Source organism: Dendropsophus ebraccatus, chromosome 14, assembly GCF_027789765.1.
Source record: "Dendropsophus ebraccatus isolate aDenEbr1 chromosome 14, aDenEbr1.pat, whole genome shotgun sequence".
Taxonomy (NCBI): Eukaryota; Metazoa; Chordata; class Amphibia; order Anura; family Hylidae; genus Dendropsophus; species Dendropsophus ebraccatus.
The window spans coordinates 70859542-70931630 of NC_091467.1; the positions used below are offsets into that span (position 1 = coordinate 70859542).

The window sequence follows — 72089 nt, forward strand, 5'->3', positions numbered from 1 at the left end:
ACAGAGTCCCGTGCGTTAGTTACTGTAGAACTTTGCAGGTTACAGTACACGTTTTACAGAGGATAATCCTTACAAACACTTGAGTGCTTGACCTTAGTGCTGTAGGTAGGTGCTTGTGGAGAGTTGTAGCAGTGCTTGTAGAGAGTCGAAAGTAGAGAGTAGAGGAGGGGAGTTTGCCAGAGGAGCCCAAACCCAATGTAGCCATGTACTCTGCCGAAATTTTGAGAGATATCTTCAGTGAAGTGATCCTTGTACTAACATTTAGACACTGTCTGACCGCCTTCTCCCCTCTAGTATCATAGAACCTGTGCCAGCAGGGTAGTATGCGTCCCAGCCATGGATATCTGCGTGTAGCTAAGTGTCTGAGTCTTCCCGGATACCTTCACTGCGCAGTAGGATACGTAGACCCTTGCATACGGGTTGCTTTGTCCTACTGAGGCTAGTTCGTATTTTTTTAGGATACTGCCCTGCTCTTTTAAGACATATTTCTAGTGTGGGTCAGGGTGTACCTTGGAGACTACTCTCCCTGTGGTGTGCTTAGCACTGCATAGTAAATATAGTAGGTTGAACAGAAGAAGTGTTGGTCTCTATCTGCATCTGCTCACTCTGGTGGCTAGACTCAACTAACGTGTGTCCCTCACAGGGGTCCTGGCATCAGCCAGGCCCTGGCTTAACTTCTGCAGGAACAGTTGTCTTTTGTGTCCTATCTTACTGAGAATCTTGATAAGACTGCTCTGCACTTCCTCCACCAGTGTAACTGCTCCAACAGGGGCCATTTGTGTGCCTGCCTGTGAGTGGTGGGGATGAGTGTGTGCAGGAGAAAGAAGAGAGAGGATAGGTAAAGAAGAAAAGGGCACCTCTTAGCTGTAAGCACAAAACATATGGTACACACATAACCATTAACCCATGACCTTCCTCAGCTGTGTAATAGAATACATATAAGAAACACTGACACCTAGTGGGGAAACTTAATACCTCATTAACCACTTAACCTGAGAGAAAAGCTTTTTGACAGGTGCACAGGAGAAGAGAAAAAACACCTGTGGTGGGATCTCCAATCTATCTATCTATCTATCTATCTATCTATCTATCTATCTATCTATCTATCTCCTATCTATCTATCTATCTATCTATCTTCTATCTATCTATCTATCTATCTATCTATCTCCTATCTATCTATCTATCTATTATCTATCTATCTATCTATCTATCTATCTATCCATCCATCCATGTGTCTATCTTCTTGTCTCACCACCCATCCATATACCCATCTGTATTGCATTGATACAACTGGTTATTATGGGGCGTGTTGGCCCCCATCTAGTCCAGCCTTCTTCCTACTATTGAGGTGCGGCACTGGTTCTTCCCCCCTCTCCTCCTGATCTCAGGCAGTGTACGGTTAAGGGTTTCATCCTGTCTGTCTGTGTATTTGTACAAGATGATAAAACATATGGTGAAGGAGCCGCACTGGTATAATTGTCTATAGAATGCTGCTTTCCGCCCCAATCTTCCTGACATCTCCACTTATTCCTCAAGGTGAACGTGAGAAATGGAGAAACCAGTGGAATTTGTGTAAAACTGGAAGCCGGGCCGAGGGAGAAGAGCTGATTCTGGAATCATCTACGTCTGGACACAATACACGCAATGTCACAAGTCTCCAGATCTAGGGAGAATAATGTTACCAAAGGAACTGGGGTGAACTCATCAATTAGAGGGCTAGTTCACAAAAAAAATCAACTGGGTCCAGAAAGTGCCAGAGATTTCTAATCTACTTCTATTAAAAAAAATCTACAGTCTTCCAGCTGCTGTATGTCCTGTAGGAAGAAGTGTATTCTCTCCAGTCTGACACAGTGCTCTCTGCTGCCACCTCTGTCCATGTCAGGAACTGTCAAGAGAAGCAGAGGTTTTCTATGGGGATTTGCTGCTGCTCTGGACAGTTCCTGACATAGGGTTTAGGATCAGTTCTCGTGATCACTGGGATCCTAAGGCAGGGATTCCCATCTGTCTGCTAACAATATACCATTAGATCATGTGATGGGAATCTTACTTTAGCCTACATTGCTGTGTTTCTTAAAGTCAGTCATTTAGGGTCAAGGTTTCATCCTCTACAACTTTCTTTCATGTGATTCCAAACATATTTGTAAAAACAGTTTTAAAGTTTTGCCACTAGGTGTCTCCTTTTTTTGCAATCTGCTATCCACAGCCTGTTATTTAGTAAATTCTGTCTCTAGTAACAGCCTCAGCAAGACAGATTACAGGAAATCGATGCAAGGCTTACCTATAACTATGTGTTGTCGCAGAGCTAACCAAATGTGTCTTTTTGCCAAGACTTAACTAAAAGTTTGTGCTGGAGAGGGAAGAGAAAAAGAATGACTGTGTATCTGCATCTCTATGTGTCTAGAGGATATGCATTGCCCATGGAAGGTAAATCAACACCTACTTTACATCTCAGCAACAGTTCAATGCTTCCTTAACTGCTGCTGTTTATTTTATTTGTGCTCATAGCATCTTGCAAAGCTATTGCATCAGTAACCCCCTCTCCCCCACATGGCAGCTGTATAATCTATCCCCCCAGCACAATGCTGTCTGTTCAGTGCTTAGAATAATCCTTTCTTCGTTTTGCTGCTGTTCATTTCCTTTCTGCCCAGATCACCTTGCAAAGCCAGTGCATCAGCAACCCATTACCGCAATACATGTCGTCTATAGTATTGTACTGTATAAATCATTCTGCAGCACAGTGGTCTGTTCAGTGCATAGAATAGTCATTAACGTGAAGTATCCTGGTGTGAACTGGGTCTGTTTTTGCTTTTGTGTGACAGACCCGCTTGCTTCTTAGCTTCCGATAATGCAGAAGTTACGCTGAGCTCTGCTAGCCTTGATTGCTGCAGCTGAGCAAGTCATTTGATTGACTTTTCCTCTGCCTGTCCAGAACCTTGAGGATCAGAGTGCCGGTCCAATGGGGATCTGGACCGGGCTCTGAATCCTCATAAAAGAAAGCTGAGCCAGTCTCTCACTACTGGCTATTAAGGTTCATACCCTGATCCCAGCTCCCCCTGTCTACTCCTGCAATCCCCGTTCCTAATCCCTGTGCTTGCTCAACCTGTTATCTGACCTCCCGCCTGAACTTTGACTATCCGACTGTTCACTGATTTTGTACTGCGTTGCCCGTTTGGTTTTGACTTTGGCTTGTTAACTATCCTATGTGTTTGCTTGTCTGTCTCATTCTGTGTTACACTTACACCAGAGCAGGGACTGCCTTCGTGGTTGTCCGCGGCTGCTTAGGGCCGTTTGAGGCAAGTAGGTAGGGACAGTGGGTTCAGGCCTAGGGTTCACTGTCGTGTCTTATCCCTACCTCCCTGTCCTTAAAAGAATATCCCTTTCCTTGCTTTACTGCTTCTGTTTATTTCCTTTCTGCCTACAGCACCTTGCAACGCCAGCGCATCAGTAACCTCTTCTCCCAACACATATAATCTATAGTATTGTATTGTATTAATTATCCCCCAGCACAGTGCTGCCCATTCAGCTCATGGAATAAACTATGAACTATAACACCTGCTGCTGCTGTTCATTTAGTTTCTGCCCATAGCACTTTGCAAGGCCAGCGCATCAGTAACCTCTTCTCCCTATATGCTGTCTATAGTACTGTACAGTGCTGTCTGTTAAGTGCATTGAAAAAAAATTTCCTTGCTTTCCTGCTGCTGTTTATTTCCTTTCTGCCCACAATACCTTGCACAGCCAGTGCCTCAGTAACCCCTTCTCGCCAAGTCATCTATAGTATTGTACTGTACAAATCATTCCCTCAGCACAGTGCAAACCTGTTCAGTGCACTATGTTATGGCAACCCCAAAACCATTGTATTGTTGTTGTTTTGTGATTTTTCTTTCCAATCCAATTTTTCCTTTTCTTTTCAGAAGCAACAAGAGAGAAATAAAAGGCAGAAAAGAAGAGAAAAAAAACCCTGCCGCAGGCGTCTGGCCGGTCGGACCACGTGAAGAGGTGGGCTCCATTGTAGGTGTTGACAGTTTAAAATAAATCCAGGGCCCTACCTAACATTTACAGGAAAGTTATAAAATCAGTGAAACAGCGTGAGCGCGTTACCATGGAGACCAGACACACACAATAAACAGCCAAGTGTGACAGCTACACCGCGCGCTAGGCCTGAAATCCATCACTTTGCAGAAGCATTATACCCTGCTGAAAGCTCCGCAGTCTCAGGCAGCCGCTTGGTGACGTCTCACAGAGCATTAACCTGTTCAGAGTCAGGACGGCAGCGATTGTAAGCGTCACAGGAAGAAAGAGATAGGAAGGACAGAGAGATTGGGAAAGAAGCCATAACTAGATGTAAGAGCTATGTAGATGGAAAAAGGGGATTAGATAGATAGATAGATAGATAGATAGATAGATAATACATCGATAGATAGATAATAGATAGATAGATAGATAGATAGATAGATAGATAGATAGATAATAGATAGATAGATAGATAGATAGATAGATAGATGATAGATAGATAGATAGATAGATAGATAGATAGGAGATAGATAGATAGATAGATAGATAGATAGATAGATAGGAGATAGATAGATAGATAGATAGGAGATAGATAGATAGATAGATAGATAGATAGATAGATAGATAGATAGGAGATAGATAGATAGATAGATAGATAGATAGGAGATAGATAGGAGATAGATAGGAGATAGATAGGAGATAGATAGGAGATAGATAGGAGATAGTAGATAGATAGATAGGAGATAGATAGATAGATAGATAGATAGATAGGTAATAGATAGATAGATAGATAGATAGATAGATAGATAGGTAATAGATAGATAGATAGATAGATAGATAGATGATAGATAGATAGATAGATAGATAGATAGATAGATAGATAGATAGGAGATAGATAGATAGATAGATAGATAGATAGATAGATAGGAGATAGATAGATAGATAGATAGATAGATAGGAGATAGATAGATAGATAGATAGATAGATAGATAGATAGGAGATAGATAGATAGATAGATAGGAGATAGATAGATAGATAGATAGATAGACAGACAGACAGACAGATAGATAGATAGATAGATAGATAGATAGATAGATAGATAGATAGATAGATAGAAGATAGATAGATAGATAGATAGATAGATAGATAGATAGATAGATGAGCACTCCTCCCAGAATTGGATCCAGCTTTTCCCTGGCACCCGGGGTGGAGCGGCAGTAAGCAGTGCAGCACTGACAGCCAGGTGACTTGATGAGCGGAGCACTTCGCCTCCTTTAGATGAGCAGCAATTTGCTCATCTCCAGTGACCAGCATCCAGCACGGCTCTAGCTCTTTATCTAGGATATTATCCGTGTTTCAGTTTCCCAACGTGATGATTTCACTTCTCGCAATCTTTTCCATTGAATCTGCAACTGTAAAGCTCATACTGGAAAAGATTCTAGAATAATAAAGAAATAGCCAGTACATGTGAATGTTGGAGCTCCGCGCACCATTGTATCCCTTCCCCGCTCCCATACACGTGTAATAGACAGATTAGCAGTAAATCTTTGCAGATGGCACATGTCTTCCCCTCCTCTCCTCTTCACTCTTTTCATTTACCATTTTAGCTGAAACGACATTGAATTTCATCGAGAACCCACAGCGAGAAAAAAAATGTAAATTACGAAACTGCAGGCGTCTGAAGGGAGTCTCCCCCCGGACCCGTAAAAGACTGTTCTGCAGACAGGAAAGAAAATAAATCATAAAATTAATACCTGGGCTATATATGCCTAGATATACTCCCTGCTTCAGCTGTCCCATTGCCTGCGAGTCCACAACGTTTTCCCCGTTGCAGAATGGCCGTCATAAATCTCTTATGGGGCAAAACAAGTAACCGACCAAACCAAAGTTTTTGTGGAATTCGGACTGAATCTAATTCATACTGAGGTTGTCGACAGCCTTAAAGCGAATCTACCCACGTTGAGCTTTTCCAATGCCTGGAGCACTGGGAGCAGGCCCAGCACCTCCCAGTGTGATGAAACCCCCTACCCACTGTAACACAGCTCCAAATCTGGCTGATTCGGCTGATTATCATCAGTAGAGATGAGCGAGCATGCTCGTCCGAGCTTGGTACTTGTTCGAGTATTAGGGTACTCAATGGTACTCGTTACTCGCTATACTCAAGACAATGGCATCTTCCTCTTCCTGCATGTTTGGCCGCTTTTTCTCAGCCAATCATCATGCAGGAGAGTGTTTGGGAACTCGTAGAATCACATGGGAACCAGACATGTCCATAGCAGCGATTGGCTGGCCAGATCAGATGACCCGGGTATATAAGAATCAGGTCCCACACAGGCATAGGGCAGGCATAGGGAGAGAGCTGCTGTCTGTCAGGGAGAGCGTTAGGCAGGGAATTAGTGTACGGTTAGGCAGGAATCCGACACGAAGAACCCAACAGTCCTTCTAAGTTTTTAAAACATTTTCTTTTTTTGCTACTGGCGTGGACTTGTAGGGCAGCTGTCAGTAGTCAATTTGCACTGTTGTTGACATTACCTTGGCTTGCTGGGATCTGTAGTTCAGCTATACCTATCCTCACTGTGCCGTGTGCTGTGCAAGTGGTGCCTTTAAAAAAAAAACTAAAAAAACACTGCTGTTTCCTGTGCATTTCCGTGTTGCCTCCATCATTTTCTGAGGTTTCCAGGTTTTCACATAACCTTCTCTGGGCTGAGCTTTGGTCCCCTGCAAAAATACTTGAGTTTCCCATTGACTTCAATGGGGTTTGTTACCCAAAACAAGCACCTGAGCATAGGGAAACAATTGTCTCGAGTATCGAGCACCCGAGCATTTTAGTACTCGCTCATCTCTAATTATCAGCTGATCGTTGATTCAGGTTTGGACTTAAAATCGTCGGGCGCTGACCACGCATTGCTACTAGTGATGAGCGGACCGTCGGACTTTTGGTCCGACGGCATCTGCGCTCTATCGTCGTGCCTGTGATCCAGGGTGCACAGTTGCGATCCCGCGAATGTGCGGCCAGGATATTCCAGGGAATTTCAGATGTCCCTCTGTCGCTTTAAAAAAACTTGATCGGTCCGGGTCTGAGTGTTCTCACCCTGATAAGTCATGAAAACAAGCTGGGAGAAATCTGCGCGCAGCACGCTCCTCTCCCCGCTCTGTGTCACGTGATGAGTCAGACTCATGAAAGCCTATGAGCCCAACTCTTTTGGCTAACACACAAAGCAGGAAGCGTAGAGCAGACCGTGCGGCAACATGGTCTTCTCCCCATTCGTTCTCTGATTTGGTTGTGAACGATAAAATCCAAAAGCATCAAAGTTTGTCAATAATTTTTTATTCCATATCCAGAAAAATTAAGCAAGACCCTATGGGTCGAAACGTTGCTTTGCTTTTCTCGGATATGGAATAATCAAATCAAAGACTATCGAAAAACTTGGGTGCTGTTGGTGTCCATGCCCTTTTATGTTACATTGGTCCGTCCTGGGGTAACTGACCTTCCAGCATGGATCCGCACTTTCTGCTGCCAAGGTTCTGGACCTGGTTGCGAGGTGCTGTTTGTTCCAATTTTCCATTTATTTATCATGTCTTTTTTTTTATAATAACAGTGACTCTTCAAACATGGCCTCTGTATTTCTTTCTAGAACCTTAGAGAGTCCATTATAAAAGGACAACTCCAGCCACAACGTATTTTTTAATGTTATTACTTATGGAAAGTTAGACAAATTCCTATAGTACATTAATTATGGGAAATGCACATATACTGCTATTTCCCTTAAGTTAGTGGATCAGGCAGGGTTCAGATTCTGTAAAAAAATGTGACGTCACGAATCAGTTGTAATTCCAATGGAGTGTCCAGCAGGGGGGCGCACTATATATAGAAGTATATGGCACTGTATTGTGCTTATAGAAGTGCATGTAAAGTATGTAATGAATGTACATTTTGCTTTATTGTTTGAATACATTTATGGAATACTTTGGGGAGCAAGTGTCCGTGCTCCCCAAAGTATTCCATAAAAGTATTCAATTAATACATTTGGAGGGCACCAAGCAGGGAGGGAGAGAGGTGCCTGTGCATCACTACCTCCACCTCCCTTTCCTGCTCGCCGCTCAGTGCTGTGGGACACATATACACTGTAATACTTCTCCTATCATCTGCTCATAGTATGAGCAGAAAATGGGGGAGTAGTACCAGGGCCATCCCCTGTGACATGTGTGCAGGACCGCTCTCACTGAAGCGGTCCCGCACACATCAAACCCCTTTACAGTCAGGAACGTATATCTAAGTTTTGCTGACGGGAAGGGGTTAACAATCATTTTATGGATGTCAGGAGCGACCGAGCCGCCCGTTACCGCCACCTAAGCTTGGCGGACATAGATGTGGCTGAACACCCAATAGTACACCCAAACCCGATGCTTATTTTCCTGTTGTCTGCTTCTTGTTCCGTGTGGCTCTAGTGTCTTATAATAATAACCATCCGATAATCTTGTGGTTTCGGCACATGGGCCAGGAGTTCCTGCCTTGTAGAGAGGATCAAGCATAGCAAGGAGTTAGATAGAACTGTAAAACACCTCCGAGCTTCGAGAACTCTTCTTGTTCTTCTCTTGTCTCTTGTAGCTATGTCGGGAAGTATCTACATTATGGTAGACATTTCTTACTGCAATAAGATAGTGGAAATGTAATAATGTGAAATAATTAGGGAAAAATACAAACAATTCTTTAAAAAAAAACAAAAAAACTTTCAAATCAACTGGTTTCAGAAAGTTATATAGATTTATAATCTACTTCTATTAAAAAAAATCTCTAGTCTTCCAGTACTTACCAGCTGCTGTATGTCCTGCAGGAAGTGGTTTATACTCTCCAGTGTGACACAGTGCTCTCTGCTGCCACCTCTGTCCATGTCAGGAACAGTCCAGAGCAGGAGAGGTTTTCTATGGGATTCTATAGATTTTCTATATCTATATAACTATCTGAGACCAGCTGATTTGACCAGCTGAAAAATCGCCATACCTTTTTAAAAAGTAGGTAATTTTTTTTCCTTTAATGTGTCAATGCCACTTAAAAGAAACTTTTTACTTGTCATAGAAACATCAGATGTTTTGTCTGGTTGGTGTTAGATTGAGCCGAGAGACGGACGGAGTGTTTTTACTCCCCGCCTCGCTGTTTGCTGCAGGAGACGGCCTCCAATTTATATGATGCTTAAATGAACTTTGAGATCACAAAATAGATTCTGTAAGGACAAAATTATTTGTGTAATCACTAAAATAATTATATTATACAGGAGACGCTTTGTCCTACAAAATACATTGCGGACAAATGGCGTCTCATATTATTATTGTCTCCTAGCTAAATAATAAATAATGGGAAGTCATGAGCTTAAAGGGAGAATCTGACTTTAAAGGATACTCCAGGATACTCCTAGAAGGGAGTGAATATAGAAGCCGCCGGCCACTTACCTCCCCGGTTCCAGCCCCGGGTCCTGGATCGCGCCGGAAGTCTTGTGGCCGCTTCCTGGTCTAGGCTGCGGCTTGAGACGTGACGTCTCAAGGCAGCTCAGCCATTCAGTGGTCTTAGCGGGGTCCCACCTCGGCCGCTGAATGGCTGAGCTGCCTTGAGACGTCACATCTTAAGGTGCAGCTCAGACCAGGAAGCAGCAGCCGGACGGTGCGATCCAGGACTCGGCGCTGAAGCCGGGGAGGTAAGTGACTGGCGGCTTTTATATCCAACCCCTTCCCGGCCATACACGAAAGATAACCCTGGCCCGGAGTACCTCTTTAACTTATTTTCAACCCACAGGATAAGGGATAAGTCTAAGCTTGTGGGGGAACAACTTTTGGCCATCCCCCCAAGATCTCCAGAAAGGGGCCTCAGCTAATAGTAGGTCGGCACGTGTACCAAAGTTCCATTGAGTGTTGATAGAACTGCTGGTACAGTGCTCATCCACCTTCTGCAGTTTCCGTAGAGAATAAGTGAAGCAATGGTGTGGTTGCCAATCTGTAAAGCCCCTATACGAGCGGTTCACTTCCTTTTATACTGCCTTTGTGAAGTTATCTCTGTCAGGTGTTGCACCAAGAGCTAAGAGCAGCAATCTCCACTCCAGCCACTAGGTGTCTCACTTCTCTTCCTGTGCACAGCTGCAGTATGTCAAAGGTTTAGCTGTTTGTTGACCAATCACAGGTGCAGGCACTGTACACTACACACACTCTATCTACACACACTCCACTCTATATAGGCTGAGGCTCCTTTCTAGTCAGCTAGCTCTTAGTCAGTGTGTATGAGAGACAAGTAAAAGACACAGGTTTCTGCTGCAGTGACTGAGTGGGCCTTGCTTAGCCCGGAGCCCTTTAGAGGGACTGAGATTGAGAGTACGGCATGCAGTGCTTGACCCTTAGAAGTGGGTTAACCAGGAGCTGGGTAAACCCTTGTCTACACCAGAGATCCTTCTTAAATATCAGTACAGTCAACCCCGAAAAGAAAGGAAGAGGGACTGATCCCCAGTAGAACAAAGTTGCCGTAAGGGTCGAAGTGTTCTACTGACTACACTCAACTACCTAGGGAAACCTTCAGGAGTTAGCTACGCCTAGAGCCAGAGGCCTGGAACTCATACTACCCTACCTGGCAGACTCCGAGGTGGCAGAAGGCGGTCATATATATAAATGAGTGTGAGGAGTATCTACACTACAATCCCGGCAGAGTACTGTACTAATTAGACAAGGGCCCTTCCCCCATTACACCCAGTCTTATCCTACCTCTTCACCTCAACCTAAAGCCCACCTCCTACTCTGTTGTTTTGTACTAGCACCTGTCTGTTTTGTATTTTAGTGTATTGCACTGAAGTTTTCACAAGTAAAGATTCAGCTCTTGTCCAAGTACTCGACTCTGTCAGTTTACTTGTACTGCACCCTCACACCTCACTACCATTCTACCAAAGTCCGGTAACCGTGTGTTTGGTGGTGGGTACTGCCACTCCTGGCCACCCTGACAAAACCAAGCCCAAAATACCAGAGCCCACCAGCTGTTGCAATACCAGCATTTAGCCCCCGGGCCACAGCAGATGGGGCAGATGGGGGCAAAGTCATAACACTGGGACCTTGGAAGGATGATGTCATATAGTCATGTGACAGATTCCCTATATAAGTTTGCCATCTGCTAATAACTATAACCCAGTCCGATCCATACATTACTATATATAATGTATAAGCACCTGCGTAACCAAAGAACATTGATTTCCAACCCTTGTGAGAGTCCTATGTGCCTGGATTATCGACTAGCAGGTTCCGGCTCTATGATCTACAGCAATCCATCTTTGCTAAAGAAAAAAAATCCCTGCAGGAATTTCTTTTCAGGGAAGACACATGGGCAATAAAATAGCATTTAATTGATATAGCAAAAGCCAGCCAGACAGTATGGAAAGTCGGAGCGAGGAGTCACCCAGAAAGTATGGGATATGTATACCGAGAAGATACATTATTCACTGACAAAATATACAGTGCATTGTAATGACCATCTGTCCTTCTACACTTACAGTTCGGAAAATACAGTCCTTCTGTGTTTCCTTCTGCATGTTTAAAGCTTATGTCTGAGTTGGGCAACCTAACGGCGGTGTTGTGGTACGTGGGAGTGAAGCAGACGCCCCGAGGAAACCAGGGCAAATAATGGGACAACATGCAGTCTCCATGCTGATGCGCCATGTTTGCAATCATAGTTACACTTTGTTTCGGCACATTACTGTGCAAATTTACTTCCAGAACCATTGGAAGTCTACAAAAAAGGAAGAAACGCCTGGTCGGCTTATTACCTGCTTTGAATACACAGGTTCTTTGCATATTGCTGTGGTGCATTGCTTCAAATGTGGTCATCACAAGGATAATCCAGAACCCAATCCAAGGATAGTAGGAACCCAATTAAACATAGTAATAAAACCATGTACAAAATTGTGTGGTACCACATACATGTTTCGTAACCTTGCAAGGTTCTTGTTCATCCCTGATGAGCTAGGAGTAGTGCTGAGCAAATTGTTCGGGATTGGCAACATTCTCCCAACCCAAATTCTAAGCATTTGTCTCCTGGCGGCTAGAGACTTCTTCAACCTCTGGGAGTCAAATGCAGAGAGTTGGGTTTAGAGAACATTGCCGAAACCTCAACAGTTCGGCAAGTTTGCTCAATGCTAGCTATGAGTTAGAACCGTGCAAGGTTCAAAACACATCGGTGGTAGCGCACAATTTTGTTCATGCCATGCCTCGAAATGAGACAACTGAGCCAATGGCATGGACTTGAAGTCATCAGCTGAGATGTTAGAACCAGGGACAAGCATAGGAATGGCAAGAGGAAGACTGTAGGACAAAGTCACTTAGCCAGTGAGTAAGAGAAAACAATAGGTTTCATTTACTGACTATAAAGATACAATTACTATCTGCTGGCTAAGACAGTTGACTAATGGGTCAAATCTGTTACAAACAGCCCCATACAGGTCTAAGGGGAATGTAGATGGGCTATAAAGTGGTGTGTGTGTGTGTGTGTGTTGGGGGGGGGGGGGTCAGAAGCTACTGAAATATTGCAGACTCTCATATTTTTCTTCATTAAAGCTTGGTTGTTATAATTAAAGATGAGCAAACAGAAGTTTCACCGACCAAGATTTTTTACGAACCTTGCAAAAAGTTTGGTTACTTACAGAACTGAAGTTTTTGCAAAGTTCCCAAAGAGTTCATAAATATAGCAGGAGCACATTTTGATACACATAGAAAAAAAAAGCTTATCCTTACCTGTCCTGGTCTCCTCCTGTGGGTCTCTGGTGTCCCCCGGTGATTGCAGAAGCAGAAGAATCATAGCAGGCACTTAGGAAAAGGCAGGAAGAGATATTGAGAGTGATAGGGACAGAGAGGATAGGAGAGTCCATTGTGGGTGGGTGTCTTAGGGTGCTGTGGGTCATTTATTCCAGTGTGTGGGAGAAGTGGTCAGTGTCTATTGAATCCAGGCTGTGGGTGAAGTTAACCAATTGGTATCCTAGTGTGTGGGTGCTGTAAAGCCAGTGTCCAATTTAACCATTCTGTGGGTGCTGTGGGTAAAGTTAACCTATTAGTAGCCTAGTGCATGGATGCTATAAAGCTAGTGTCTAATTCAACCAGTCTGTGGGTGCTATGGGGGAAGTTAACCTATTAGTAACCTAGTGCATGGGTGGTGTAAAGCCAGTGTCCACAATGTCCACTGCTGTGCTGGGAGAAAATTGATTTTTACACCACTGATCCACAATTGTCTTCTGATGTCAAGAGCAAAAACTGAATGATTGACAGGCTGATTGACTGTTTTAAAAAAGCGTAATTTTCCCATTTTTGACACTGTTACAACAATGGCTAGTGAACAAAACATTACTCTGTAATAGTCCCACTATTGTAGCTACTATATTTTGGATGTTTTAGTGAAATTTGTTTGTATGCGATTCACAAATATTCACAAATCCGACCTAATATTCGCAAATTTCACAAAACGAATTTTTGGAATTTAACTTTTTTGCTCAGATGAATAAACATTTGCCTATACCACCAAACACAAAAAACAAAGATAAAATATGACTTTATTTAGAAGAACACTCAGTGCTGTATTGTTCACAAAAATACTTACTGTGAAAACACAAGTTTTAGTACAGCAACGCGTAATACAAGCTTACTATGACATTTCGGGACGGCAGGGGCTCTTCTCGGACACATACATAGCACAGTTTATAACACTTCTTGATGATGTCATGCCTGCTGCTAGACTGAAGTACAAAGGCAATGGTTTTGAACATGTGGTCCATGAACTTCATTGATTTCCATATTGACCCGGTCTTGGCACAGCTACTACCTAGTGGTCCCGCCACCATAGCTACATGTCAGCTATATAACGTTTTGGTCCCATTCTTGCTGCTGTTTGATGTCCGTTAGTAGATATTATTAATGCTAAGTCTTAGCTTTCGGAGGTGTATTATACACAGTGTTGGATCAGACTGTAGCTCCCGCGATATCGGCCATTTCCTTGAGGACCTCACTGGCCTCCTGCTCATACTCTGTGGACAATAGTTTAGCTTTGTCTATGTTCTTCACGTTTTCCTCCATGTTTTCCACTAGCCGTATCTGGTCCAGGTATCCAACATTCACCTCCTTTATTCTGTCCACCATTTCTTCTCGTATCTGACTGACAGAGAACACCATACCCCCCAGCTTGGTCTGACTGCCTATAAGAACCTTAGTTGCCCGACTCAGCTCTTTTATGAGTTCTTGAGATTCCTGCAAGTTTTCTGGGATATTTTCTGTCTCTTTTACCACTAGACTAAAGTTGTAACCCTTCAATTGTGCTTGGATGCCATAATCACCTGAGAAGAAAGCATAGAACCCTATGAGATCAGTGGCGGGAGAGTGTTTGTAGAGTTGTCTGTCCAGAATGTTCTACAACCATAACCATTCTCTTCAAGATCATGACCTTCTAGACCAGGGATGGGAAACTTCTGGCCCTCCAGCTGTTGCAAAACTGAGATTCTCATCATTCCTGGACGTCCAAAGCTTCAGGTCTCCAGGTATGATGAAAATTGTAGTTTTGTAACAGCTGAAGGACCAGAAGTTTCCCATCCCTGGTCTAAATAAAAACAGAACTAAGAACCACATATCATGTACGGATGCAGCCTAAACATTCCATTATTGTAACATGTCATAGTACACAGATTGATGCTGCAAGTACAGTAAGCTAGGGATGCTTTATACATGACTGATTTACTGTTAGTCATTACCAAGGGCTCACCATACTGTGCCTGACCCCAAGAATCACTATACACATACACACACAGAACTATAGCAATGAATTAGATTACCAACATGTTTTTTTCAGTTTAAGGCCCTATTACACAAAGTGATTATCGGACATATTTGGCCGACACTGAGAATTACGCCGGTAATCATTAAGTGAAATAGAAGACAGAGAATAGCTGCCGTGCACGATATAGCCGTATTACTCCTTACTGGCCTTGAGAACATGATTACATTTATGATTCTTATGCTTAGTGTTTTCTAAGTGTTTTTAATTTTTTTGCGGTGTTTCTTTTGCTTATTGATTTGATTTGTTGAATAAAGATATTTTTCATTGGTTAAAATATTGGTGTGCCATTGCCCTTATTGCATACTTACCTTATGTTTGGTTTGTTTTAGTTTTATACAGGTCTGCAATGGATGTTTACTGTGAACTATGATTGTAGCTCTGGATGTGACTTGAGCACAGGATGTAATGCGATGCAACAATTTCAGCATTGTTTTAAAACATTTTTTCAAGTTTTAAATTTAAAAAAGCATTAAAACCTGAAAGTTACAGTCATTGTATTTAAAGGGGTACTCTGGAGAATATAAAACATTTTTTTTTTTAATCAACTGGAGTCAGAAAAATATAAAGAATTTTTAGTTACTTCTATTAAAAATTTCCAGTCTTGCTGTACTTATCAGCTGCTGTATGTCCTGCAGGAACTAGGGTACTCTTTCTAGTCTGGCACAGTGCTCTCTGCTGCCACCTCTTTCCATCTCAGGAACTGTCCGGAGCAGATGATGTTTTCTATGGGATTTGCTACTGCTCTGGACAGTTCCTGAAATAGACAGAGGTGGCAGCAGAGAGCACTGTGTCAGACTGAAAAGAATACACCACTTCCTGCAGGACATACAGCAGCTGATAAGTACCTGAATACATTTATACTACCTTAAAGAGGTTGTCAGCAGATCACTTCTTAGCTTTTGGGTAAGATCAAGTGTAGTATCTGTTCTATATATATATATATATATATATATATATATATATATAGGATTTTTAAGACAGGGAGATGGGAAAACGAGCTTACTCTATCCTTTTCAGGCATTAACCTGGTATTGCAGTGCTTCCAAGTTCAGTGCACTAAAGAACAAAAAATAACAATACTCACCTTCCTGATCCCTCACCACTGCTGTTCAACTGCTGTCGACCTCACTTCCTGGTTCTTGTCTCAGTACAGTTGTATTGTAGTAAAGAGCAGCATAGGATAACAGGAATATTACATATATAAGAACAGGCCCTAATTTTGGGGAAGATGCTGCTGTCCATCCCTCAGGCCTCTGTCTTTTCCATCACTCTGTATAATCAATTTGTCGGCCGGTTAGAGCCTTCTCCTCCGTGTATTAGACCCTAACCTAATGGAATTGCCTCATGATCCGGCTGGAAGGCTGCGAGCTGCTGGTTTATTTTCTTTCATGCGGGTTTGTTTAAGAGCCGTATGTATTTTGGCCACATGTTTGCCTCTTTCTGTGACTGGCCGGACAGATTTACGGCCAGTGAGAAGGTTTTCATTTGCACACACCACCAAAAAATAAAAATCTGTAAACTGGACTGGGATGAGGAAAATCTGAGAAAGCCTGACAAGGCCCCTTAAGTCTCTTACGGAAAAGTTATGATACTGCCACCATGCCCATCCGATCGAAAAACATACCTTCAAATAGACGGGCAAATAAATATACATCTCTTATAAGTAATTATTGGAGAAAAGCGGGAACTTCCTGCTGAGAAAACAAGGTTACTGGCACGCAGGCCCCGACCAGACGTTCAACGGGAGACGTCCACGGACAGTCCGTCTCCTTCAGGGTGGTAACGGCTTATCCTTGGTTTACTTCTTATTTTGTAATGGATGAAGGAAGGAAAAGGTGAAGAACTTTGGGCTCCACCATCATTGGACTGTTTAGTGTAAAGGATGGAGCCTTGACGTCTTAAAGGAATAAAAACTCATTCAAAGAGCGTAGACATAGAAACGCAACAGTCAAGAAGACCTAGGTCAGGGATGGAGAACCTATGGCCCTCCAGCTGTTGCTAAACTACAATTCCCATCATGCCTGGACAGCCAAAGCTTCGCTTTGGCTGTCCAGGCATGAAGGGAATTGTATTTTTTCAACAGCTGGAGGGCCATAGGTTTTCCATCCCTGACCTAGACCTTTGTTGAGATGTCCAGTCCAAAGAAAGTGTCAAGTGTAACCTAGAACGTCGACACCAGGTAGAGCAGATCTCGAGTCTCCTATGATGCCTGGTCGGAGGATGTGGGATTGATGGGTGGTGAAGAGAACTTTTATTTTAGTAATTTTAAACTGTGCTCTACTTTGCGAGTTACTATGTTTTATTTTATTTTTTTAACCAAAACCAAAGAAAAACCGTAAGAGAAAGATTTGCCCCCTTTTCTGTCTTCTGGAACCAATTCTGGTTTTGAAAAAAATACTGGGGTTATTGCAAATACAGCTATGGTAAGTAAATCCTGTATGTAGTAGTCTATAAGGGCACAGGGGCAATGTATCTGACTGTACAGCATGATACATATACTATAGTCCAGCTTATCTAGTTTCCTTCCCAGTGACCGCAATGGTTAAAGGAGAAGTCCGGTGAAAATGTTTATTAAAGTATTGTATTGTATTGCCCCCCAAAAGTTGTACAAATCCCCAATATACACTTATTTCTGGAAATGCTTTTAAAGTGCTTTTTTCCCTGCACTTACTACTGCATCAAGGCTTCACTTCCTGGATAACATGGTGATGTCACTTCCTGGATAACATGGTGATGTCACTTCCTAGATAACATGGTGAAGTCACTTCCTGGATAACATGGTGATGTCACTTCCTGGGTAACATGGTGATGTCACTTCCTGGATAACATGGTGATGTCACTTCCTGGATAACATGGTGATGTCACTTCCTGGGTGACATGGTGATGTCACTTCCTGGGTAACATGGTGATGTCACTTCCTGGATAACATGGTGATGTCACTTCCTGGGTAACATGGTGATGTCACTTCCTGGGTAACATGGTGATGTCCCTTCCTGGGTAACATGGTGATGTCACTTCCTGGGTAACATGGTGATGTCACTTCCTGGATAACATGGTGATGTCCCTTCCTGGATAACATGGTGATGTCACTTCCTGGGTAACATGGTGATGTCACTTCCTGGATAACATGGTGATGTCACTTCCTGGATAACATGGTGATGTCACTTCCTGGGTGACATGGTGATGTCACTTCCTGGGTAACATGGTGATGTCACTTCCTGGATAACATAGTGATGTCACTTCCTGGATAACATGGTGATGTCACAAAACGACTCCCAGAGATGTGCAGGCTGTGGCTGCTGGAGAGGATGATTGCAGGGGGACACTGAGGGACACAGGGCACTGGAGGGACACTGAGCATCCCTCTGCCATCACCCTCTCCAGCAGCCACAGCCCGCACAGCTCTGGGAGTCAGGTCGTGACATCACCATGTTATCCAGGAAGTGACATCACCATGTTATCCAGGAAGTGACATCACCTTGTTATCCAGGAAGTGAAGCCTTGATGCAGTAGTAAGTGTAGGGGGAAAGAAACACTTTATAAGCATTTCCCATAATAAGTGTATATTGGTGATTGGTATAACTTTTGGGGGGGTAATACAATACCTTAATTTAAAAAAATTGCCGCCGCCCCTCCCAGCACCCATACAGCATATATACTTTATATCCTTTCACTTACTGTACTTTTCCTTCATTTTCTCCATACACCCGGGGAGGTTGGCCGTCCCGTTGACTTCATTAAGTTGGAATAAACACTTCTTCATGGCGGTGTAATTTTCCACCTGGTTGTTGTAGAGCTCAGCAATCTCCACAAATTTGTCATCGTATTCCTTGACGTTTACGTTCTTTACAACAAGCTTTTTGCCTTTCTCCAGCACTGAGATGAAAGGGGAGAGTGTAACGTGAGCTTCGTAGTCATAGGGGGGTAGAGAGCGGCGTCTCCACATGTGACAAATGACATTATTAGCGCAAGGCGACTGAGCGCCGACCAAAGTCAATATTCTACAAGCCTAAGAGGGTCCATTGCCAAAGCTAAGAAGACCCCTGAACCTCCACAGTCTCACTGTATGACAATGACTGGGACGGACAACAGTTCTGAATGACTCTGTACTAATAGATTGCTGATCAGATGGATCAAATCAATGTAATACTAAGGTATGGGCAATGAAGCTTTTGCTCATAGAAGCCCCTCCCCCAACCAAATAACAAACAACAAAAATAAATAAACATAGTTTAAATAGTTAAAACTATTTTAATGGTGTATACAGTAAAATATACCAGATGCCAGAGCCTGGAGTATACAGATACCAGAGCCTGTCGTATACAGATGCCAGAGCCTGCGGTATACAGATGCCAGAGCCTGGGGTATACAGATGCCAGAGCCTGGGGTATACAGATGCCACAGCCTGCGGTATACAGATGCCTGAGCCAGGGGTATACAGATGCAAGAGCCTGGGGTATACAGATGCCAGAGCCTAATGTATACAGATGCCAGAGCCTGGGGTATACAGATGCCAGAGCCTGGGGTATACAGATGCTACAGCCTGGGGTGTACAGATGCCAGAGCCTGGAGTATACAGATGCTACAGCCTGGGGTGTACAGATGCTACAGCCTGGGGTATACAGATGCCAGAGCCTGGGGTATACAGATGCCAGAGCCTGGGGTATACAGATGCTACAGCCTGGGGTATACAGATGCTAGAGCCTGGGGTATACAGATGCTACAGCCTGGGGTGTACAAGGAGAGAAGCTGCCCAAACCAAAAAGTTGTTTATTTGGCCCCACCCCCCACAAGGCTTATGAAGCGAGTGCAGAGCTCAGTGCTTATATCGGAGCTGCCTGTATTATCGGACCCTGACACTCTCCTAGGATGACATCTCCTTGTCTTTTACTCCATACACAACTAGCCCCTCATCCTCCGGCATCAGCCAGTGCCCCATAGAGGGGGAAGGGAAACCCCGCCGGACAGTGACTTCCTGTCTGATTGTTTCTCTAACAATAGTCTGCTGCACAGACATGGAATATAGTTGTGGATTCAGGGAGAGACTGTGATGAGCGGCGGGATGGCTGACTTACCCTTCACTTGCTTCGGGGCCGGAGCAGACTTAGAGAACGGTACCGTCTGCAAAAGAAATAAGGAGGAAATATATATAATGAGAGACAGAAGTCAGCGATGCATAGAACAAACTGTAGGGACTCGAAGCTTCATCATCCGTCTTCTGTCAGTAGAACAGGTTGTCATTGTAGAACTACTTTCAGTTTTTAATATTTCTCTCTATAAAATAAATGCTAGGCCTAAGGTCTGTGTCCATGATGCAGTGTCCTACTGGGAGCTCCGCAGTGTCTGGTGGTTGGGCGTCGTATCACCAATCCTATATAGCTCCACTTGTGCACAGTTTTGGATTGTATATATGGTATTTATATATGTATGTGCTACTATTCTATTTGATTTGCTTCTTAACTGTAAGCAATTAAAGGGGTACTCCACCTAAGAAAGACTTAACCCTTTTCAATCCCCACCCATAATTTAAGTTTGTGTGTAATAGGCTTCTATTACATGAACTGGGCCTTTTGTCCGCAGCACATCCTGACTCACACCCTGAAGCTGCAGAAAATCATCACTTCCTGTTCCACTTTGTCTCCACTCCTCTGTGCTCCCCCTCCCTTCTGAGACCAAAGTCACATGATCTCTGTCTCTGGCGCTGTAACGCCTCTGTAAGCCCACCCACCACTGACATAACACCAGTGTAAAGCAGAAGCAGATTGAGCCAGCGATAGGCAGATGCTGCAAGATGAGGCGGATACTAGGAAGTTGGCTGTGAGGTGCAATGCATGCTGGGACATGTAGTTTCCCAGATGGCACCATCTTGGATATAGACCGGCTTTTAGAACAACTTTTATCTCAAAAGCGTCAACAGCTAGAAAGATGGGTAATGGTTCAAAATACTCAGGGACACTTGATGAGTAAGGTTTAGGAGCTAAGTTTGAGAGCATTAAATTTTTTAGCTCTTCGGTGAAATACCCCTTTAACCCTTGCAGTTCATTTAATCCTATACACTTTACATGAGCTGTACACTTAGTAGCAGGAATATTCTAGTTAAGAATGGAGTTTGCCCTTGGCCCAGCGCTTTCTATTAGGTGAGGGCAAATGTTAGTCTAGACTAGAGCACCCCCTTCTAGTCAGAGGATGTGATAACTGTCTCTGCTGCCTAGTAGGTCTAGCCAGGTCTAAGAAGCCAGGATCACTTAGGGTCCAGTTGCTCCTGCAGAGAATCCATATGAAATCCTGGTGATTCTGGTGGTTCTAGCCAACATTTGAATATAGGAAAAGAGACAAAAAGAAGAAGAGGCTGATCTTTTGGTGATAAAATGTACTATGGCCCCATATTTGTATACCATGACCCTTTAGGGCTTTGGGCCAGGCCTAAGGCAGCCAGCTTTCTAGGTAATAAAGAATACAGATCACATCCACACTGTTGGACATTGTAGATCTGGGGAGAGAAACAAGTGCCTTGGCCTTTCAGTCTAACCAAAGTTCTACTGGTGGGATATTCAGACCAGGCCCTTCTACCTCTGAGCTTCTCCATGATTTATGTAGCTACTACAGAACAGTTTGGGCCTAAACCAGGAAGTGAAGCCTGAAAGAATTAGAAAACCAAAGCTAGAGCAAAGACTACAAGTTACTGGTATACCTGGCTACAGGAAAACACTTGCTCCAGTCATATTTGTTACTGTTATCAAGAGACTGGGGCTCCACTGTAGGGAAGAATTGCTAAAACTGTTACCTTGTTCGTACACCTCCCCACCATCAGGGGCACTGCACACATCATGCACTTCACAGGGTGTGATCCGAGGAAAGACTTTACCATCTACAACTTTTGTTCAGCACCATAGTTGCCAACAATTTTCTCCAGGGACTAGCGTTGACAAGAGGTGTGGTCTTGGTGGGGTGTGGCCTATCGTGGGAGTGGTTTGCAGGTTGTGGCTTGTCACCAGTGTTTTTTTTTTTCTTCCAGAATTTTCCAGTTCGAATTTTCCAGTCATAACAACACAAAAGGATCATTACACATTTCAGTATCAAGTCCCCAGTATATTACACACCCCAGTATCAGGTCCCCAGTATATTACACACCCCAGTATCAGGTCCCCAGTATATTACACACCCCAGTATCAAGTCTCCAGTATATTACACACCCCAGTATCAGGTCCCCAGTATATTACGCACCCCAGTATCAGGTCCCCATTATATTACACACCCCAGTATCAAGTCTCCAGTATATTACACTCCCCAGTATCAGGTCCCCAGTATATTACACACCTCACTTAGAACTGGCTGTGGCCCAGAGATAGCTCTACTGACTGACTGTATATACTGGTAGTTTGTACCCATATGATGCAGTTGCATATCATCATACTACTACTGCCTTCCTCCTGCTCCTCTATCATCATACTTCTACCCTCTTCATCCTCCTGCTCCTCCATTATCATACTATTACCCCTTCATACTTCTGCTCTTCCATCATCATACTATTACCACCTTCATTCTCCTGCTCCACTATCATCATACTACTACCCCCTTCATTCTCCTTCCCCTCCATCATAATACTACTATCCCTTTCATCCTCCTCCCCTCCATCATCATATTACTACCCCCTTCATCCTCTTGCTCCTCCATCATAATACTACTATCCCTTTCATCCTCCTCCCCTCCATCATCATATTACTACCCCCTTCATCCTCTTGCTCCTCCATCATAATACTACTATCCCTTTCATCCTCCTCCCCTCCATCATCATATTACTACCCCCTTCATCCTCTTGCTCCTCTATCATCATACTACTACCCCCTTCATCCTCCTGCTCCTCCATCTTTGTACTTATACCCCCTTCATCCTCCTGCTCCTCCATCATCATCATACTACTACCTCCTTCATCCTCCTGCTCCTCCATCTTCGTACTACTATCTCCTTCATCCTCTTGCTCCTCCATCATCATACTACTACCTCCTTCATCCTATTGCTCCTCCATCATCATACTACTACCTCCTTCATCCTATTGCTCCTCCATCTTCATACTACTACCTCCTTCATCCTCCTGCTCCTCCATCTTTGTACTTATACCCCCTTCATCCTCCTGCTCCTCCATCATCATACTACTACCCCCTTCATCCTCCTGCACCTCCGTCATCACACTAAAGGTGGTGGGGGTAGGGTGGGGGGGCTTTCTGGGCCATGGTTTTGTCGGGACTGTTGGCAACTATGCAGCCCCCCTCTATACTCGGCCAACTCATGGAGCATGGGGCATCCTTGTGATAGCAAGGCCGCAGCCGTCCCCCCCTGCATTATCCCCTCAGCAACATCTGTATACCCTTTGGGCTACTGGAATAAAACCTATCCTATTAGAATGCCATGCTATATAGCAGGGTATCACCAGTAGTATTACCCTATCAGGGGCAATCTAGGGGCAGAAGTCCACGTTGATGTTGATGGCCCCTGGCATCAGGATGGCTTCAGACCCCACTGACTGCTTATTCTTCTCACACGTTGTGCTTAGTGCAGGTCACATTGCGACACATGAGGAACTTCTCAGTGTTTGCACAGTCAGGCTCGGCCTTGTTTACTACAGCGGTCATGTGATCCCGGACGTAGCACCTGATCGCCGTCACCACCTTCCCTCTACCTGTCTCCACTCTACAGGCCGTGGATGTGATGACGCATTACCCAATGCATCTCCTATATTATTATGTGTTATGCCGCAATGTCTCGGCCCCTGTTATTCCTCGTCCTGTAATTACGGCCCTAATACCCACCTGTATATTTATTACTCTGCTTAAACTGCGGCCAAGAAAAACAGGAACGTTTCGCTTTATCCAACTCCGAAACAATCTGATTTAGCTCCATAGATGTAATTATAGATGGAGCGGAATTCTGATGAGTTGGCTGTGTGACAGCTCGATAGTGTGTCCACCATGATGGAGCGGCCTGCTGCCTCTTAAAGTGAAGGTCCTCTGTTTATCCAGACGTTAAAGGGGTACTCCGGTGATAATCTTTTTCTTACAAATCAACTGGTTTCACAAAGTTGTATATATTTGTAATTTACTTCTATTTAAAACTCTCCAGTCTTCCAGGACTTACCAGCTGCTGTATGTTCTGAATAAAGTGGTGTTTTTATTTTCAGAGCTTTCTGCGCCACCTCTGTCCATGTCAGGAACTGTCCAGAGCAGCAGCAAATCCCCATAGAAAACCTCTCCTGCTCTGGACAGTTCCTGACATGGACAGAGGTGGCAGCAGAAAGCACTGAAAATAAAACACCACTTTCAGCAGGGCATGCAGCAGCTGATAAGTATGGGAAGACTTTTTAAATGAAAGTAAATAACAAATCTATATAACTTTTTGACACCTGCTGATTTGCAAGAAAAAGATTTGTCGCCGGAGTAAGATCTCCATGGATACCAACATGCAATGAGACTATAATGCGTGTGAACAACATTGGATCAAACGGGGGTCATGTGCATTACGGTCTCATTGCCTGTTGGTATCCATGGAGACCTGAACTTCTGGATAAACAAAGGAAATTGCCGCACACTTTACACTTTAAGGTATATCTACAGGTATATCAACGTGGCCTATCAAATTCTCAGTCATGTCCTAAGGCTTCTTAATGGTGGTGTCCAAATGGTGGTGTCAGGGAGTTTCTTCCTAAAATTCCCCGTAGGGCATGGACTTTATGATGTTTTCCTTGGCTTTTTAAATCTGCAGTCATGTCCTAGGGATTCTTAATGCAATCAAACGTTGAGTTGCAGTGCAATCTACCTTCAAAATGGGGCATCAGAGAGCGACATTGCCCAGCCTTTTATCGAGACAGCGGTGTAGATAGGATTAATGGGGCCCCATAGCAAGTAACTTGTATGACCCCCCCCATACACACACTTATACTTACATGACTCGGTGCTGTCCCGCGGCATTCTGTTCTCCCAGATCCCCAAGGTCAGGGCGGGGATTGTGGCCCGGAGGATAGTAGCAGTGGCTGCGGGCCCCACAGAGTCACTGTCTTGGTTTGGGAAGGGGGCGGTGCTGTTAGTGAGCATTCAGTGCCAGTGCCGGAAGGGTTGCCAGTAGCTAGTACCATGAAGGCAGGACACGTTTTGCCATGGGCCCCCTGCCACACAGGCTCCTTAGCGATTGCGTGGTCTGCCTCCATGTTAACTACACCATTGTATCCAGATGTTGGACTACAAGCATGGCTTCCGGCCACAAGGCAGTGAGACTCTCTAGAGTTTTACATTGCAAAGGGGCATATGCCGGGGCATGAGCTCTGGGTGATAGATGTCAGGAGAGGCCTACAGGCCTCCCAACCTGGCCAGGGTGCTTAGATACAGTATATGGCTTAGGGCAGCTAAGTAAATGTTTGGCCTTGTTGAAGCAAAGTATAGCTGAGGAAACAGGATGGGACCCTCTCACCCAGGTCCCCACTTCTAGATTGCACCCTGTTATTGTGCACTGTGCCCCCTGTTATTATGCACTGTGCACCCTATTATGTACTGTGCACCCTGTTATTGTGCACTGTGCCCCCTGTTATTGTGCACTGTGCACCCTGTTATTGTGCACTGTGCACCCTGTTATTGTGCACTGGGCACCTTGTTATTCTGTACTGTGCACCCTGTTATTCTGTACTGTGCACCCTGTTATTCTGTACTGTGCACCCTGTTATTCTGTACTGTGCACCGTGTTATTGTGCATTGTGCACCCTGTTATTATGCACTGTGCACCCTGTTATTCTGCACTGTGCAGCCTGTTATTGTGGACTGTGCACCCTGTTATTATGCCCTGTGCACCGTTATTATGCCCTCTGCACCCTGTTATTCTGCACTGTGCACCCTGTTATTATGCCCTGTGCACCCTGTTATTATGCCCTGTGCAACCTGTTATTCTGCACTGTGCACCCTGTTATCCTGCACTGTGCACCCTGTTATCCTGCACTGTGCACCCTCTTATTGTGCACTGCGCACCCTGTTATTATGCACTGTGCATCCTGTTATTATGCACTGCCCATCCTGTTATTGTGCACTGTGCACCCTGTTATTGTGCCCTGTGCACCCTCTTATTGTGCACCCTGTTATTATGCCCTGTGCACCCTGTTATTATGCACTGTGCACCCTCTTATTGTGCACTGCGCACCCTGTTATTATGCACTGTGCCCCTGTTATTATGCCCTGTGCACCCTGTTATTGTGCACTGTGCACCCTGTTATTGTGCCCTGTGCACCCTCTTATTGTGCACTGTGCGCCCTGTTATTGTGCCCTGTGCACCCTCTTATTGTGCACTGTGCGCCCTGTTATTGTGCACTGTGCGCCCTGTTATTGTGCCCTGTGCACCCTCTTATTGTGCACTGCGCACCCTGTTATTGTGCACTGTGCACCTAGTTATTGTGCCCTGTGCACCCTCTTATTGTGCACTGTGCGCCCTGTTATTGTGCACTGTGCGCCCTGTTATTGTGCCCTGTGCACCCTCTTATTGTGTACTGTGCGCCCTGTTATTATGCACTGTGCGCCCTGTTATTATGCACTGTGCACCCTCTTATTGTGCCCTGTGCGCCCTGTTATTATGCACTGTGCACCCTGTTATTGTGCACTGTGCACCCCTATTGTAGCTGTACTAACTCTGATGCAGTAAGATGAATATTAACCCTATGTGATTTATTATACCCTGGTATGTTAGTTGATAACTTTATCCTTATATCTCTTACTTGTATCAGTGCAATTGCATATAGGAATGTAGATATCCCTGAAGGTTCTCAGCTATGGAGAGCGCACTCTAAGCCATAGAGACTTCAGGTATAAGACACCGATCATCTGATCAAACAAGCAACGACTTATCAATAAGGTTGTTCCTACCTCGTCGTCAGTGCTGGACTGTATACAGCAGCAGCATAGGGCGGACATGCTTCCCACCCCACAGGGATGAATAAGAAGAGACACCACAGGGAGATTCAGACTGACAGATCACAAGGAGATCACAAGGGAGAACATAGTGAGACAGGCGAGCCCTGGTGACGTGACAGGGACAGGGAAGGAGTGCAACCAGTTCCGTCTTATGAATATGGATTGTTTTCCTCTCTGAGAGTGAAGGTGAACAATGGAGCGGGATAGTCCTGCAATATCCTGTATACCACAGGAGCATTTGTTTGTAGCTGCTTTTGTAATTGCTGATATGTGAAAACAGTGTGATAGGGGGCGCTATGTTGTTAATACAGCTCTTGTTAAAGGGGTAAAAAAAATCTTCAGTATTCCAGTACTTATCAGCTTCTGTATGTCCTGCAGGAAGTGGTGTATTCTCTCCAGTCTGACACAGCGCTCTCTGCTGCCATCTCTGTCCATGTCAGGAACTGTGCAGAGCAGCAGCAAATCCCCATAGAAAACCTCTCCTACTCTGGACAGTTCCTGACATGAACAGAGGTGGCAGCAGAGAGCACTGTGTCAGACTGGAAAGAATACACCACTTCCTGCAGGACATAAAGCAGCTGATAAGTACTGAAAGACTGAAGATTTTTTAATAGAAGTAAATTGCAAATCCCAGGCACTTTCGGACACCAGTTGATCTTAAAGAAAACTTTAAAGGCGTTCTCTAGGATTAGAAAAACACAGCTACTTTCTTGCAACAAACAGCGCCACCCCTGTCCTCAGGTTGTGTGTGGTACTGCAATTCAGCTCCACTCGCTTCAATGTAAATCCAGCACACAACCTGAGGATAAGAGTGGCTGTTTCTGGAAGAAAATTGTCATATTTTTCTAAACCTGGAAAACCCCTTTAACAGAATCCTCTGGTCACTGCGCCTAGCACATAGTATTGCACCTTGTGTGGGGAGAGGAGGAGCAGGTGAAGGGCGGAATCATCTGAATTACAGGGAGAGTTCATGAGAAGCCTCAGGGGACAGAGCAGAGAGGAGCCGGAGTGAGGACATTAACCCTTACCTCCCCTTCTGCAGGGAGAAACACACAAGCTGAATGCAGAAGAGGAAGTTCATGATAAAACGTTAGGGAATTTACCGTCTAGATTTTTTTTCTACTGATTAGAGGCGGATACTGGAACATGCAAGCTTTTTATATTTCCTGATTGGAATTTTTGTATTTTATTTATTTTATTTGTTTTACGGCAAGCTCCATGGACACAGACACAATGAACATTTCCAAACCCTATTCTTTGTATGGGACACATTTGTAGGCATGCTCTGTAACCTGTGCAAAAAAGCATTTCACAGTGAGGGGGAGGCTAAGCTGTGAGCTTCCTCCATTGTTTCTTCTATTCTATTGGTGTAATACTATATAGACGGCTTTCCAGCAGCCTCCTCCTTTTCATCACAGACAGAACAAGGGGAAAAAAACTGAAAGTGTAACAGCAACCTACAGGTGCAAGTACTTACCGTACATACTCCCTTTGGCGTACACATGATAAACACCTGCTCTATAGATATTAAAAATTTAACTATTTAAACTCTCATACTAGCAATACCCTCTCCTGGGCTAACAATAAGTCTGCAACTGCACAGATAGATCCAAATAAGTCTTATCTTAACTATTGAAAAGTGAAAAACTGGGAATATAGTACAAAATACATAGTAAAATGGAAAATTGTAGAGGAAGAGGAAAGAGCTGCCTGTAGAGCTCAGACACAGGACTCGGTGGAGGAAAAAGCTGCCTGTAAACTTCAGAGACAGGACTGTGTGGAGGAGGAAAGAGCTGCCTGTAGAGCTCAGAGACAGGATTGTGTGGAGGAGGAAAGAGCTGCCTGTAGAGCTCAGAGACAGGATTGTGTGGAGGAGGAAAGAGCTGCCTGTAGAGCTCAGAGACAGGACTGTGTGGAGAAGGAAAGAGCTGCCTGTAGAGCTCAGAGACAGGACTGTGTAGAAGAGGAAAGATCTGCCTGTAGAGCTCAGAGACAGGACTGTGTGGAGGAGGAAAGAGCTGCCTGTAGAGCTCAGAGACAGGACTGTGTGGAGGAGGAAAGAGCTGCCTGTAGAGCTCAGAGATAGGACTGTGTGGAGGAGGAAAGAGCTGCCTGTAGGGAGCAGAGACAGAACTGTGTGGAGGAGGAAAGAGCTGCCTGTAGAGCTCAGAGACAGGACTGTGTGGAGAAGGAAAGAGCTGCCTGTAGAGCTCAGAGACAGAACTGTGTAGAAGAGGAAAGATCTGCCTGTAGAGCTCAGAGACAGGACTGTGTGGAGGAGGAAAGAGCTGCCTGTAGAGCTCAGAGACAGGACTGTGTGGAGGAGGAAAGAGCTGCCTGTAGAGCTCAGAGACAGGACTGTGTGGAGGAGGAAAGAGCTGCCTGTAGGGAGCAGAGACAGGACTGTGTGGAGGAGGAAAGAGCTGCCTGTAGAGCTCAGAGACAGGACTGTGTAGAGTAGGGAAGAGCTTCTTGTAGAGCTCAGAGACAGGATTGTGTGGAGGAGGAAAGAGCTGCCTGTAGAGCTCAGAGACAGGACTGTGTAGAGTAGGGAAGAGCTTCTTGTAGAGCTCAGAGAGAGAATTGTGTGGAGGAGTAAAATAGTTGACTGTAGAGCTCAGAGACAACATCACTTCCCATCATCTGCCTAATATTAGCTGTACAGTGAGGTATGGCAGAGGCAGCATCATGGGGAGTTGGGGGGGGGGGGGGGTAGAGAGACTTATCAGGGGGGAAGGATAGCTCAGTAGAGCAAAGTGCACAGATATTCTTAATAAAACCTGACCCAGAGTGCTGTGGGCCTAGACTGGGCAGAAGGTTCATCTTCTACCAAGAAAACAAATGAGCATCTCAGAGGCAACACTGTGAATGTCCTTAAGTGTCCAGACAGAGCCCTGAACCCAAAGGAACATTTCTGGGGAGCCCTGACAATGGCTCCACCGACCTCCCTGACAATGGCTCCACCGACGTCGCTGACAATGGCTCCACCGACGTCCCTGACAATGGCTCCACCGACGTCCCTGACAATGGCTCCACCGACCTCCCTGACAATGGCTCCACCGACGTCCCTGACAATGGCTCCACCGACCTCCCTGACAATGGCTCCACCGACGTCCCTGACAATGGCTCCACCGACCTCCCTGACAATGGCTCCACCGACGTCCCTGACAATGGCTCCACCGACCTCCCTGACAATGGCTCCACCGACGTCCCTGACAATGGCTCCACCGACGTCCCTGACAATGGCTCCACCGACCTCCCTGACAATGGCTCCACCGACGTCCCTGACAATGGCTCCACCGACCTCCCTGACAATGGCTCCACCGACGTCCCTGACAATGGCTCCACCGACCTCTCTGACAATGGCTCCACCGACGTCCCTGACAATGGCTCCACCGACGTCCCTGACAATGGCTCCACCGACCTCCCTGACAATGGCTCCACCTTCGTCCCTGACAATGGCTCCACCGACCTCCCTGACAATGGCTCCACCGACGTCCCTGACAGTGGCTCCACCGACGTCCCCATCCGACCTGACTCCGCAAGAGAGGATCTCCAGAGAAGAATGGTGGAAAATCCCTAAATCCAGGTGTGTAAACTTTTTGGCCTCATCGCCAAAGAGCCTGGAGCCCGAATCACGGCCAAAGGGGCTTCACCTAATGCTGAGTAAAGTGCAGAATGATGGGGAAAAACGTTTTATTTTTGTTATTACAAAGTTACAGCATAAAATTTGAAAAAATTGAAAGGGTGTGAAGACTTTGTGAATGGGTTTCACTAGGAGCGACATAGCAGTGCCCCTGTACTGTATAATAGCTACTGCCGTCTTCTCTCCATTGTCTAGTAGGGAACCAGATGGAGGGAGGCAGACAGCCATCATCTGGTAGGTGGGTGGGAGGGTGGGTGCTGATAATTTTGGACACTGTGATAGTTTTGGATACCTGCCAGGCTTTGCATGTGTATGTCCAAAAAAAAACCCATAATAATAATAAGGCTGGCAGACGTAGGTTAAACAATATGGTCTTTACAGTGTTGTAAATGCCGGGCTGTGGTTAGGGCTGCGGCTATGTATGAGTCTGCAGAAAGGCCGGTTCCAGTTAGATGCAGCGAGGAATCTAGCAGCCTCCTACGTGTTAGTGAGCGCTGCCTATAAGTAATAACATGGGATTGTGGATGAGAACACTGACATCTAAAGAATGATCTACTATTAAAAAAATATTTTAAAAAAATGGTACAAATTGGATTTGGTCAAAATATTATTATTTTTTTTAAATTTCAGCTTTCTTAGAATTAGAATTTTTTTGTGATTCAATTCCGAAGATTTGCTTGTACAGAAGAAGAGTCCCTGCCTCCTGGACACAGGTGTCCTCTGTGTGATATACGTACATAAAGCCAATAAGATCTAGGGGGCCAGACAACAAATACAGGTCGTATACCAGCATGACTGATTGTTTTGCGGTCCAGGCTCCAAGCGAATGCACAGGCCATTGTATTATTAGGTTATAGTATTTTTATTGTTGTTGTTATTATTATTATTATTATAAATATTATATATTATTATCCGACATGGAGAGAGAGGAGCGGCTGCACATCACACCTATGGCTGATACTAATGCTGCTAGGCCTATTTTAAAAAAACAACTTCAGGATGTTGGAATATGAATTGATCAAGCCATATCGCCCCGTGTACCAACGTGCAGGTCTCCTGGTTCACATGGGTCCCTACGCTAACTCCACACCGTGCCGGTCAGTGACCACCACCCCCGCAAAGCGTGCACGTGCAGGGAAGGGAAGCCATGGAATGGCCCTGCAACCCCCATGTCACAGGACCAGACCCAACTTCTGATGTTGGTTTTAAATGTAGCTGAATAAGCTTTCGTGTCAGCCATGGGTGCGATGTGCAGCCATTTCTGTCTTTTCGGCTTGTGCATATTTTATGTATTCTGTCCCTTTTTTCATTGTGGCTAGCACTCGTGCTTTGTAAGACCCATGTGATCCAAATTAGCAGGAAGCACCTGTGTACATAAGGGGAGGATCTCCTAGTATTCTCCCATTCTACCTGCAGAGGAATGGAGAGAGGTAAGAGCTTGTTCACACTTGTGTTGCTTGGCGTCCACTTTTTCCGCCGGTGGCGCCTGCAGGGTTCGGGGGGGCCCTTTTGGGTCTGGTCCTGTGACAATGGGGTTGCAGGGCCATTCCGTGGCCCCCCTTCTCTGCTTGCGCACGTTTTGCGGGGATTGTGATTGTGGGACCGGCACAGTGATGTGTTTTGGTTAGGGACTCATGTGTATCAGAAGACCTGCACGTGGTACATGAGGCAATATGGTTTGGCCAAATTATATACTAACTTCTGATGTTGGTTTTAAATGTAGCTGAATAAGCTTTCGTGTCAGCCATGGGTGCGATGTGCAGCCATTTCTGTTATATTTATTTACCATCATTATTATTTTTTGTATATTATTTTTATCATTGTTTTTGTTTTTGTTTATTATTATTATTATTATTATTATTATGTAGCATTATTATGATTGTACTATTATTATATAGTAGTAGTAGTAGTAGTAGTAGTAGTAGTAGTAGTAGTAGTAGTAGTAGTATATTATTACTATTATTATTTTATAGTAGTAGTAGTAGTAGTAGTAGTAGTAGTAGTTGTTGTTATATTTATTTACCATCATTATTATTGTTGTATTTTATTATTATTATTATTATTATTATTATTATTATTATTATTATTATTATTATTATTATTCTGCTGCTTTGTTCTGACATGTTCTCCAGGCCAATACTGCAGTTTTGGCTGGATGAACACCATTTTCTTTCATTTGGATTGTGGGCACGTTTGGGTGTGCCTGCAATCCAAATTGCCATTGTAATCAGTGCAATGTATGAGAACGGCCATATATAATATATATATAGTGGGAACAGACTGTGAACAACGACCCTTGTGCAATAGATTGTGTGCACGGCGGCCGCTGTTCCCCATAGGGTCCAACACAGTGCATTACTTTTTTACAAGAACGTCTGTTGTTTAAATCATCAACAGCGGCCGTTCTTGTATAAAAAATAAATAAATGATAAAATACATTGTGTGAACATAGCATTATTATTTAGTAGTAGTAATATTAACATTATTATAAATATGATGATGTTGCTGATTATTATTATGATGACGGTTATTATTACCGATAATAATTAATAACATCAAATAATAATAATAATTATAGTAATAGTAATAGTAATAATTCTCCCCTCCTGGTGTAACTCCTGCAGCCTTCCGTATATACAGCCGATGTACGTGACTTGTCTCACTGCAGAGGGAGGTATTGGTCCTCGGACGTTCTGTGCAGCCCAATCAGTCGGGTGAATGAGAGCCATATGCCTGGGGCTCTGTGGTTTCGGTGCACACCACAAACACCCATGCGAGCTGTCAGTTCCCTCACACCCTGTGCCCGGGCTGGTGAGCTGAGCGATCGCAGGCTCTCGTGTGACACAACCCGGGGTGATTAATCAGGTGGTCCTGCAATCAAGATACAGATTTTCTAATTTGTTTAGAATAGATAAAAGCGTTTATTCATTGCATCACCACGGCAACCGCGCAAACAGCGGCAGGCCGAGAGATGGATGATGACCGGCTGACCTCCATTTTATTAATTCCGAGAGTCCAATAAGGCTAAACTGGATGAAGTGGAGATATTAGAAGGTAGATTTGTAGAACACGGTGTAATCATAACTTATCGCATGAAGCTTAAGAGCCTAAAAATAATCAAAAACCCAAATCTCACCCGGATTATTTCTTAATAAATCTGAAATGTCACAGGATGCTGGCGAGAGCCGCAGAATCTGCTAGAAGAATAGTTCGGCCTATTGCCTGATTCCCACTGTAGAAGCTGCCCGCATGGTGTCGGGCCTACCCTCCGCGTGGTTGACACCAGGAGCAATTTTACTTAACTGGAAATTATACAATTTTTTGCGATCCAAAAGCTTTGACCTTCACAGTCTATGTTCACACATATGGGAACATTTATCAACTTTGCGCCCCTGGCGTATACAGGTTTACCGCTTCTCCCTGGCATACGCCTGCTATCTGCCCCACTCTCCTAATGGGTTGGTGGAGAGGACCGGCCTGGCAAGGTGGCCTCATTTGGAAGTAGGCGTAGATTTGTTGCGCTGGGCTATCCAGGTTTACTAAAAGGCGTGCACCTCTTAGTAAATCTGGCCAGGGGGAAGGGGGTGGGGCGTAATTTAAAGCAAATGTATCATGAGGTATATCACTTTAAGTTTTTTCCATGAATAGACTGGAGCCACGTCACAGAGGGGAGGGGTTTAGTCACACTAGGGGGTAGGTGGTTTTCAATCCACTCCTGGTTTTGGTTTAAAAAAGTCTTTTCTTTTGTTATACTACGATTAAAGATAAGTTTTATAGAGTCACTGTATTCCTAGAGCCACCATGTTTTATTTTTTATAGGGTTTTTTCTTTTTTTTTTTTTTTTTTTTTTTGCTGGATGTTGCCTTTTTCAACCAGGCTTAACCCCAGGACCCCAGCACTCTGTACACGGGTCCTGCTGGCCACAGATGCCTGAGATCAGTGCTTTGTTACCCACACTAGAGGGCCATCTGAGGAGTTACCTGGGCCTGGCCGTTGGCCTGGACTTCTGACCCTGCTTCTGTCCCCCCTTTTGGAGATGTATGCTTCCTCCTGTTCCGTACTGACTCTGATTCTGGTTGTCTTCAGATTCTGATGCTATCTACTGGTTCAGAGTAGAGATAACCAAACTTTTCAAAAGTTTGATTTGCCAGAGTTTGATGAATTCTGACATTTCGGGTCATCCAAACTGAACCTTAAACGAACCATACTAAAGCAGCTCAACTATAACTATCTATCTAAAGTTTGCCCATCTATACTTACCTGCCCACACTCCCCTGGTGTCCTTCTCCAGTCCCCGGTGTCCCGGAGAGCAAATCACTGACTGGGATGGCACAGTGCTGCTGTTAGTGATTGGCTGAGGGGGATGCTACTCTTGTCTCGAAAGCGTTCACTCTCGATGCCAGGGGAGCATGGACAGGTTAGCATGCCATTTTTCTTTTTCTTTTCTTTTTTTTTTAAGATGGTGTCCGCCATCTTTACAACCTTGTTCCGATCTTTGCTAAAAGTTCTTTTTGCAGAGTTCAGAATGAATCTCGATTCAGAAGCTTCTGTTCGCCTATCTCTCTTTCTGACCTCTGGCAATGGAGGCAATCCTAATGCTGCAATGGACCAAGGTGGGAAGTGGGGATTCGACATCAGGAGAGAAGACCCACCTCAATGACTCCTCGATGTCCAGCAATGATCAAAAACATTTTAACCTAGCGGAAGACCGGGACGCCTTTGTCAATAGTATTTTGGAAAGTACAGCAGACACAGTAGCTGATGTTACCTAAAAAACAGCACCTACCAGAAGTGACAGTACCCCTTTAAAGTATATAGTATATTTTATGTATGTGAAAGTTTAATTTTTATTCATTTTTTACTGAAATGCAATTCACCTGGTTTTTTTTTTTTCTTTCTGTTTCTCTTTTCCACAATTCTCCGAACACCTGAAAAAATTTTCTAAATTTATTATACAGGTTGTGACAATTAAGGGAACGTATAATATATAGATATCCCACAAGGGGACCCTAACTTTCCAATTTTGCTTTTTTATTATATTGCGTTGGAAGGACTTTTGCATCGGAAAACTACTGAGCGCTCCTTGGCTGCCATCTTATATAAGTAATGAAAGAATATTGTAAATGGAATTAGAGGGAATTGCAATTTTTTTTTTTTAACCTTTTCTTCTAAGTAACACAGTAACATAGTTAATAAGGTTGAAAAAAGACAAGAGTCCATCAAGTTCAAGCTACAGAAACCTTACATTGTTGATCCAGAGGAAGGAAAAACCCCTTATGAGGCAGATGGCAATTGCCCCATCACGGAGAGAAATATTCCTTCCCGACTCCAATAGCGATCAGAATAACCCCGGAATCTTTGGGCTATCGACATTGATGTTTTCTATGAGTAATTGCTGTTATACTTTTATATGTAGGTGTTTTTATTTTTCTCTATTTATTTATTTTTAATTAATTCATTTATTTATTTATATATTTTTAAATATTTGTATTTTTTAAATTTAATAAATCATAAAGAGTAGACTGCTGAAACGTGAATATTTTTTCCTTTTTAAATAAAACGTTATATGCCTGGGGGGGAAAAAACTTCAACGTGGAACTCCCTTTTACTAGGACCCTGTGGAGAGGTTACATCTTTTCCAGTTTACCATCTCCCACTGAAATCGATGGGATTTGCATTCTATTTATGGGAGAAGCCACATGGTTTTTGATATGGCGTTACAAGTGCCTGACTGAACATCACAGAGTATACCCACTGCTCACTAGTTACCATCATCATCCCTTCATTCCTCATCTAATAATAGATTATAAGGAAGTGATAGAAATATCGGATTGGCGCAGAAATCGCCCTGCACACATAGGTCTGATTACACACTAGGTATTGCCACAAGAGGGCGTAAAAGTGCCACCCCTGCTGCCCTATAAAACAGTTCTCATGCTTTGGTATCATGCCCCCCTCTGCTGGTGTGATAATGTGGAGCATACACTGCCCCCTGCTGGTGTGATAATGTGGAGCATACACTGCCCCCTGCTGGTGTGATAATGTGGAGCATACACTGCCCCCTGCTGGTGTGATAATGTGGAGCATACACTGCCCCCTGCTGGTGTGATAATGTGGAGCATACACTGCCCCCTGCTGGTGTGATGATGTGGAGCATACACTGCCCCCTGCTGGTGTGATAATGTGGAGCATACACTGCCCCCTGCTGGTGTGATAATGTGGAGCATACACTGCCCCCTGCTGGTGTGATAATGTGGAGCATACACTGCCCTCTGCTGGTGTGATGATGTGGAGCATACACTGCCCCCTGCTGGTGTGATAATGTGGAGCATACACTGCCCCCTGCTGGTGTGATGATGTGGAAGACACACTGCAGCCACATGTGTTGTCTCTCATGGCTTTCAGCTGCAGGATAATGCTCCCCACACACAAAGTTTTTCAGGAGTCTCCACCAGATTGTAACACTTCCTTGTCTTCCCGCTGACCAGATCTACCACTGATCCAACATTTACGGTGAACCAGCATCACAACCTACTAGTGTGCAGGATCTACAAACCGAGCTGGAACATCTGAGAGCAAATGTAATGAAGGATGCCATACGGGGCGGGCATCCTCCATCAACCGTGCTGTATCGAGGTTAGAGGTGTCCAACACCCTCTCCTATTGTATCGAGGCTAGAGGTTCCCAACCGCATCTCTTCTTGTTATATCAAGGCTAAAGGTTCCCAACCGTATTTCATCTTGTATTCAGGCTAGAGGTGCCCATATGCATCTCCTCTTGTATCAAGGCTAAAAGTGCCCAACCCCATCTCCTCTTGCATGTAGGCTAGAGGTGCCCAACCACATCTCCTCTTGTATCCAAGCTAGAGGTGCCCAATCACATCTCCTCCTGTATCCAGGCTAAAGGGGCCCAACCACATCTCCTCCTGTATCCAGGCTAGAGTTGCCCAACCACATCTCCTCCTGTATCCAGGCTAGAGGTGCCCAACTCCATCTCCTCTTTTATTGAGGCTAGAGGCACCAAATCGCATCTCTTCTTGCATCAAAGCTAAAGGTTCCCAACCATATGTCAGCTTGTATTTAGGCTAGAGGTGCCCATTTGCATCTCCTCTTGTATCAAGGCTAAAAGTGCCCAACCGCATCTCCTCTTGCATGTAGGCTAGAGGTGCCCAACCACATCTCCTCTTGTATCCAAGCTAGAGGTGCCCAATCACATCTCCTCCTGTATCCAGGCTAGAGGTGCCCAACCACATCTCCTCCTGTATCCAGGCTAGAGGTGCCCAACCACATCTCCTCCTGTATCCAGGCTAGAGGTGCCCAACTCCATCTCCTCTTTTATTGAGGCTAGAGGCACCAAATCACATCTCTTCTTGCATCAAAGCTAAAGGTTCCCAACCATATGTCATCTTGTATTTAGGCTAGAGGTGGCCAACTGCATCTTCTCTTGTATCAAGGCTAAAAGTGCCCAACCACATCTCCTCTTGTATGCAGGCTACAGGTGCTCAACCACATCTCCTCTTGTATCAGGATAAAGGTGCCCAACCGCATTTCATCTTGTATTCAGGCTAGAGGAGCCTAATATTGTATCCATAAATAACAAAAATAGGATAAGCTTAATCAAACAGTATTTATGAAGGTGACACCTTCACCGATATATACAAGTATTCACAAATTAGAACAGATATGGAAGATTATGCACACTGTCGTGCCGTTCTTTCCCTATGTCAAAATTGTCCAGTACAGTTCAGAACCTTTTATTGGTCTATTAGCTGTAACCAGAGAAAGCACATAGTATCAATGAGTCCACTCTACACCATGACGGCAACACCAACCAAATTACTCCGTCTAGTTTCAGTATATGAGTATGGCAGTCGGTCAAACCAATCACGTTTCGTGTAATATTAGTCCATACAATAAAACAGATGCCTCGCAAGATCTCCTCTTGTATCCAGGCTAGAGGTGCCCAACCGTATCTCATCTTGTATCCAGCCTAGAGGTGGCCAGCAGTATACTAGAGCCTCCTTACAGTACACTTTTCCCTAATAATCACATTCTTTGGTGCAATATGGGTTTGTTTTGCCATTGAGTGTACAATATCATCTATTGTGTTATCTACAATCTATCTGCTATAATGGGATTATGCTTGTACCAATACAGAAATTAGGCTGAATACACAAATAACGCATTCATGGCACCGGACATACGAAGAAAAGCCAACCGCCTCCACGTTTCAATGTTTCGAGCCTTTGCCAAAGCATAGCAAACAAGAAGTCGTTTTACACAAGGACGTGAGGTCTTTTGGTTAACTTGACAGCTATACACATTTATGACTGGGAAAGCCAAAGAAATAAGGGGATTAAATCAAGGATTAACGGAGATTGCCAAAAAAGAGTGAGGGCAACGTTATAGAGTCGAGAAACAATAATAACTTTGAAAGGAAACATTAGGATAAAGTTACTTTCCATTAGGGACTGCTCATGGCTCGAAAGCTACAAAACCACAGGAGTATATGGGAGAGAGAGAGACGTTAGTAATGAACATCAGTCATTTTGGCGATTAGGACAACGGCGATGCGTGCCAAAAGTCGGAGCAGACTGTGCTACCATTTTCCACGGTCTCTCTAGATTTCGGGTTCAGCATGGAGCCTCACGCCTATTACTGCACGCGGGAAATAAATGAGTTCAGGGAGCTTTAATAGAGTCCCTAGTGAGTGCTTAATGTCACACACACACACATAGAAGACGTAAGACGGCCTCAGCCGGTGGGACCCAATTGCTGGGATCGAGGTGATATTACAGGTCAGGCTTGAGGTTCTCTGGCACGGTTATTCTTGGGGAATTTTATTTGGCTACTTTCGAGCTACTGCTATTAGTTTCATATGTGTCTACTTTGCTTTTCCATTTTACCTTCAAGTCATCTAGTCTTCAAACAGCACATATTTCATGATTACCTGACACGGGGTAGAGCGCCGGTATCTTATACCAGGGGGCTTAGAAACCTGAACGCCAACATAACAAAATGAAGGGGAGAGAATGGAGATTAGTGGTGAGGAGGTATTGGCAACCCGGCTCACCTCGTATGGAGGCTTTGGTTTCAGCTTCTGTAGAGAAAAGCCACAAACTCACTACATGACAGGAGTCAAACATGGACCAGGGCTACGGAGGCACCGGGAACATGTATGAGGAATCCTGAAGCTTGGCATAGGCCAACACTGAGGACATGTAGGGCTCTATATATACCGGATGATATACCTATACTATGGTCATGTCTGGAGGTCCATCATGTTGTGTAGTCCTCAATGTATAGAGTAGAACTGAATGATAGTTATTTCTATTGGTCAGGTCATGATGGGAAGTTTAGTTTTCTTTCTATAGGCTATAAAATGTCTTGTCCAATGGTCAGTCATGTTGGAGGTTGTTGTGTTCAAGGTATCTGTATAACAGAAACATTATATGGTCATGTTCTGCAGTCAGTCATGTTGGAGGTTGTTGTGTTCTACTCGTAGAGAGTATAACAGAACTGTATTATGGTCATGTCTAGAGATGAGCAAACTCCAAGTTTAAGCCCAGTTTCAGCAACTTCTCCTAACCCAAACAAACTGCATTTAACTCCCTGAGTCTTGAAAAGTTGGTTGCCACCCTCGGGAGTCCTGTAAAACCTGGATACAGCCATAGCCCATATCCATGTTTATCCATGAAGCACTGGGGGCAGACCGGCCGACTCAAGTGCCTCATGCCACGCCAGTGTTCGACAATAAACTGGTGTCGTGCACAGGAACCAGGCCGCAGTTCAAGAAAAGGACCACAGCTCTGTGTATACTGTAATAGAACTGTATGTTTATGTCCACTGGATGACCATGTTGGGGGTTGTTGTGTTCTATGTATATCGTATAATAGCATTCTTTGTGTTGTCCTGTGGTTGGCCCTGTTTAGAGTTGTTGTGTTCTACATATAGAGATGAATAGAGTTGTATTATGGTCATGTCCAGTGGCCAGCAGTGCTGGGGTTGTTTGTTCTATTTATATAGCATTATAGTATTGTCCAATGGTTGGCTTATGTTGGGGGTTGTAGCGTTCTATTTATACAGTATACAGTATAAAAAAATTGTACGTTCTTGTCCACTGATCATGTTGGAAGGTGAACTGTCTTTACACAATGTCCTACATAGACATGTTCAGTGGTAAAGCTGTTTTAGTAGAACGTGCATTCGAATTATAATATGACCGCAGTGATCAATACAATATTAGTCTCTGCACCTTGGACTACAATCAGATTATTGTACCTATACATAATGGACCTGACATTGTATTCCTGGAAATTCATGTCAATGCTTTACACGGGACTGTTACATATTCCTTTATGGTTGCATCATTTCCTTAGTGACCGATTCCCGACAGACGCACCGGTAACCAATTCTGAATCTCGAAGCGTCAAGGATTGAAGGGGTCAAAACTTACACCTACTAAGTAATGTTCTCAGTTTCTTCTAAGTGGAACGTTTCCTTATGAATCCTTGATACAAAGCGACTATTTTGACCTCTCCAGTTGTTCCAGCCATACCATTTAACCAATAAGCCCGTAAAGCACGAGGGAATGGTAACGTGGCTACGGCGTCTGATGCCGTCTTCCGATCTCAGTTGACACGTTCTAGGGTAGACAAGAGAAGCCCTTCCGTAGTGGTTTGTGCGTGTTACAGGAATGTTACATGATATCCACCTCAGCCCACACTTTCCAACAAGTTTTTTATCCCCTACTTTTCAGTAGCTTCGCTGTCTTCAGGGCTCAACCAAAACCTAATTACGACAATGTTTGCTTTCCGAGCTGTTCCCTGTTCTTGTTGGTCGGCTATGGACGGCCTTCTTTACATCATTCCCAGTGGCCAATGTCTCCTTAAAAGAAAACAAAAGATTGTTTTACTTCACCTTAAAGGTCTCTTTGTGTCTCTTTTACTTTATCAAATAACTACCGGATTATCTGATTTTCCATGGACGATCAGGGAATGAATTGCACTGGCAAGCAGAAAGAATAACATTTCATACTGGAGTGTAATATTCTCATTGCCCTATATCTATGGTGATGTCATGTATCTCAGCTGGAGATTGCCGAGCCAAACGTAGAGCTACATAGTTACAGAATCTATGAAGTTTATCCTATAACATTAATGTGTTAATCCAGAAGAAGGTGAAAATCCCTTATTAGGGCAAATGCCAATTGCCCCAAACAATTCCTGACTCTAAATCTGGCAATCAGAATAAATCCCCTGATCACCGGCCTATCACCAGAAATCTAGTGCCATAACCCATAGTATTATTATAGGCATCAAAGCCATCGCCACATCATGTGGGGCAGAGAGTTCCATAGTGTCACTGCTCTTACTGCAAAGAATCCTGGTCTATGCTGATGGTGATAGTCTTGGATCCGTAACCCACCCATTCCCTTATTAGCCTAGTTGCCTACCGGTCCCGAAAACAGTACACAATATTCCATGTGTGATCTTACTAGTGATTTAGGCAAAACTATGTTCTCATCTTTAGCATCTATGCCTCTTCTGATGCATCCCCTGATTTTATTAGTCTTGGCAGTGGCTGTCTGGCACTGAGCACTAAACTTGTTTAAAGTGCAGAGATTTACAGTTATCCACGTTAAACGTATTTTGCCATTTTTCTGCCCAAGCCTCCAGCTTCCCCAGATTCCCCATCTGCAAATACTGAAATTCTTTTCTGTAATCACTCTGCAAGGTTGTTAATATGGAATAAACCAACAGTGCCCCCTGCAGTACATCACTTGTAACTGTTACCATATTGGCGTATGTTCCATCTATAACCACCCTCTGTTTCCTGTCAATGAGCCGGTTGCTAACCCATATATGTCTATTCTTCCCTAGTCCCAGAATCCCCATTTTATGCCCCAGCCTTTTGTGCGGCACAGTATCAAACGCCTTTGAAAAGTCCAGATCCACAACATCCCCGGCCTTCCCCAGGTCCAGTCTATAACTGACCTCCTCATAGAAGCTGATCAGACTGATCCCTCATAAACCCATGGTGGTGATGAATCATAAATGAGCTTCTAATCATAACTTCATCTTCCTGATACCACCATGTACCAAGGACCACCATAAAAACATGGATAATGTCTATGGCGTATGGCTTTATCCATGTTTCCAAGGCGGTCCTCGGAATGTATTCACCTTCTCAAAGGGAGCGGGCAGACAGCGGGATTTAAAAGCTGATGGTTCGGCTTTGTACGGACCTCAACAAAGCCCTCTTCACTCATCTCTATATGTCAATATTTCATTTATAAACACAGCTGTATGTGCTTCAGAGCTGCTCTTCTCTTTCTAACTAAAAGTCTAAAGTACAAACCATTGTCAACCATTTTGGAGTTCATGGTGAACTTGTCACCTTGTCATTCAGACGTTACACAGCAGCTCTGAGTCATTGTTCTGCATTCATCTCTTTCTCTCTGCTGCAAGCACGCCCCCTGCCTGATGATTGGCAGCTGATGTCACAGAAGGAAGCGCTGTCAATCATCAAGCTGGAGGCGTGCTTGCAGCAGGGGGTGAGGTGAATGTAGAGCGATGAAGTTTACTCAATCATCAGCTGATCATGGGGCCTATCACACATTGATCTCTTCAGCCACTACTGCCTCCATGTAATAGGGCCCATTCATTTCATGATTTATTACTACATCGTGAAGCCCAACTGTACAAAGAAAAATTAGGTAGTAACAGCTACACTCGCATTGCGCCAAGACTGAGTGGGTGCAAACGTTCTTTCTTTGCTGTTCTAAGAAGTTTGTTTCCTTTCTAAGAATCAGTAGGAAATGTTCTGTCTTCTTAGCTATCACTTACACTAAACGCCAATCTCCGGGAGGATTTGAGAATATGTTCCATGAAGCTACTGTGCGGTTTGGGCAGGAAGACGTTGCCCAGTGTTTGCTGTACTAAAGTAATCTGCAATCACTGGGAAGAAGCATGAGATTTTCAGCTGATCTCAAATAAAATACCCTGTGTGAGGAGCTGACATTACATGTGTTCCACTCGTCTGACGGGAGGCCCGGACTGATCCTGGATCCTCCTGATGATAATTCCTCCAAGTGCGGTTACATAACTGACTGTAATAGTTAGGAGATGGTTCCCGGTACTGCTCCTAAATACAGACGCCGGGGATTGTTCAGGATTCTAATGATAACTAATTACGGTTGTATACATCTATGTAGTCCACAATGAAGATGTGTTCTATCAGCGGCACAGAAATGGTGTCTGCAATGGTGTAATTGGTGGGATTTCTCCAATGTCATAATATAATAAGGTTGGCACTGGCTAGACTGGGTGTAGAGTCTAAGGAAACTCTAGTTTTCACCTTAGGGGGGTGTTCACACTGCGGAAAAGAGGCGGAAATTCTGACCCGAATCCTGCCTGCCTCGCTGTCTCAAGGTTATGTATAGGGCATCTTGACTCTTCGTGGCTCTCTGCTGAAAGAATTGACATGTCCCCTTTTTCCGCAGTGTGTACGCACCCTAAAGGAGATGTCCGGGCAGACCTCTTTTTTTCGCAAGTGCCGGGCAAGGGGAGGATTAAAGAAATAAAGTCCTCTCACTCCACAGCTCCAGCGCTGGTGGCTGCATATCGCCAATCTGGTTCCTGGCTGCTTTCTGGTCTCACCGATCGAGGCAGGACCCCTCTACGGCCGACATGGGTGTGGACCAGAGCAGAGGTATCTGCCAAAAGCGCTGGAGCCGGGAGGTGAGAGCATGTTATTTCTCCTCCTCTTCCCAGCACTTGTGAAAGCAACAGGTCTGCCTGGACTTCTCCTTTACAGAAGTGCTTCTTTTTTATTTTATTCAACCCCTACACCCAAGCTGGCATGTATCCTCACTTTCCCGCAGTGCCGCACCATTCTGGTATCATGGCACAGTTCCTATCCCGCTGGTGCTGACACCTCGTTTCTTCTGACCTCTCTTCCTTCTTCATGGCTTTCGAGGACTGGAAATCAGTGTCTTTAATGTATCTCTATGTATCTTTATGGGAGCCCTCATGCATTGAAGACTTCTCGCCTCTTTAGAATAAAGACAGCCGGAGAAGAAGTCATGTGAGTGCCAGCAGGATTTTAACAGCGCCATAGCACCCGAATGGCACAGAGCCGTGACAAAATGATCATCACTGGTGAGTATATATGCCAGTCTGTGGGGTGGGGATTTTGAACCTGTCACCAGTTGTGGGTCCTGCCAACATTAGTACAAAATGTATGGGGACCTTCAAGTGTACCTGTCATGCCAGCCCACTGCCGGATCAGCGGCAAGTTCTTCTGTTAAACTGGAATGCTCCGAACCCAAACATGCTGGGCCGCATTAGAAGATGGAAGGAGGATAACAACAATAATTATTATTATTATTATTATTATTATTATTTGTATAGCGCCAACAGATTCCGCAGAGAAAAATCATCTGGTTGCTTGGCCACCAACCAATGCCATTTAAAAAAAAATACAAATCGGTTCTTATGTAATAGTTAACCATTTAGTAAAGATTCTGGAGTGCTTTGCATATTTTTTCACACTTTAGCCCTGTAATATGGAGCCTAGGGCTGTGCTCTATCCCCCCCTCCCCCCATATACCAATCATATTTTATGTGTACCCCCCTACACACACACACACACACACACACACACTTTGACTCTATTTGGACAACCATTTCCTAATCTCATTTTGGCCATCACTCATCTACAAAGCTGTGATTAGCTCCTCGAAGAACTAGATGTACCTGAATGAGGTCTTGTCTGCTTGGCTCAGCTACCATAATCACATGTGTCGGATCGGCTGATTTCATGTTGTTTTCCTTACAAGAACAAACAGAGACCTCAATCAGATCCCGGGCCAGCACAACTGCAAATGACCGCTCGAAACTGGAATTTGCCTTCACGCGGCTCTCTAAGACTTCTGTTTGCTTAATGTTGACTTTTTGAGGAGCACCTAAAACGCATCCAGGGAAACCATTAGTCCAGCTTAGACTTTGCATCTCATACTTTCACTGTCGAAGATAACACTTTGACTTGATCCGTCTTCTTGTACCGCTTATATTACGGCAAGGCCTAGTGGTTGCCCTTTTGATGTCCACCATGGAGCTCCGCTCCCTAGAGAACACATGGAAGATATCTGTTTACCGGCTTGAGGATATTGCCTCAGTCTTTAAGGAAGGAAAGAAACACAGACTCGAAAAGTTGCCAGGGCACTTGCAAGTTTTTCTGTGGTTTCCTCCTAAAGTCATATCAAAACCATACCTCTGCCAATTCCAAGCACTGGCAAAGTCATGGTGTCTGGAGAAGGTTCAGCTTAACTCGGGAATGAAGACAGAGTCATATCCTTATAGCTATTTAGGTAATATTCTGTAAATCATCGGCCAACAAGAGTTGGAAGGGAACATTAGCTCCTACCAACAGTGCAAACAAGAGAGTCTGGAATACATTAAAATCCTATTACAAGCATAGCTCTCTTCCCGAAATTTAAATAATGACTAAGCCATTTATCAGCTCTTGAGCATAAAAGTTCTATATATCGTAAACCCCAGAGTCCATGCTCCTCCCAGTCTGGAAAGCTTGTCAGCTCGATTTTGCTGTGGATGATGCCATTATGTTTCTCAAACATGAGCTGTAGTTGACTGGTGCCTCCACCGAAGGTAAACTCCTCCACACAAGCCTATAGAAGAGACCTCTGTGTTTCAGAGCCAATAAATACAATACGTACTGTGTCTACCGTGGCAGAGAGAAAAGTCGGTATTGATGCACACTGCACATTTGTTCTTCGGGCACTTTCAAATGTCAAGCAATTATAGGCAGATTTATAATGGTCTACACCAGGGCCGGGCAACATGATACCGCTCGGAGGGCCTCCAAAGTGGACACTGGTTCCAGAAGGAGACCACACAAATGTGAGGCATCGGGACATACTACAAACTAGTAGATCAAACTACGAGAGTAGATTGGTGCCACCATGTAGACCGGAACACTAACCAACTAATATGAGTCTTGGGGGGTTCTATATTGTAATTTTTGACCGTCTTTTTGAAAATAATTTTTGTACTTAAAGGGGTTGACATTAAATTGGAAAAAATTACCAGTAGTTTACATCATCAATATGGTTGTTGTTATTACTTATTGCATTTATATAATCTTTAAAAAAAAAAAAAAAATGATCGCCCAATAGAGCAATATTTTGTGGGTCATAAAAAATGGTAAATTTACACCCACTGAATGGAGAGTTCCTTACAGAAGTTGGCAGTGCCTGGTTTAGCCAACCTATTGAAGTCAACCCTAGAACTACGAAGGGTGGGATCCAGAACATCCACCATTGATGGCCGTGGACATCATGTAATGCTTAAATTCACCTGTGGGGGCGCCAGGTTCCCCTGTAGTTGGGACACTGCGTGATTATCTAGGTGCCCAGTTAACAATCTCAATCACCTCCACCAAATTAAGAATATAAGAAACTTTTTCCACATAAAATAAGAAATGAACGTATTATTTCTCGACTTTCGGAGATCGGCATATGATAGAGGGAGAGAATACCAGCTGTGTGATATACAGGTTAATAGAATTTGAGTACAAAGCAAAATAAATCCTGAGCGGACTCCTAGGAGAGACAGTGAGAGTCCTGCTGACCCCGCCCACACTGGGGGGAAGTGGAGCGGCAGGGTGGGACCTTCTCTGCTTCCCCTTTAAGAACTTAATACACAACTATGTATATACCCACCGAGGCCTGAGCAGTAAATTGTGATCCTTTACTGCATATAAATTAAGAACGCTGTATACAGGAAAGTATAAACCATGTGACGCGTTTCAGGCTTGAGCAGTAAAATAGTGATCTTTTAATACAAATATACAACTCTATATACAGAACAATATAAACTGACTGACACATTTAAGGCTTGAGCATGAAAATAGGATCCGTTACAAAAGCATGTACAAAAAGTACTCCATATAGAGACATGTATAAAGCAGCTGACGCATTTCAAGCTTGAGTAGTAAACCGTTATCCTTTACAGCAAGTACATACACATACTGGCTGGATGATCTTTTGACCCACAGAGTTCTGATGCGGGCGCATCAGCACACGCCCGCATCATAACTCACCACTGCACACTATGAAGCTTGCGGCTAATTATATTATGAAATATGCAGCTTACCAGGAGACAATGCTCATTGTTATGTAACAATTCCGTCAGTATAATCTTACTGTGTGGTTACAGAGGTGCTGTGTGACGGGAGAGCTGACCATACAATGCAAGCACCCCCAGAATTTTCTGCTACTTAATTAGGACACACAGCAGCTGTCCACCTGTGCAGAGAAGAGAGACACCTAGTGGCCTATAAACAATAAATTATATAGCAAAACTGTTTGTAATCAAAGCCCCTGCTGATTAAAAAAAAAAAAAAAAAAAAAAAGAGGGATAGACTCCATATTTCCTTTTCGTCCGCCGAGTTTTGTTGATGCCCATTCCTACTTTAATTAGCTCATTTCAGGGCACAAAGTCCATTTCTCCAGTCTATGGTCACGTCACGTCACTGACCAAACTAAACATCAGACATTTTAGTCCGGAACACGGTGTTTGGAACATGGTGAGTTGCCGCCTAGACTGCGATGAGAACACGGGCTGCCAGCTGACCACTCGTTCCGCCCTCATCTCCGTCATGTTTACCCTACGACAGAAGAATGAATAGGAGCGGGCGACGTTCTGCAGCAGCCCTATCATTACTACTCTCTAATAAAGCATTACCAGGTTATTACCATGCGTATCATTCTTGGCTCCTAATTACAGAGTCAGGGACAGAGCTCAATACTCGGCCTGTTGTGCCCAGAGAAACCGGCGCATTGAAAGAAGGAAAAGCTCCATTTATGACTGACGTTTAATGAAGCCAAATTATCCCAGGCGACACAGTCTCTAGAGCTGCAATTTAGCTGTTTTCAGAGCAAATAATAATAATTGGAAAATGAAGCTGATAGATTGCGGCCTATTTAATACCCCGCAATCGCCGTACAGGTTCTGAAAGAAGAATAAATACAGGAAACACATATGGAGATATATATATATATATATATATATATATATGAGATTTATTAAACATGGTGTAAAGAGAAACTGGCTCAGTTGCCCCTAGCAACCAATCAGATTCCACCTTTCATTTTCCAAAGAGTCTGTAAGAAATGAAAGGTGGAATCTGATTGGTTACTAGGGGCGACTGAGCCAGTTTCACTTTACACCATGTTTGATAAATCCTGCCCAATATTTTTTAATAAAGTTTTAATAGCTAATTTCTCCCAGGTTGTACTCCAAGGATTGTCCAGGATTTGCTTTTAGAAACAGCGCCACTCTTGTCCTGTATGTGGTATCGCACTTCAGTTCCGATAAGTGAACCTATGTTGGTGTTATTTGAATAAACGCAGCACTTGATCGGTGAGTGGCCGCCTTTTCGTCGTTGCTCTTCGCTACCTTCATGAATCCTTTATTAGGCTGAGCACCACCGGGAGTGTGACTACTTGCATGGTACGTGCCCAGCATTATCCAGACGCCATACCCTCACGACCAGGTGGAGAGGCAGTGCCTAGCTGCTGTGTTGCTGTTTTGAGTGAACTCCAATTAGGCAAATGGAGACGTCATTTGTAGCTCCTTGGCTCCTGTGCAAAATTCGTAATAGGGCCACATGTTTCCTATGTACCCTATGTATCTTATATAATACTGGTTTTATTATGTGGCAGAGGTAGCCTAGGACCCAGTAGGCACCAGGCATCAGGTGTGACTGCTACCTCTGCGGGGGTCACTTACTATTCCCAGACCAGACTCCGTATGTGCTCATTATTTGGTATCTCGTCCACACCGGTGGGCTACACTGCCTGACCCCTCCTGTACTATACTGTCTCTCCGGTTGTTGACCCATATTGCTGACTAGAGATGAGCGAACCAGGTTCGGGTTCGAGTCCATTCGAACCCGATCGTTCAGCATTTGATTAGCTGGGGCTGCTGAACTTGGATAAAGCTCTAAGGTTGTCTGGAAAACATGGATACAGCCAATGACTATATCCATGTTCACCACATAGCCTTAGGGCTTTATCCAACTTCAGCAGCCACCGCTAATCAAATGCCGAAAGTTCGGGTTCGAATAGACTCGAACCCGAATCCAGTTCGCTCATCTCTATTGCTGACCTTACTCTGTGCACCCTACCTCAACCATCTGCTTTCTTTGGACTAAGTGTCTGTATGGTCCCTAGGTACCATCCGACCTCCCCAATGCACCATCTGGCCTGGTGAATACACCACCTGACTCCCTGCTGCCATGCACTAGTACTATCTGGTTTGCTGTTGCCCGTACCCGGACAACCTGGTGTTGTCTACCATAAGACGTCCCGATTCCAAATCCCAGACCAGGAAAAAGGGTGTAGACCTAAAGGCTACATAGACTCTTCCTAAAACTGATTTGGTAGGACTACATACTCTGAAATTATAGATTATGCATTGCGGATGTTGTCTATAGGATTATAAGTGTTCTCTACCTCTTCCACCGAGAACCCACCATATCAAAAGCGAGAGCTGTTCTAATATTTATATCCTGTCATTCCATAGGACTCATAGCAATGAGAAACCACACGGTTCTCCACCCCAATGTATAAGGGTATATTCACACATGGTAGATTTGTTGGCAAAATTTTTTATCACTGACCAACTTTTATGAATAAGATCTTCCTTCTGCACATCTCCGATATCCCCCTTACAACCTACTGTCATTCCGTTCTCCGCCACCTGGTCAATTCTGCTAGGGCATGTATTCCGGTTTTGTGGCAATGCCCAGATCCTCCCAGTGTCTCTATGTGGATACGCAAGGTAGATGGCATTAAGCATAGGGAAGACTTCATGGCCCAATAGTATGATCGCTCTCCACTCTCTTTTGGACTTGGCTCTATTGGGACCTATTTACATAAATGGACAAGTACAAATCTCTCCTAGCTCTGTGAGGTGGTTGGCTTCCCTATCCTTACCCTCCCCCCCATTGTTCCCCCCATCACCTCTTCCTTTCAACCCCTTTCCCTTTGGGTTTAGGCGTCCGTCGCCCTTTGTATCTCCTCGCTGTTATTCTTCATGGATGGATGTACCTTTTATCCATGTCATATGTTTTGCCCATGGTATCTTTTGCCTGCGCCAATTAGGCGCCTGTTTTACTGTTTTCTTAAAAAGTTTATAAATTCAAAATTTTAAAAAATATTTGGGGTGTATTTGGTGCAAGCCCATTGGCCAGTGAGGCCCACCTGAGCTGCTCATGTCCATACAGTACATAGAGTTCTCCCCCCTTATCGGAGGCTATGGTGCCTCCAACAATATCTCCCTTGTTTGGCCTCTTTATGTTCTTTTCATATAACATAACTTTCTATGCATTATGTATGATTATGTTTTATTCTAATATTTTACCCGGGAATCCGTCTCTGTGTAAATCTGGAACAGGCCCGTTCTTCAATTAAAACGAGAAGTCTTTGGTGTTAGGCCAGAAATGAATCTCTTGTTGCAAATCCTTGTGGAAGTGACGGGTTAAGCCAAAAGTGATTAATTTTGAGTTAGCCAAACTTGTTTTGAGGAACCGGGGTGTGAATGCTGTTCTTTTTTAACCTTCTTACAACACATGCGGGCTGAACACTGGACGGGCTTGTTCAGCTCAGGTCTCATTCCCAAACCCCTTGAGTTTAATATGCTTCTAAATGAAGTGTTACAAATTTGTATTTTATCTGTGGTGAGAATTAACTCCAACTGTTTTGTTTCCCGGCCTAAGGAACATGTCTCCCAGTGACAGCGCCCGCTCTGCCCCATGGGGGGGGGGGGGGTCACAAACGCTCCCTACTAGTTACATAGGAGAAATAGAAAATTTATTTGCAATCCTCTTGGCATGGAGATCAGGCAGTCTAGAAGAAGGCAGTTGTTTTATAGGGCTATGGATCACAGACTGGCTGGGAGCATAACGGAGCTGTTAGCCTACAACTCCTTGTTCCCAGTCTCTATTGGACAAGAATATTTTAACACAGATACATAAAGGACTAGACACTAGAGATGAGCATGTACCCTGAGATACATTTCCGGTACCATTTGGCAAATGCAACTGTCAAGTTAATCTCAGATTTGAATTATGATTCAAAGCAAAGTATGTATAGGAGCAGGGACACCTGTCAGAGGTAGGTGTCCCTGCTCCTGTATAGTACGCATGTAGAGCGCAACAAATGGTAGTGTTTAGAAGTTGTAGTGAAAACAGCATGGCCACATACTTCTGGGCCACAGAGATGAAGTGATCCCAAAATCATTCACGAACAAAACCCCAAAACAAATCTGAAAAACCCAACAATGTTCGGTCTATCTTTTAAAACAGAGGGGGTGTTTAAATACAGCCTTGGGGGTGTTAATTGGGAGAGAAGGGGCCAAACGTTGCTGGGTTTTTGCAGTCAGCTAAAAGCTGTTGGCAGGTCCACTTTAAGCTCTGTGTCTATGCCGGGCCTCTCTGATCTCTATTAGGCTATGTTCACACACTGTCAAAATGATGTCTGTTTTTATTGGACAGCCATCATTTAACGGCAAATACTGGCCATTATTTTAAAACTCCGTTATTAATATAATAACAGCTGTTGTTTTAAAATAACAGCTGTTATTAGCTGTTCAATAGAAACATAGAAGATTGTTGGCAGAAAAAGACCACTGGGTCCATCTAGTCCGCCCTTTTAGTATTTTCTTTCTTATTATCTTAGGATAGATGATGTATGTTTATCCCAGGCGTGTTTAAATTCTGTTATTGTAGATTTACCAACCACCTCTGCTGGAAATTTGTTCCAGGTATCTACTACTCTTTCAGTAAAATAATATTTTCTCACATTGCTTCTGATCTTTCCCCCAACTAATCTCTCACTGTGTCCTCTTGTTCTTGAGCTCAGTTTTTTACTAAAAACACTTCCCTCCTGAACCTTATTTAGACCTTTAACATACTTAGAGGTTTCAATATAGTCTTTCCTCCAGACTATACAGATTCAAATCCTTCAGTCTTTCCTGATATGGTTTATGCCTCACACCCTCCACCATTTTTGTAGCCCGTCTTTGGACCCGTTCTATTTTATCAATGTCCTTTTTTAGATGAGGTCTCCAGAACTGGACACAGTATTCCAGATGTGGCCTCACCAGAGCTCTATACAGCGGGATCACAATCTCCTTCTTCCTACTGGTTATACCTCTAGCTATACACCGCAGCATACAATTATATATATATATATATATATATATATATACAGCCCAGCATACAATTTGCTTTCCCCACCTCCTGGTTGCACTGGTGACTCATTTTAAGGCTGTCAGAAATCACTACCCCTAAATCCTTCTCCTCTGAAGTCTTTTCCAACACAGTACTGCCGATGTGATACTCGGATAGAGGATTCCTCCTCCCCAAGTGCATTATTTTACATTTGGAAACGTTGAACTTCAGTTTCCACTGTTTGGACCACTTATCTAGCAAAGCTAAATCATTTTCCATATTACTGACACCTCCAGGATTATCAACCCTATTGCACACTTTTGTGTCGTCAGCAAACAGACAAATTTTACCTACCAAACCTTCTCCTATGTCACTTACAAACATATTAAAAGGAATAGGACCCAGAACAGACCCTTGAGGCACACCACTTGTAACCAGTCTCTGCTCGGAATATACACCATTACAACAACCCTCTGATATCTATCCTTCAGCCAACCACAAATCCACTAAACTATCTAGGGATTAAGTCCAATTTTCTTATGTGTTTGAACACAGACTATAGTTTTATTATCAAATGAATTGGTCAAGAAGGACCTATTAGAGGGGTTTTCCAGTGTTAGAAAACGTTTAATACATACCTGCTGTGATATAGAAAATAATAATAAGCCTTTGCTTACCTTTCTTCCCCCGATGTCCTCCCGCAGTGTCTCCAGTGTCTCTGCTGACCACAGCCACTTCCAAGACATACTCGTCTCAGGAGCGACAGCCCTCTTAGTCAATCACTGACCACTACACTGTACTGTCTCATCAGTGATTGGCTGGACTGGCTGTCACTCCTATGACAAGTACGTCTTGGAGGTAGCTGTGGTCAGCAGGGACATTGGAGACACTGCAGAAGGACACCAGGGGAGAGTGGGGAGGTAAACAGAGGCTCTTTATTGTTTTCTATATAACAGCAGGTATATATATTAAAAGTTTTCTAACACCAGATAACCCCTTTAAGGCAAAAAATGTAAAATAGTGGTCAAGATCCAGATTATGTTGCAGAACAAAATTGTTTGTCTCTGCTATAGAACAAAAAGACCATGGAATTGCCCTTTAAGTGGACCTGGCATTTTACATGGAAATATTATGTTGACATTCCATTCAAACGTGTCTCATAATAAAGTCTGGGCTCAACGACCTGGATGTGATTCTTCCAACGGTCCATATCCAGTTTATTTGACATCATCTGATCTTTAGAAGGTAAAAACCATCTATCAAACCCCGGACCACCAAACATTTTTTTCCAGAACATTCTGCAACTTGACGTTCCACCCTACGCCAATCTAACATGGAGGTAAGCTGGAGCGGAGAGGTCCTTTTCCAAACCACAGTAGATCATCAGGATCTCATTGCTCCTTCCCTAATCAAATAAACCCTACCTTTGCCTTAGTGTTTAAGTTTTCTTTATGACTTTTACGGGAAAAAAAAAAAATCAATTAATCAATGAATTAGTCGTCCTTGTTTCTCGGCGAGCGGCGGTCCAGCTTGTAACGCATTAAAAACCTTGCACCAATGAAAACAAATAAATGACTTGCAAAGCAGCCACCGAGCCGTCCTCCGTAATTAAATCCCGTTTGTTTCTTCTCTCGGCCTCGCCGGCCGCACAATCAGGACCTTGTGAGAGGCAGCATTTATTAAACAGGGAAAGTGCCAGCGAGGCCCGCGCTCCAGGTAACCTAAGATGCTAACTAGCAAGTGGATGTTTCAATCATTTACTTTCTCCATGCGAGAGGAAAAGGCCAGTCTGCCAGCTTTCTTAGAAATATTGCTCCTTTCCATCTCGCAAACGAATCTGAAGACTTCTTGTCCACCGCCTCAATCAATTATAAAGTTATTCAGGATAAAGCAAACAGTTTTCCGAGGAGCTGCGTACATATTGGTGGTTAGGTGTGCGGGCAGGGCGGAGGAAATAAGGAAATTGTTGGAAAAATCAAACTTTTTAGACACATACAAATGGAGATTGCTCGAAAAGTATGCAGGGAATTAATATCTGTAACCTCAGACCCGTAGCTGTCAAGGCTTCGACTAACAAGAAAATGTGATATTTCAAAGCTGTCAGGGTTATTTTAAATCATGGGACCTAACCCATTTGGGACGTGCCAAAGGGATGGAGATGTAGTGTACCCTCCAGGACCTACCGCAAAGGCATACCACTAAGAAGTAGCCTCCTGTGGGGCCCCGCCAGGGAGGTTGCCCAGTCCAACTGGGTCTTGCTGATTAGCACCTCCATACTATTGGCCCATATTACTGCCCCAAGCCTATTTTCATGACATACATTGCCTACTTTCTTGTTTGTTAATATTGCACTACCTGTACTACCTGGGGAGTCTACACACAGGGATGTAAAAAACAAAGAAGAGTGCAATGTACACAAGTCATTAAGAGAGACAAAGGCTTGATGGCCTCCTGCCATGGGTGGGTAGTAGGGATGAGCGAATGGTTGAAAAATTTGTTCAATAAGTATGGCTCATGAATTTTGCGGTAAAAATTTGCAAACTTTGTAAACCAAACTTAACGTACCTATACATACCTGTCCGTGCTCCCCCAGTGTCCTCTTCCATGTCTTCAGCCACCTCCAGCCCACTAAGGCAAGCACTGACTGAGGGAAAGAGACAGTGACTGGCTGAGTGGGCTGTCACTCTCCGCTCTGCCAATCACTGACTAACTGAGAATGGGCAGAGCTGTGGCCAGTAATCTCAAGTGTCTCGAGAGTGACAGCCCACTCAGCCAATCACTGGCCGTGGTGCTATCACTCAGTCAGTGATTGCCTGAGCGGTCTGGAGACAGCTGAAGAAATGGAAGAGGACACAGAGGGAGTGCAGACAGGTGAATAAACTGTTTTTTTGTCAAATTTTGTTAATGAATTTAGCAAAAATTTTCTTTGTCAACAAATCGAATTCTTGCTAATTTGGCTTCACTCATCTCTAATGGCCAGTACTATGGTGGTGTCAAGGAGCCTAATTTTTATCTTTCCTCCAGGGGACCCAGACTTCTAGGTTCACAACTGACTATGCAAAAGATTCTGTTCGGTACAGCATTTTTAAGAAAATTATTGATTAAAGGGATGTTCCTATATAAAGCATTTTTCACCTATCCAAATATAGATAAGTGGGGGGCCTCCCACCCCCTTCCTTGCTCCAATTGTGGTTCCATGCATTATGGTCTCATTGCCTATTGCTATCCAGAGAGACCCAAACTTCCAGTCACCGCTGGTTTGGGATTGGGCCGCTATGACAGGAACATGTCAAGTAATCTATTTTCTGTAATAGGAATCGGAAGGGTTTCTTGTCTGGTTAACATTACTATAGTATATCTCGTCATCTGCAGATGTCACTTGTCCTATAGGAAGTCAAGAAATAGTAAATTATTAGCTACGGTCTACATGGCAATCCCCCATTATAGTGTAATGTGTGTAAGTAGTAAGTGCCCGCTGTCCTACAGCCGTTGTGTAACTTTTAGTTGACGGATTGGTGGCCTATACATTAGTCTATGAGGGTTCGGTTTCCGACGTTAATCGACAATTCATCTTAGACAACCTAATGGACTTACATTTCCTATAACCATTAGTCTTTACATAGAAGTGAGAGAAAATTATTCCTTATATTACACATGATATATAAACTCATACATACTCAATACATGCCTAAGGGGCGGAACGTCGCTGTAAAAAAACAGACCCCCACTTTACACTCACAAACTACATTTCCTAGTTTCCTTTCAACAAAGTGCTCAGTGAATACAGAGGAATAGCCTGCAGACAGGGATGTAGCTATAGAGGGTGCAGGGATGGGGGGGTCTCATGTTTTGGTATCCAGTTGGTGTTATGCATACTGCTTTCATGCTTCTCTCTCCACAGAGACAGGTCTCTATGCCCTCCTCTCTCAGAAGAGAATGCTCTCCACAGCCCCTTTCTTACACAGACTGCTCTCTATACCCTCCTCTCTCAAACAGACTGCTCTCCACAGCCCCTTACCGAAACAGACTGCTCTCTAAGCACTCTCTTTCTCACACAGACTTTTCCCCGTGTCTGCTCCCCACTCCCTTTATCTGACACAGACTGCTCCCCACACCCCCTCTTTTTCAAACAGACTGCTCCCCATTTTTATTTTTTCTCACACAGACTGCTCCCCATGTCTGCTCCATTGTACTCCTTTTCTGACAGAATACTCCCAATGCCCCCTTTTTCTCAAACTGCTCTCGACACCTCCCCTTTCTGACACACTGTTCCCCATGTCTGCTCCCCTGATCCCTTGTGTCTGACACAGACATGCCACCTCTTTCTCACACAGATTGTTCCCCATGTCTGATCCCCATGCCCCTACTTTATCACACACACACACACTGCTCCCCATACCCCCTTTTTCTCACACAGACTGCTCCCCATGGCATCTCCTCATGCCTCTTCTTTCTCACACAGACTGCTCCCCATGCCCCCTCTTTCTCACAAAGACAGACTGCTCCCCATGCCCTCTCTTTCTCACATAGACTGCTCCCCATGCCCCCTCTTTCTCACACAGACTGCTCCCCATGCCCCCTATGTCTCACACAGACTGCTTCCCATGTCATCTCCCCATGCCCCCTTTTTCTCACACAGACTGCTCCCCATGCCCCCTCTGTCTCACACAGACTGCTCCCCATGCCCCCTCTGTCTCACAGAGACTGCTCCCCAGGCCCCCTCTCTCACACAAACTTCTCCCCATGTCCCCTCTTTCTCACACAGACTGCTTCCTATGTCATCTCCCCAAGCCCCCTTTTTCTCACACAGACTGCTCCCCAGGCCCCCTCTCTAACACAAACTTCTCCCCATGTCACCTCTTTCTCACATAGACTGCTCCCCAGGCCCCCTCTTTAACACAAACTTCTTCCCGTGTCACCTCTTTCTCACACAGACTGCTTCCCATGTCATCTTCCCTTGCCTCCTTTTTCTCACACAGACTGCTCTCCGTGCCCCCTCTTTCTCACACAGACTGCTCCCCATGCCCCCTCTTTCTCACAGACTGCTCCCCATGTCCCTCTTTCTCACACAGACTAATCCCCATTCCCCCCGCTATCTCACAAACTGCTCCCCGTGCCCCCTCTCTCACATCAACTGCTTCCCATGTCCCCTCTTTCTCACACAGACTGCTTCCCATGTCTTCCCCCCATGCCCCCTCTTTCTCACACAGACTGCTCCCCATGTCTTCTTCCTTGCCCCCTCTTTCTCACACAGACTGCTCCCCGTGCCCCCTCTTTCTCACAAAGACTACTCTCTATACTTCTCTCTCACACCAACTCCTGCCAGTGAGCCAATCCTCTTTCACACAGACAGACCCTATACCTCTTCTCTCTCTTGGAAAGCTTCTCACCCCCTTCTCCCTCACAGACTGCTCCTTATGCTCCCCTCTCACACTCGGCTTCTATGTCATACTACAAGATAAACCGGCACAAAATGCTGATCTAAGTAAGACATGGCAGTCAATTGTCTCTACAAATGTTCATTTTTATAGTGCCCTTGAAAAAGTGATGAGTGAATAGTGATATATTTGAATATTCGATATTCGTATGAATATCCCGCGAATATTCGAATATTCCATCCCATTAAAGTCTATGGGAACAAGTATTCGATTAGTGAAAAACATCTATTTGACCATTTGGAGGTAAAAAACAGAAGCTGGGGTATTTGAACGCTTATTGAATATTTGTCGAATATTCGCGGGATATTCGTACGAATATCGAATATTCGAATATCTCACTGTTCAATCGAATATCTATTCGATCGAACAGTATTCGCTCATCACTAATCCTTAGTATTGAAAGTCTAGGGTTACCTTACCATACAATGTCATCCATGGGTCCGGCTAAAATCCAACCATGTCATAAATTTGGGGACTTTTTTCCCCCCCTTAAACTTGTAATGCTATGGTGATGTCATGTCACCACAAAGCCCTAGCCGTAATGTCTACTGTGCTGTAATGGACGTTTCATACAACAGCAAACTCCGGTATAATAAGATTTAAGTAGAGTTTTATTATAAGGGAGAACTCATAACGCTATTTGTGTGTTGGAGAATATTTCATATATTTATATTTTTTTTCCATTTTTGGTTGGTTCGGGGCTTAAGCCTAAAATATGGGACATATAAAGTGCACGTCTCAATTTTGTTTGAATATGTAAATAACTTCACATTAAATTTCCAGATTGAACATTTGCGGCCTCCGATTTTTACTGGTTTTAAAAATGAGTTTGTTTTAAGTTTTGGCACCGAGGTTTGGACTTTTCCCACCTTGAAAGTTTAATATTGCACACCTGCCAACCTTAATATTCACACATTGAAATGGCCCAAACCCTGAAAAGTGGAGGACTGTGTTCACAGTCGGCCTGATCGGAGTGAAAGTAACGAAACGTGAACGTGTACTAATGTCGGTGAGAAAATTTATTACGTGCAGAGCTGGGATGGGGGAAATAAGTTGGAATATTTATGTCTTTTAGTGTCAAGGTCCTACATAGCAAAATAAGTAAATACTTTTATTACAAGATAAAGATATATAGTGGATATGTCCGTAATGCTCTCTAAAAGTGTTGAGCAAACTTGCCGAATTGTTGGGGTTCGGCAACGCTCTCCGAACCCGAGTGCTCATCATTTGACTCCCGGTGGCTGGAGAAGGTGAATGCCGCTCTACGGAGTCCTGGAAAACATGGATACAGCCATAGGCAGAAGCCGTAGGGCGGCATCCAACTTCCCTCAAATAATGAGCGTTCGGTTCAGAGAACGTTGCCGAACCCAAACAGTTAGCAAGTTCACTCAACACTACTCCCTAATCCAAAAGTTTAAAGGAGAAGTCCAGCAGATTATAAAATCTGGCAGCCAGCAGGGAATTTTTTACAAGTACTGACTTACCTCTTCCCATGCCCACGGTGGCCCCAGGACCTCTGCCGGAAGGCATTTCCTCCGAGTCGTGACATCATCAAAGACCTGTCCCGGCTGATGGACTGGCCGCTTAGCCAATCAGTGACTGGAACCGCGTCCTGCCCTAGTCACTGACTGGCTAAGCAGCCAGTCCATCAGCCGGGTCGTGTCAGCCTGGCAGGGGTCCCACAGCTGGTCCCCGCCGCTCACCATGGGCTCTGGGAAAGGTGAGTCTGTACTTGTAATCAATTTCCCCCCCTGCTGGCTGACGGATTTTATAATCTGCCGGACTTCTCCTTTAATACGACCCCTACCTTTTATTTATAAAGCTGGCGTCTTTTCATATGGTGCAGGCCCTCTCAGACACCAGGACCCAGGTACTACTGCTACCTCTGCATCCCCTATCGCCATCTTCTTGGTTATATCTTATTAGAAAATAAATATGAGTCTAACCTTACTATGCAAAGCTATTGATGGCATACCTATGCTTCCATTTGTTTTATTAAAGGGGTTATCCAGCGCTACAAAAACATGGCTACTCTTCCCCCTCTCTTGGGGTTTGAAACTCAGAACCATTGAAGTAAATGGAGCTTAATTGCAAGCCACACCTGAACTGGAGACAAGAGAGGGGGAAAGTGGCCATGTTTTTGTAGTGCTGGATAACCCCTTTAACTCTTCAGAGTGGTAACAAGTGCAGCCACTGGTGGTATTTAACCCCTGAGAATTTCCTCCATGGTCCCTTCCATTCTCCTCATGCCGCTCTGCTTCTCCTCGGTGCTTGCTGACAACGGACGCTAGATCCCATGTGCAGGCGTCCGGCGCCACTGTCTGTTCGGCTCCACTGAGCACCTTGCCGTGCCGCGCTCCTGCTTCCTGCTGTCCTGGTTGGTGGATGTGTCCCCACCTCCTAGGGCGCGTTTAGGACCTAGGGCCGATCATTACATCCCTAATTGGTTAGTGCAGCAATCACCTGCCCCTATAAATAAAGCACTTGTCCTGACATTCCCTATTGGACCCTTTGCATGCTTCCCCTAGCGTGTGGTCACAGCTCTCCGTTGTTCCTGCCCATTGTTCCTGCTTGTAGTTCCTGCCCGTGGTCCCTGCTGCCTGTTGTTCCAGCTGTGAGTCCTGCTGTGTTCCTGCTGTCAGCCTACGTGTCCCCAGCTGCACCATGCCTGGCGGTTTTAACGAACCAAGCCAGGGGTAGCAACCTGGGGGTCACGTGCCACAGCAAGCCCATCCCGCCTTGAAGCGGGCAATGGTAAAGACCAGCGGCCCCTTAGACTCTGCTCCCTGGTGCGGCTTACGCCATCGCTAGTGGTGGTACAGCGGATCCACAACTCCAGTTGTTACACCCCTTTGCAAAGCGTGGCATCGGGGTTATTTGCCAGCAGTACTCACACACCTACTTCCTTTCCCTTTCTTTTCTAGCCAATCACAAGACAGCACCTATTCCTCGCTGTTATGCCATGACTTAGGTCTGAAAACAGAACAGTGGACTGATTTACAGTACATGTGAACTGGAAAAAGGGTTGCTGATGCATTGGGCAATCATAGGCTGTCAGGAACACCTACTGATGATAGTCGGACCATCTAAATCAGTGCTTCTCAAACTTTTTCTACTGGAGCCTCACCCAACAGACCAAGGCAATGCCTGGGTCTCACCAGACTGACCAAGAGGATGCCTGGGCCTCATTATCTGTGGTGAAAGTCCATTTAAAAGCTGAAAATACTGCCAGGGCTACCTTCCACCTGTCTCCCAAGCTCTAGATACTAATAAAGCAAGTAGTAAATAAATTAATAATGTTGCTAAAATGGAGATCTTTGCAAAGAGCAAAAGGACTAAGCAGATCATAGTTACTTTTGTGAAAACTGCCTCCCCAGCTGGGCCTCAGCAACAACTAGGGGGCGCTTCACTGGTCAGGCCCGCCTCACAGTTTGAGAAGCACTGATCTAAATGGATATGTCTGGCCAACTATGATGAAATGAATAGGTCATATGATCGATCCGGTGATCATTCGTGCGGCCTGGCTGCACTATGGAGTAAACCTTGTGTAAGTATATGTTTGTTCATATTTACTATGTTACAGCAGGAAAAGGCGGTCGTCTTGCGAAGAGAGTGGTGGGGCCCATTTACTACTCATTCCACCCAAACCAGAGTATCACCTTTCTCTATCAGATTTACATTTATGGATTTCGATGCCTTTTTTTAAAATTCTTGGCTTCTTGAGCCAAAGACAACTGTTTAACGTCACGTCAAAGGAGCGAGTTTTTGCTGCAATACAGTCTTCTCAATGCATCGTGCCCTGAGACACAGTTGGAGAAAGATGCCTTTTAGCATAATATTGTGCTTGAAACGCGTCCAAGTATTTGATCACTGCGATCTGACAAAGCCATTAATCAACTAATTTCGCCTGCAGTCGGTGACCGTACGAAAATTTCTCCAGGTAATTAAACCAAAATGGTAATAAGCTGGATCTGATTAAGCAATTAAAACGGACTTAGTAATTGATAACATTCAGGCTGAGGAGCTAAGGTAGAATATTCGGCAACCGCTCGTAATTGTCCCGGAATTAGGCGGCGGTAATTACAAGTGACTCATGATGTTTGTTACATGTGGGAATAGAAGCATTAATCCTATTAGAGAAGAAGACTGTTAATTTTCTACTGTTAAAGAACGTTCATAACAATGCAATTTGCTAGATGTTTCCGGAGTGTCCTTAGGGTTACATGCTACCAAGTTAGATCCGGTCCATTCATCTGTTAAGGCTCTATTACATGGGATAATGTGGAGGAGCAAGTGAGCGACAACCTGTCCGATCTACGCTCGCTTGCTTCTTGTTCCCCTCTCGCTGCTGGCGCTATTACACGCATCAAGAGAGAGCAAGGGGGGGGGGGGCATGGGAGCTCTCTAAATCATCTGAGGAACTCATGCTTTTTCTCTTTGGATTGTCCATTGAATAGTTTTTGCTTTCGAATAATCGCGACTTCAGCATAGCTCACCCCATAGAGAGACAAGACGGCAGTACTATCTGTATCTACATCATTCTTGGGACTATATAGGGAGGCAGTACTGATATAAATTTGAGGGAGAAGTGTTGAGGCTGCAGCCACACGGACACAGTATTATCTGTTCTTGGATCATTTGTAATGAGAAACAAGGATCTAGCACTATCTGTGTTTACATCCTTTATATGGATAGTAGACGGTATTAACGGTCCCGGCAGAATTTCCAGGAAGAGACAGAGAGGACTTTGTTCACATCTGCATTATGTTGTCATAGATGAAACTACAACACCGTGGTGAATCCATAGCGCAGGGGAAGCCGTCAGCACCCAATGGACCTCAATGATTAATAATGGGGTCCGTCTGGTTTCACTGAGATGACATAATCTGCAGTGGAGGCTCCTAACACAACATCATTTTCATGGAGAGATGAGGAGACAGCACTATCTGTACCTATAGGATACACTATAAGTGCCCTAACTGGGAAAAAGGTTATCATGTACAAACTGTTATTATGGTACAATAATGCCGATTCTATTGTTACCTTGGTTACCAGGATCCGTTGCACTATTTTTGTGATATATTTATAAATAATATGTAAATTAGCTGGTTTGGTGCACTAGGGGCGTTGATAGTAGGCATCACTCAAAAAGTCAGGGGAACACCTCTAAGACTTCAGCCCCCAGAGTAAAAAAAAGGAGAAAGATTTGACACATCAGAAGCCCCCAGCACTGTCCAACTGATACAAGACAAGCTCCATTATAGTCTATAGAGTCCGTCCCCTGGAACCAATTGGACAATTTGTTAGCAATGTGAAGCAAAAGAAAAAAAAGTTTGTTTTTTTTTTTATTTATTTCAGTCTTTCAAACCCCCACCACCAACTTAAAGGGGAAAGATGCTTCAGCACAAATCCACAGGAAAGCAGGGGTTCTCTTAAAATATATCCTACATCAGAACATCATACTGTAATTCTAAATTGTCTACAACACTGGGGGTCTCACTTAATTCATATAACCTACAAACCCCCCACAAATAAGTACCAATACATATACTTCCAAATAAATTCAATTTAATTTGATAGAAAATCAATAATCCCAGAAAATCTTACAATATGATCAGACTGGACCGAGAGGTAAAGCAACAAATAGCTTAGCCGAGCAGCAGAGGAAGCATTCTATATCAACTATAGTCCCCTGATTGCTCAGGTTTTTCTTTTTTTCAGTTAGCACTGTTACTTTCCATGTCCAATAGGCTAATAAATCAAGATATTTACATCTCAATTCTCCATTGGCAATTTCAAGTTATCCCACCCAGACTGGATCAGGGAGAAAAGCAACAAGCAGCTAAACCTCAGCCGAGCAGCAGAGGAAGCAAAACTGCATCCAAATACAATCGAGGTAAGGCAGTCATAAAAACCTCTTATTATGAAATATTATAACTCGCTGTATACCTTTTTAATAGATCTCTATGTATAGAATAGGGCAGCTTAGGCTCTTTGCACACTACATATGCTGGGGGATTGCCATATGGTTGGAGGATGGATGCCACATACATTTACATCTCATCATTATTCCCTCCAGCAGTAGACCCTTAAGCCCCTATTACACAAGGCGATCAGCTGGGGTAAGGGCCCTATTCCACAGGAACGATAATCGGCCGAATCGGCCCCATTCGGCCCGATACGGCCGATTATCGCTCGGTGGAATAGAGAGGACGATCAGCCGATGATCGTGTCATAGGCTGATCGTTCATTTAGGGCCAGACCTAAAATCATCTTTCCCCCACCGCGCATCGGTGTGCGACGGGCGACCGACGATTTGAGAAAGCACAATACATTACCCGCAGGGCTTCTCCTCCGCTCTGTCTTCCTCCCCGGGTCCCGCGTGCTCTAGCTGCAGAGTGGCCTGCCGGGCTGACGGAGCGCTCAGCCAATCACAGGCCGGGACCGCCGCGGCCTGTGATTGGCTGAGCGCTCCGTCAGCTGGCAAGCCACTCTGCAGCTAGAGCGCGTGGGACCCGGGGAGGAAGACAGAGCGGAGGAGAAGAACTGATAGGTAATGTATGCTGCAAGGACATCGGTAACAATGTCCCTGCAGCCCTCCCTCAACGATCATCGGGCCGTGGAATAGGCCCAGTAAACGAGCAGCGATCTAGCAGATCGGCGCTCGTTTACATTGTTGATCAGGCCCCCATCGGCCCGTGGAATAGGGCCCTAAGAGAGCGCTGATCTGTTAGGTCAGCGCTCGCTTGCACCTTGTTCCCCGCTCGCTGCCGGTGCTGTTACATGTGCGTGGAGGGGGGGGGGGCAGGAACTGAATGGATCGATGGCAGCAAATCATTGCTAGGCTGATTGTTGCTGTTTCAGCCTGTTGAAAGACAATGATCAGCTGACATTGTGTGTGGCGGCAGATCATTGTCTTTGATTGCATAAAGCATTTATCAGCCGTAACGGCCAATATCGGCTGAATACAGATGATAATCGCTTTGTGTAATAGGGCCTTTACAGAATCCATTTGAACAAAGGTAGAAATGATTCTTTTTTGGCTTCCATTGGGTGCCATAATTTTCCATAGAGTCTTAAGGAGATTCCCATCTCAGCTTGTTATCCTCCATCAATAGTATAGGTGATAAAAAGACAATCGCTGGGGGTCTGACCGCCAGGACCCCCACTGATCTTGAGAACGGAGACACAATAACTTCCGCAATGAATGGAGGACCCGCCACGGCTGTGTGGCCACCATGACCTGCCCTACATTTCTTCTCTACAGGGCCACCAAATGTTTCCAAGCAGCCTGTAGTCAGGATTGGACCCCCAGCAATCAGTTTGTTGCCCCTTGACTTCTGGATAGCTGAGATGGTAATACCCCATTAACTTCCAGTTAAAAAAAAGAAAAGAAATACTAATGCATACTGGCCCAGTATATGCCAGAAGAAAATCATTTTGGCTTATGACAGATGAGGAGCCATTGATTTTTATTGGAGAATGCTGAAGATGATTTCGTGATGCATACACCTATCATAGCTGACAAACATGATTATAACCAAAGAGACCTGTTTAGACTTAAAGGGGATATCCATGATTAGAAAAACACAGTTTTCTCTGTTAAACAGCGCCACCACCAGCCTCAGGTTGTGTTCTGTATTACAACCCTCCATAAACAGCGCCACCACCGGCCTCAGGTTGTGTTCTGTATTACAACCCTCCATAAACAGCGCCAACACCGGCCTCAGGTTGCATGCGGTATTACAACCTGGCTCCATTCCCTTCTGTGGAACTGAGCTGCAATAGCAGAAACGTCTCCCTCTGCAATATTCTCCTACATCAGCGAGATGTCAGTCACGTTACCCGAGAGCTTATGTCATAGTCTGCAAAATTCTCCTCTTACTCGCTCGGCGATGGTTAATCGGAAATGATGCGGCATCTCTCGTCTCCTGACAGCGCACGCCTCCTTCATCACCTTTAATCTGGCACCCGCACGTTCTCATAACAAATGCACCCCGCCAGGCCCGTCTGCTCCCATTTGGATCCCACTCTGCCCAGACAAATCGGCGACAGCAGATTTAACCTGCGAAAACATTTGCTGAAGAAAACATTGATTTGTTTGCAGCTGGAGAAGGGGGGGGGGGGCGCGTTGGGGGGGGGGGGGGCAGACCCGTTTTCTAGTTCCACCTAATTTCTTTCTCAAATTTTTTTTTTTCCTCACAGAAAAATTATTGGTAGCAGGCGGCCCTCGGAGTAATTAGTGTTACATCACTCTTGTTTATACAGATTTAAACAATTTAAAGGGAATACGCCGCGGCGTGCTGGATGCTGAGCGCAGCTCCGAGGGACAGACTGCGGAGGGCGAAAAACCTGGGTCATCTTTCTGGTGAAAATTATGTGTAAGATTATAAGTGAGATACAGTTGTAAAGACTGTGACAACATATGGGATATATATATATATATATATATATATATATATATATATATATATATGCAGTGGGGTACCTTGGTTTAAGAGTAACTTGGTTTAAGAGCGTTTTGGTTTAAGAGCTCAAAGTTTTTCAAAATTGTGTCTTGGTTTAAGAGCATTGCTGTGGTTTAAGAGCTCCCTGTACTGGGTGGGAGGGGGAGTGGGGGAGGGGCATGGTCTGCATAGCGGGGTCTACAGCCCTGTACTCTGACCCAGGAAGTCTCCCTCACCTTCCAAATCATGGCAGATCCACTTCAGGCTGGGGCTTGCATCAGGGGACAGGACTGTGGAGGTAATCTCTCCATAGCTGTAACCCCTCTCTCCCCGGACAGAGAGCGCTGCATGTATGTGCCCACATCTGTCCTGCTCATTCCTTCCTGCTCCCTGCAGTCTCTCCGCCTTTGTGTTTCCCATCCTCTCCATTACTGTACAGTAACTTATAATATCACATATCCTGCTGTTTCTGAATGTTTGTTTCATTAGTTTTACATGTTATTCTGAATAATAAATCATTATTTTTGGGGTGGGGAACCAATTGTCTGCATTTCTATGATTTCTTATGGGAAAATGTGCTTTGGTTTAAGAGTGGATTTGGATTACAAGCGCGGTCCCGGAACGAATTATGCTCGTAATCCAAGGCACCACTGTACATATAAAAAAGGTGTGTGGGGGGGGGGAATTGGCCGCACATCTATGACTCTGTTCACACTGCAGGTTGCACGCTGCTCGTGGCTAAAGTACAGACAGAAAAACAGAAGGTGCAGCAGCAATCTCACTTTTTCATATATCTACAGAGCAGGTGTTTACCGTGTGTACGCTGGGAGGAGTATATACGGTAAGCCCCTGCACCTGTGGGTTGCTGCTGCACCTTCTGTTTTTTTGTCTCTCTCTCTATATATATTGTCCTTGAAAACCTCGTATCAACACATTTTATTTGACTTTTTTTTTTTGTAACTTCTGTAGGATTCTTTTTATTATTATTTCTGGTTGTTGGAACTACAGCGTCACTGTTATTTAAAGGGGTATTTCGGCAAAAACCTTTATATTTCAAATTAACTGGTGTCAAAAAGTTATATAGATTTGTAGGAACTGTCCAGAGCAGGAGAGGTTCTCTATGGGGATTTGCTGCTCTGGACAGTTCCTGACATGGACAGAGGTGGCAGCAGAGAGCACTGTGTCAGACTGGAGAGACACCACTTCCTGCAGGACATACAGCAGCTGATAAGTACTGGAAGACTGGAGAGTTTAAAATTCAAGTAAATTACAAATCTATATAACTTTTTCAAAGAAAAGGGTTTTTGCCGGAGTACCCCAATACATTGCATCGATTTTAATGCAAATCATTGCATTATGAAAAGAACGGCCGTTCTTTTCACAAAACGTACGGTGTGTGAACATAGCCTAAGGGTGCCTTCACACGTACTGAATCGCAGTGTATTTTTCGCTGAGCTAATCCATTATCTGCCCGCACTCCTGGCTGCTTCTCCGGCTCCTGACTCCCTGGCTCAGCCAATCACTGGCTGCGGCCGGGCACTGAATGAGCACTATTATTATTAAAAACAAAAAATGTAACATTTCATCTGTCACAGAGACATAATAAATGTATTTATCTGAGTGTTCAGACCCCGACCGATTAGGAAGCGAAAACTGCGCACGTTAGCGGAGATTTATCAAACATGGTGTAAAGTGAAACTGGCTCAGTCGCCCCCGGCAACCAATCAGATTCTACCTCTTATTCCTCACAGACTCTTTGGGAAATGAAAGGTGGAATCTGATTGGTTGCTAGCGGCGACTGAGACAGTTTCACTTTACACCATGTTTGATAAATCTCCCCCATTCTCTCCCAACTAGGTGATGTGACCAAGATGGCCGCATGATATAAGACTATGGGGCCACCTCACCCACATAGAGGCTCGTAATGTGCACATTGTGTAGTCCCAGGTAGTCAGGATCCAGGTATAAAGGAAACTCCATACTAAGTGACTGGTTGGGGAGTAATAACTCACTTTGGCGACACCTAACTTAGTAGAATCTTGACTAAGACAAAGGTCCAAGGCCTCACAGTAAGGACTGCTAGGAAAGGTCATGAAACTTGTTAATAAAGTTTTCTGTTCAATTAACACATCTTCTTAAAAAAAAAAAAAAAAAAAACGCAGGGCTAAAGGATTCAAAATTTCTTCTTCTAAAGAGGAATTGGGTCAATGAGCCCACTACCTGCTATAAAACCCACCTCAGCCGGTGCTCTACAGGTGTCACTTATGGTGGTCTACACACTATGGAGGAACGGTGGCCATAGATCTTCAATAACCTGACACTTATTTCTCCTGTCCTCCCCATACGCGGGTCATGGGTAAACGTTCCTGTGCTTTCTATGGGGGGGGGGGGGCACGAGCGGAGGGTTTGGCAGACATAAGTATAACGTGTATGTAAGTCTGTACAGTCACGTTATCCCTCAGCTCTATAGGATTGTTATTATAAGTATATATATATGAAACGTACTTTATAAGGTGACGTCTTATCGATAGTCACGTGACGTAGGAGCCCTGCATGGGATCCTTCTCAAATATTCCCATCATCCTCTATAGTTCTAGTATGGAAACATCTAGAAATTCCTATCCTATAATATGTATTGCTGAGGTAGAGCCTGGTACCTGTCCTACACCAGCAGCCACCAGGTGGGGGTGCACAGGTCCTTCCTAACACAACGACGCTCGTAGCTCCCTGTATACAGGTACGAATCACGTAGGATCACCGCTTTATTGTGTTACCGGAGCACAATATACACCCGGAATTGTAGAAGAGCTAAAGAATAAAATCCTTATGAAAATTAAATATTTACTCATGATAGATTCCAGTTCAAATATTCAATTTGATTAATTTTATCATTTTTAATTTTAGGAGTAGTTGTTTTTTTTTTGTTTTTTTTTTTAGTCCTTTCTAGTTTTGTGCATATTGCTTTTTTTTTTCCCCGTACTTAAAATTTTATTTTTTTTTACTTTTTTTTCTTTTGCTGTTTTCCACTTAAATGTCATTATCATTATTTATTATTTTATTTTTATGCATAGTTCATGTTTTTAGTGAAAAAAGTCAATCGCTCACCACTATTGCCGGGAACCGTTCGCCTGTGCTCGTATCGCGGTCTGGCAGGAACAGCCCAACTGGAACATAAATGGAAGAGATATCCAGTAACTTGGTGTAGTCCAATCAATTTGTCTTTATTGTATAAAAACACACTAATTATTATCTAGTATATTTATCATATATATATATATATATATATATATAAAACAAGTCAAGCGAGGCGGCACTCCAGTTTAAAGTGAAGAAAAAATGGCTTTATTCACCCATCAATGTGCGACGTTTCGATCTCTCATTGAGATCTTTTTCAAGCATCAGTATCAGTGTGACAATGACTGATTTTTAACATAGAAACCCCTCCCATCGTACATCCCTACATTAGTGACATCATCATCATTAGCATATGTAAACAGTGCACAACTCGGCGTGTTTTAGTACAATAATCATATGTGAAACATAAATTCATATATATACATAGTGACATAAGTGCTTGATAAATGACCAATCCTCTTGATCTGCATAATAAAGTCCGTAATCCTCAAAAACATAGTTCATGATCATTCCATGGTATAGTCCAATCATATCACGGTTATGGGAGGAGGTCGACACTCACCGCATCTTGTTAACAATCAGCTGTTCACCCCGTGATCATTCCATGGCGCTGGTGTTTGTACACAATACGACCACGCATGCGTCGGGTGAACGCAATAGCTATGGGACGGTCCGAACTACGTCATCAGGTTCTTTTGAGCAAAGGAAGACCGCGCATGCGCACAATGAGGTCGAAGCCCACGGACTCCATCTTGGAACAGGTACAGTATGCCCTCAGTGCAAAAGTGAATTAGAGGCTGCGTCGGTAACGCTCCGGTACCTCAAGCGTCACCATCATGTTCCGACTGTCACTATAAAGCGGCAGATATGGATAAAGGAGTCCGACAGTTTGTCCTGCTGTGTATCCCAGGACCTGCACGGTGTCACTCAGAGAAGTGTGAATTACCAGTGCCACAACATTTTAAGGAATGTAAACACACTGTACAACAGATGCGATTCTGTATCGTTGATCACATTCCGCCCCCACGTAGGGGAGGAGACAGACAGTAATTGTTGAAAAAAAGAGAGGCTCAATGGATTGCAAATTTGAACTCTTTATACCCCAATGGGTTAAATATGGACTTTTCACTGAGAGCTTTTATGTAAGACCTTGCCCTATGCTTTTTAGAATGCTAACAGTTTTTTCGCAGAGACGGTTTCAGATTTTTCCTTATTTAATCATGTATATTGTGTTATATGTTACACTTTCACATTTCAGACTGTCCTCTAAGTTTCTGTAATACTAATCATTTTTTTTTATTTTTTGTAGATTCCGGTTGCGGAAGGAGGTCCACTACACTCACCTTTAGTTTTTTGATTTGTTTGTCACGGATGGCCCCACGAACGTCTAGATGGAATAACGCATTGTAACCGCATCACCCATATGGACTATTCCACTGAATCGGTACTAGCGATCGTGATGTTTGAGGTATGCACACCATGGTGGAGTTGAATACAGATGTTGGAAGACCCTGGGGGCCAGATGCAGGCGTCTGCGTCTATAGCAGGACCAGGAGTCAACCAGTCCAGCTGTTCCCTGAGTGACACCGTGCAGGTGCTGGGATACACAGCAGGACAAACTGTCGGACTCCTTTATCCATATCTGCCGCGTTATAGTGACAGTTGGAACATGATGGTGACGCTAGCGGTACCGGAGCGTTACCGGCGCAGCCTCTAATTCACTTTTGCACTGAGGGCATACTGTACCTGTTCCAAGATGGAGTCCGTGGGCTTCGACCTCATTGTGCGCATGCGCGGTCTTCCTTTGCTCAAAAGAACCTGATGACGTAGTTCGGACCGTCCCATAGCTATTGCGTTCACCCGACGCATGCGTGGTCGTATTGTGTACAAACACCAGCGCCATGGAACGATCACGGGGTGAACAGCTGATTGTTAACAAGATGCGGTGAGTGTCGACCTCCTCCCATAACCGTGATATGATTGGACTATACCATGGAATGATCATGAACTATGTTTTTGAGGATTACGGACTTTATTATGCAGATCAAGAGGATTGGTCATTTATCAAGCACTTATGTCACTATGTATATATATGAATTTATGTTTCACATATAATTATTGTACTAAAACACGCCGAGTTGTGCACTGTTTACATATGCTAATGATGATGATGTCACTAATGTAGGGATGTACGATGGGAGGGGTTTCTATGTTAAAAACCAGTCAATGTCACACTGATACTGATGCTTGAAAAAGATCTCAATGAGAGATCGAAACGTCGCACATTGATGGGTGAATAAAGCCATTTTGTCTTCACTTTAAACTGGAGTGCCGCCTCGCTTGACTTGTTGTGAATTTGGAAGTCTGGGTCTGGCTA

General features: G+C 44.3%; 2 protein-coding genes and 1 pseudogene across 2 annotated transcripts; 2 read left to right on the forward strand and 1 right to left on the reverse strand.

Annotated features, from left to right (window-relative positions):
- Positions 1-13556: 13556 nt before the first annotated feature.
- On the reverse strand, positions 13557-26915 carry LOC138772502 (uncharacterized). Its single transcript, XM_069952936.1, has 4 exons — positions 26740-26915; positions 19924-19969; positions 18527-18724; positions 13557-14351 (listed from the first exon to the last, which is right to left on the reverse strand). Exons 1-4 carry the CDS (start codon positions 26785-26787, stop codon positions 13981-13983), a joined length of 663 nt encoding a protein of 220 aa, XP_069809037.1. The 5' UTR covers positions 26788-26915; the 3' UTR covers positions 13557-13980.
- Positions 15733-15910, forward strand: LOC138773636 (U2 spliceosomal RNA; annotated as a pseudogene).
- Positions 26806-30370, forward strand: LOC138771918 (small proline-rich protein 3-like). The gene is made up of 2 exons (XM_069951920.1): positions 26806-26875; positions 29667-30370. Exons 1-2 carry the CDS (start codon positions 26806-26808, stop codon positions 30368-30370), a joined length of 774 nt encoding a protein of 257 aa, XP_069808021.1.
- The last annotated feature ends 41719 nt before the right edge of the window (positions 30371-72089 follow it).

Coding starts and splice junctions, on each gene's coding strand:
- LOC138772502 (XM_069952936.1), bottom strand. CDS start 26,787: ATGTCCGCCCTATGCTGCTGCTGTATACAGTCCAGCACTGACGACGAG. Junction 19,970..26,739: donor AGTCCAGCACTGACGACGAG/GTAGGAACAACC, acceptor TTTCTTTTGCAG/ACGGTACCGTTCTCTAAGTC. Junction 18,725..19,923: donor GGCCCCGAAGCAAGTGAAGG/GTAAGTCAGCCA, acceptor CTTTCATCTCAG/TGCTGGAGAAAGGCAAAAAG.
- LOC138771918 (XM_069951920.1), top strand. CDS start 26,806: ATGAATAAGAAGAGACACCACAGGGAGATTCAGACTGACAGATCACAA. Junction 26,876..29,666: donor AGATCACAAGGGAGAACATA/GTGAGACAGGCG, acceptor AATGTCCTTAAG/TGTCCAGACAGAGCCCTGAA.